Here is a 72,089-nt window from a genome sequence, read left to right on the forward strand (position 1 = left end):
TAATATACACTTTTTGTTTGCCTTCATTAGAGTGTCAATTCAAACAATTCATCTTACACCACCTTGATAACAAGCAGACATATCCACCTCTAATTCTCCACCACCTGAAAAACAAGTTTAAGAACAACAAGCACACATCCACCTCCAATCTTCTACACCCTGCGATAAGAAGTGCATTGTTGATGGTTGCTAATGATGCTTTGCATAGTACTCAAGATAGCGACATTTATGGACTGTCATTTGACTTTAGCATAAGTCCTCCAAGCACAGAAGCTACTATTATAGAACCCAGCCCATCACTGATTGAAGAGATGAAAATTTTGGTTGAAGTGATGGATGCTGGGTTTGAACTAGCATTGGAGTATGCTAAGAAGAATGATCTAGAACAAAATTTGAAGAATGTGCAGCCAACTCTGAGCTTTCTTGACAAATTCAATACTCTAGTGAAACAACACAAAATAACAAAGGAGCTCAAGGAGAAATTCTAACATTGGGAAATAAATAAAAAATAACAAAATAGGGAGAGAAATGAGTACAAAATCATATATGTGCTGAATCACAAATCTCAGTACGAGGGATCTAGATTCCACTCATGTCTCTAAAACCAACAAAATTTGTAGAAAATGTGGTATGTTCTTGTGCTATAACATTAATGGGTTTTGTTATGAGTTATTGTGCCATGCATTTAAAAATTGTGTCATTTTTTTTCATAGGAGATCTTTGCAATGTGTCAAATTCTAAATAGAGAGAAATCTAAAAGATTTCATGAGCTCATATATTGCGTCCCACCAGATCTGGTGGTAAGCTTTACTACCATTTCATAGGTGCTTTTTGGATATAATTTTTGTGCTATCTGGCACTGCTTTTGGTGATATTTATAATTTCAGAATATAATGTTGATGAAGCATGATTCTGAATACATTGATAAAAAAACAAAAAGGCCTTTAGCATCAATCAATTTCAGGAGTACCTACCTTTTCTGGATAAGAAAAAGCTAGCGTCCCATCTATTTGTAAGTTTTTTTTCTAAAAGTTCTAAAAGATTTCTGTGTCAAGTTGACTAAAATATTGTGCTATGTTCCCCAATTGCAGCTATTTGTTCCAGTTTGCCACGGAGGCCATTGGTGGCTGTGGATTGCGGATGTTTAAAAGAAAGGAAAAGTATATGGAACTAACTCCTAATCAGCTAAGAATGGAACAACTTAATTATAATTATATTAATTAGTTTTATTCATTTATAATTTAAAATATTTTTTATTAATTGTTGTTTAGGCCAAAATCAGGTTTCCGTGAGATACGGTGAGAACCTTGCGATGGGAATCACGGTGATTGACTCAATGCTTCCGAGTCTTCACCCTCTCCCCCTCTCCACGGCTGTCGTGCATCGATGCTCTTTTCCAAACAGCAAAGGTACCAACTTCCTCCATCCAAGGTATCCTCCCGGCGCTCCCTTCTCAGTAACCATTGGTCCGTGCTGCCATAACCGGTGCTGCGATTGATCGTGGTGCAACACGTTCCCGGTTGCGGTGCAACTACTCACTCTTCTGCTCATCAATTGCCCCCACCGTCTCCATTAAATCATTCAACCCGTGGCTCCCTCTTCGCTTCTCCCCGGTGCATGCCGCCGTTGGCCATGACGTTTGTTAGTGCGGGTCAAGTTGCGTTCCCGGTGCGTGCCGCCATTGCCATCTGCCGTCGCGGTGCAAAGCTTCCGGAAAAGAGTATTGTCAATGGAGTTTTCAACCCCGGAAGGCGGATCGAATAGCACATTGATCAATTCGAACGAAGGTAATGAAGAATTGAGTGTCACTGAAGTTGTTACTCAAGAGGGGTCTAAGGTATGTTGTATAGGCTAGTCTTCCAATGTATGAAATTTTATGAAAATGTGTTATGTGAATGTTTCTTATTCATGGTAATTAGATATTTTTAAGTTGATTTTTTTGGAAAAACATACAGTACAGTGATGTGGTTTACTCAAGAAGGGTCTAAGGTATGTTGTATAGGCTAGTCTTCTACTGTATGAAATTTTATGAAAATGTGTTATGTGAATGTTTCTTATTCATGGTAGTTAGATGTTTTTAAGTTAATTTTATTGGAAAAAATATGGTACAGTAATGTGGTTTACTCAAGAGGGGTCTAAAGTATGTTGCATAGGCTAGTCTTCCATTGTATGAAATTTTATGAAAATATGTTATGTGAATGTTTCTTATTCATGGTAATTAGATGTTTTGTAAGTTGATTTTTTTGGAAAAAATTATGGTACAGTGATGTGGTTAGTTGAGATATTAATATAGTATGCTTGACTCCCACATATGTTTGCACTATTTTTTTTATATGTTTTATTGGAGTGGTTCATTATATAGTGATGATCTTAAGTTGATTAAAATTTTTTTTCCGGTGTCTTTAATTGAAGGTCGACAAAATTACCGACGTCATGGTGACGAGAAAGAATGAGTTAGAATTGAGACACGAGGTTTGAATTATTCCTTATTGTTTGTTACCGCGTTATAGTTAGTGCATTAATGATAGTTTTAATTGTTATTTGGTTTTGTGAATTGACATTACAGTTGCCGGATCATAGTGGGATCAGTGAAGAGGAAATACCAGTCATAGGAATGTGTTTTGATTCGTTGCCTCTGGCACAGAAATTTTATGCAAATTATGCAAAGAAAGTTGGGTTGTAACTAAAGTTAGGAACACGAATTTCGACAAGACGTGGAAGGAATCAAAGATACCTATTAATCAATCTATTCACTGCACGCAAGAAGGTTATCGGGAGTCTCGAGTGAAAGCAACAACTCGGACAAACAGAATTACAGCCATGAGATGCAGAGCAAGGATGTATGTCATGCTGGATAGGGAGAAGAAAAGTTGGGTTGTGTCTAGATTAGAATTGAGGCATTCTCACCCCTGTTCGGCTAAGAAAGCGGTCCACTATCATGAGTACAGAGAGTTGACAATGCATGCTAAGTGCGTCATTACGGATAACAACGAGGCTGGCATAAGACCCAACAAGACGTATCTAGCATTGGCAAATGAGGTTGGTAGGTCTTCAAACCTGAATTTTTTAGAAAAGGATGTCAGAAATTACATCACAAGCAAACTCCGATGTGCTTATGACAATGTGGACTTTAAGGAGATGATGAATTTTTTTGTTCGAATGAAAGAGATCAATCCCAACTTCTTTTATGCATGCCAAGTTCAGGGGCGCACTCTGGGTAGATGCAAGGTTCAGGGTTTTGTATGAATATTATGAAGATGTGGTGTCGTATGACACCACTTACAGAAGAAACAGGTCTATTTTTACTTATGGGTCAATCGCAAAAGCAATTTTTTTTTAATTTGTTATTGGGTTTGTCCATGGTTGTCAAACTCGCGAGTTAACTCGTAAACTCGTACGAGTTTATGAGTTTAGGTAGTGGAATCGAGTTGACTCGAAAACAAACTCGTTTCTGGGTAGACTCGGGTTGACTCGGCTAGACTCGGATAAACTTGCTCAAACTCGCGAGTTTGCTAGCGCGTCAGCGAGTTTAAATTCGTTGCCTATTTTCGCCAAAACGGTGTCGTTTTGGCCCCAAAAAAAAACCTACAGCTAATCCAAACCCGGTAAGTGTAACCCTAATTCGAAACCCTCAGTCCCTCACACTCCAGTGACTCCACCAAGCCCTCACGGCCGGCCTCACTCCTCACTCTCTTCTTCTAATCGCCACCATCTACTGAACGCCAGACAGATCCCTCATCCCTCACCTTGTCGCTTCTCCTCGCCTCATCCCTCATCCCCCACCGCTCACCCCAGCAGAGTCGCAGAGCCCACTAGGTCACCACCACGCAGTGAAGGACCACCACGCAGAGTTGCACAGTGCCAGAGCCCACCACCACGCAGAGTCGCAGAGCGCTAGAGCCCACCACCACGCAGTGAAGGTTCACCGCCCCTGTTCTGCTCTCGTCGGCCGTCGCACTCCTCCGTGTTATGCTTCACTGCGTTTGCCTCCCCTCCCCTGTTCGTCGCCCTTGTTTAGTTGTTCTTCACTGCCGATCTGCTTCAATTCTGTCGATCTCCAAGGTAATTTTGTTAAACTAATTCAAATGCTAACAATTTTGGTATCAATTATTCAATTCTGCAATTTTATTAAGGCATTGATCTGCGTTTGATATGTTGAAAAAAAGAAATTAAACTGCTGTTGCGTCAATAAGTTAGTAAATTGATGCTGCTTGCCTGCTTCTGTGCTTCATGCTTCATGCTTCATGGTTAAAATGTGTGGATAGTGCTTATGATTAGATTTAGAAGAGAAAACATCATATATATTCAAATGCTATCATTATATATTTTTTCTTTTGTTTTCTGCTTCTGTTATGTACTTATGTAGTTATGTTTAGTTTACTGAAACTCTGAAGTCTGAATTGAAACTCTGAAGTCTGAATTAAAACTCTAAAATATCTGAATTGAAACTCTGAAGTCTGAATTGAAACTCAAAAATATCTGACTGAAACTCTGAAGTCTAAATTGTTAGTGTTACTGTGTTAGTTTAGTTAGTGTAATTCACATACCAACAATCTCAGAATTTGGCTAAGTTTTTAATTGTATTTCCTTTATTCATTGGACACTTCTGACATCTCAAAAACAACGGATAAAGTTGTCAAAATGCTAGAAGATGCCGTAGAATTTGTTGGTGAAGAGAATGTAGTCCAAATTGTTACAAATAATGCTGCTAATTATAAGGCGGCTGGAGAAAGAATGATGGAGACTAGAAAAAGTTTGTACTGGACACCATGTGCTGCACACTGCATAGATTTGATATTGGAGGATTTTGAAAAGAATCTAAAGGTGCATGAAACAACCATAAAAAAGGGAAGAAAAATCACCACTTTTATCTACTCCCGGAGTATGCTCATTAACATGTTGAGGAATTTTACAAAGGGAAAGGACTTGGTTCGGCCAGGTGCCACAAGACTTGCCACTGCCTATTTGACTCTCACTTGTCTTCATGATAATAAAGGACCGTTGATGACTATGTTTACTTCTACTAATTGGAAGACAACTAAGGTTGCATCAACGCCTGAAGGAATAAGAGTCCAAAACATGGCCTTAGATAGTAGGCTATGGAAGAATATTGTCATATGCCTCAAGGTTGCTGCTCCTCTCATTACAGTCCTTCGCTTGGTTGATTCAGATGAAAAACCAGCCATGGATTTCATCTTTGAAGGCATGAGAAACGCCAAAGAAACAATCAAGACTAACTTCGGTTGTGTTAAAAAGAGGTAATCTTGAGTCTTGACTAATTGAAAGCTTTAATATTTGATTATCAATGTATCATGTTACCATGTTTTCTTGTTATATTCAGTTATTTATTTAATTTTCTTATTTTTATTCATTTGCAATGTTATTTTTAGTTATGAACCTATATGGGAAATTATTGATGGAAGGTGAGAAAGTCAATTGCATAGACCATTGCATGCAGCTGCATATTATCTTAATCCTCATTATCACTATGAACCAAATTTCATGGTTGATGATGCTGACATTAAGATTGGTCTATATAATTGTTTGAAAAAATAGGTTCCTAACTAGGAAGAAAGGAAAAAGGTTGGTCTACAGCTTCCTGACTTTCATTATGCTAGAGGCCTCTTTGGTAATGAAACTGCAAAAAGTAGTAGGAAGACCATGCTACCTGTTGAGTGGTGGGACTTCTATGGAGATAGTTGTCCAGAACTAAAGAAGTTTGCTATCCAAGTTCTAAGCTTAACTTGTAGTTCATCTGGTTGTGAGCATAATTGGAGTGCATTTGAAATGGTGATTCCTTAATCCTTACTTCCTTAGAACTATTCATTATTTATTTTAATTTTAATTTTTGTATATTTATTAACTATTGGCACTATATGTTTGTAGGTTCATACAAAGAGAAGAAACCGGTTGCATCAAAAGAAAATGAATGATTTAGTGTATGTGATGTATAATTTGAAGTTAAAAGACAAGCAAATTAGAAAAACTCCAGAACTTGAATTTGATGCAGTGCATTCTGATGATGAGTGGATAACTGAGGATGTTAATGAAAATATTGCTGAAAGTGTTGAGCATTCTCACTTGCCAACGAATGACAATACTAATGATGATCCAAATAGTAATGAATTTGCTATTCCAGGTATGAATAGTAATGAATTCAACATGGGTGAGGGAGGTGAGAATGAGTTTATTGGGGATCCACAACAAAATTTAATAGAGGAAGAAGATGAACATGTGAATGATGATGATGATTTTGTTGGCCGTGTTGAACCTGAGCCTGAAAGAAATGATGTTTCTGATGAAGATGGTAAAGATGATGATGTTGATGCCATAGAAGATGAAGATATTGGAGGATTTGAGTTTTAGAGTTTACTAGAAATTTAATTGTTGCTTTGTTGTTTTCTTTTGTGTTTTGGTTGTATCTTATGAACCTTTGATTGTGTAATTATGTGTTTTATGTTGAACTAGATAGATACTTGTGAAGGATTTAAATGTGTGATCCAAAGTACTTGTTGTAACTTGTAATTGTAGTATTATGTTAATTTATTATGTGTTTTAATGTTGAAATTGTTAGGTTTGAATGTCTATATCTAAGAAAATATATATATTATACATGATATATATATTTTTTATAAAAAATGTATAATAGGTAAACTCGTATGAGTCTACGAGTCGAGTCTACGAGTCGAGTCTAGGTCAGCTCCACGAGTTTACCTAGACTCGCGATTTTGACAACCTTGGGTCTGTCATTTGTTGTTGGTGTTTTTGCAAGCATGGTCTACCGTTTGCATCATTTGTCGGTGTAAATCACCATGGGAAGTCTACTCTTCTTGGTTGTGCTTTACTTGGGAGCGAGGAGATCCCTAGTTTTAAGTGGATGTTCACGCAATGGGTGAGATGCGTAGGGACTACGCCAAAGGGGGATCATCACTGACCAGTGCAAGGCCATAACCGGTGCTATTAGGAAGGTCTTACCGAATACTGTCCACCGATAGTGCATCTGGCACATAATGAAGAACTCACAATTCAAGCTTGGAGGTTACATTAGGTATGGAGAATTGAATGCTAAGATGAATCACATTGTGTGCAATTCTCCTTCTGCTTACTCTTTTGAAGCTGATTGGGCTGAATTCATCAAAGAATTCGACCTAGGTCAGAACAGATGGTTAACAGGTCCGTTATCGTTAACTTAACTCCCGTATATTGGTTGCATATTGTATATTTATTCACTATTGGTAATTCTGCCGGTTTGAATTGGTTGTTGTGTTTTTTTAGGAGTGTAGTCGATGTTTCCTTTTTACATAGTCAGTGGATGTTCTTTTTAATACACAAACAGATGGTTTTTGTCTTAGGAAGCTGGATGTTTTCGTATTTGTTTTATCAGTTCTTTGGGAGCAGTCATCATGTTGTTTCTAAGCAACACTCTTATGCTCTATTTTTTTATGTAGACCTTTATGCAAATTGACGAAAATGGGTGCCAATATTCTTCAAGAGTAAATTTTGGGCCGGTATGAGGAGTACACAATGGAGTGAAAGTATGCACTCATTTTACGGGGGGTTTCTGCATTACAAGAGTGCTTTAGTCCAGTTCATCCATGAATACGATAATGTGCTTGGAAACAAGGAGCAGAAGGAGCTGGAAGATGATGCTGCAGACTCGAAAGGAGTCATCTCATGTATAGGAAGCACAGACATTGAGAGACAATTTCAGTGGGAATACACTAGTAATATGTTCAGGGATGTTCAGCTGGAGGTAAGAAAAAAAACCGATTGCATGGTTCGGTCAAGTGAACAACAGGGTGATTCAATTTTTGTTAAAGTGGACGAGCAGAAGATAGTTTGGGAGAAGACTGTTTACTGTACTTTCCCAGTAGATTTTGACCCATTGAGTTAAGAGGTTCGGTGCGAGTGCAACAAGTTTGAATCTACTGGTATATTGTATTGCCACACCCTTACTGTGTGGTCATACTACAGAGTTGACAGAGTACCGAGCTGCTATGTTCTTCCTCGATGGAGTAAGAACGTCATGTGCAAGCACACCTATATTAAGAGTAGCCATGATGTGGCTCGGACCGATGAAAGCCACAACTTGTTTAGGTGTTTGTGTTCAGAGTTCTATAACGTTTCTCAGGAGTTCATTAATTGTGATGAGGAAGCAGCCATCTTGTGATCTGCCCTTTGAGACGCAAAGTCCAAGCTGAATGATTACCATGCTAACATGCGTTCGACTACTATTGTTGCGACTTAGAATACCATGCCCACTCAGAGCACAGGCAGTGTTGTTGTACATGGCATATAGGGACCCTCAAGAGTTAAAACTAAAGGACGACCGAAGAGTAAGAGACTTAGAGCAGAGTTGGACAAGTCAATTAAGAAATTGATGCAAAAAAGGAAGAGAAAATCGCATTCGGTATGTGCTAGAAGTGAGGTCTATTTCAATTTTATTTTTTGGGATGGTGTTGTTGATTCATATAGGTTGTTTTTATTTTTGTGTTGTGCATTTTGTAGGATGTTGCTGACCTTCAGACAGATAATGACTATGATGGTTCTATAGAGAGAGGATTTAAGGCCTCTAATACTTGGAATGCATCGGAAGATGCCGGATTCATATCCCTATTGAACTTAAGCATAGATAGTTATCTATTCGTTTGGTTGTACATTTTTTTTCTGTGGGTGATTTCTCATACTTAGCTAGATTTTGTGGTTCTTTTGACACAAATTAATAACCTCTGACGATTTTTGCTTTGTCACTTGCATTGGTTCTGTTATGACACATTCAATAAAAGACATAAAAGGACAACTGTGGATATCTTTTATCTAATCATTAATTACTTTAGGTTGTGAGACTGTCATTGTTCTTTAGATCACGAAGGGCTACTCATTTGTTGTCAAAAACAAATGGATTACATCCGCCTTGAAACCTGCTGAAGAATATTTAAGAAAACAAAAGTCATTCACTTCTTAATGAAGTACACGCATTCACGAATGAGTAACATCATGAAACTCGGAAAACATATCCAGAACCATCCAATTTGCAATGAAAAGAAAGATCCAAATTCCAATCAAAAGCACCATCCACTTAAAAACTTGGATAAAGTCATCGGTGCCAACACAAAGGAACCTGCCGAGTATACTGATTCCGACAGAAGGCCATGCAATGCTTAAACTACCAGCAACTTCGCAATTACAGCAATAGAAAACAAGGATAAAAAAATAAACTTCCATTTAGTTAACATCATGCCGCTTAATGGAACGAAGTGCCACCTAAATGTAGTCATAAACAAGTGGGGTATATACACAAAGCAGAATAAACTGAATAGTAAAATAAGGCAATGCATTGCTTAATGAACTAGAGACATCCACAACGTGATAGGTAATTACTTGACTATCGCAAATTCTTAACACATGAAACCTGTTGAGGAATATCTTAAAAAATAAAAGCCATTCACTACTCAATGAAATACATGCATCTGCAAATGCATTGCACGTGACAACTCGAAAAACATATCCAGAACCATCCAATTCGCAATAAAAAGAAACATCGTATTACCTATCAGATGCACCATCCACTTAAAAGTTTGGATAAAGTCACTAGCAACTTCACAGTTTCAGCAATAGAAATCATATACCTGCAGTGAAACAGAATTTTTCAGGCTCACACGAAGCCACTACAAGGCAAAAAATACCATATAGACGTCCACAACTCTAACACAAGGAATCTATAGAAATAGTATGGCAACTGTACGTTTACATGATTTTTACCTAGGCATATGCCTTCTTCCGTTGTCTTCCCCCTTGCTTGGCTTTCTCATCGGTAATCCCGCACGCTGTAGCATGGTCTTCGTGCTCGGTACTATGAAGGGTGATCTCACCGACTTAGTCTTGTTTCTCGGTTGGTTGCGACGTATAGGATGGTCGTCCAATGCCTCTAGAGCCTCTCCAATGAGTGAATTATGAGGACCCATCACTATGTCTAGTATAATTTCCTTCCAAAACTCCTGCAGAACGTCCTGAATGGCATAACTGTGTGTGAGCGGCAGATTTGGAAGCAAGAAAGTAATTAATCGAAAAGAGGTGCAAGTTAAATGTAATAGGATTTTTAAAATCACCTTAGTCCAAAATTGCAAGGGTTTATCTAGACTCCAGTACTGCATGAACTTGATCACATATACACCACAATCACAGCTACATATATAGATAGAAATATTATTTTTAACCAGGAGACTAAGTATCTATATCAAGTGAACTGCTAGTAAGATTATTGATAGGTGGCATTTCAACTGACCGGTTAGGTTGTTTTGGGACGCTGGCATAGAAACGAGTCAGGCCTTTCTTTGCGGGCTCATATGCGGGCATCGACACTTTAGCTATGTCTTCAATAATTCTCCCCTGGAAAGAAACTACAGTTTAGCTATGTTACATGTTTAACGAGTGAGGATGTTATTGTAATAACTGGGTTATATATGCTTACCGCATAGCATCTATTTTCGACCGTTCATTATTATGCGCTCCAAAATGCATACTATCCAGTACCCACAACCTTTTTTGAGGAACCTCAAAGGCATACAGTCACCAATGATGATCAATACAGACGGGAAAAAACCATTGCATTGTAAACAAACGTATCAGAACAGTAACCTGCAAGCATTAGTTCGTTCAAAAGCATCAAACACCTAGAATACAAGGCAAGAACCATACAACTTTAGTATAATTAGGCAATGCATTACTTAATGAACCAGAGACATCCACAATTTCATCACTAAAAACAGATAGCAAAATTCTTAACACATGAAACCTGTTGAAGAATATCTAAGAGAACAAAAGACAATCATTTCTCAATTAAGTACACGCAATCGCAAATACTTAAGACATGAAAACTCAGAAATATATCTAGAACCATCCAATTCACAATGAAAAGAAACATCCAAATGCCTATTAGAAGCAACATCCACGTAAAAACCACTGGGTTGTAACAAACGTATCAAAACAGTAACATGCAAGCATTAGTTCGTTCAATGGCATTAAGCACCTAGAATAAGGAGGCCAGGACCATACAATTTTTAGTATAATAAGGCAATGCAATGCTTACTAAATTAGAGACATCTACAATTTCATCACTAAAAACATACAGTCACAAAAATCTTAACACATGAAACCTGTTGAGGAATATCTAAGGAAACAAAAGCCAATCAGTGCTCAATTAAGTACACGCAGCCGCAAATGCGTAAGACAGGAAAACTCAGAAACAAATCTAGAACCATCTAATTCGCAATGAAAAAAACATGCTAATGCCTATCAGAAGCAACATCCACGTAAAAACCACTGGGTTGTAAACAAACGTATCAAAACAGTAACATGCAAGCATTAGTTCGTTCAATGTAACCAAATGCCCTATAATAAGACGCAAGTACCATACAGTTTTTATTCATCTCGCGCATTGACTTACCTATTTTCTCCTGGAAGCTGCTACCTTGTCAAAATATCTGGAATCGGCACTGAAGTGAGGACCAAGTCCCACATAACTCAAGGTCGGGACATCCCTGAAAGAATCCAGCTTCCTCTTTTGCAACACCGTTTCTTGTTAAAACAACCCTATTTAGTTTCAGTACACAAATCTTAAACACTGAAAATCCATAAAATCATTCATACCAAAATTCCTGGAGGAATATTGTAAAAGTCATCCTTAAACCGTGATGATTTCGAGTCATTAAAAGTGAAACACATCCACTGAATGATTTGCACGGTCAATTTTAATTGGTTAGGGTCATATTTATGAGAGATTCTATTTATTAAGAACTCAATTCATTATAGCAAAGTGTTAGTATGTTCTACTTACGTTGCTGTTGACCTAGCGACGGGGTTGCAGTGTGCACAGGTCCTCTCGGAGCAGTACTAGATGTAGCCTTCCTTCATACGATGCCATGGCCTGCTGTTTCCCTGATAAACCCATATTTTATGATATATTTTGTGCCTAATTTAAGTGATTTATTCAATCCTTCACTCACTTATTCATGTTAATTGCATGGTTTTACTTTCCCTTCCTTATTATGTGGGATATGTGAAAAACATGTTTCCTATGCTTTAAGAATAATTATTTTAATTACCCTTTATTACCCTTCGATGCCGTGATTTGTGTGTTGAGTAGTTTTAGATCTTCTAAGGCAGGAATGACTTAAAGGATGGAAAGGAAACATACAAAAATAGAAGGAAAGCACAAAAGGGAGTTTTTGAAGAAACTGGCAGCGACGCGAACGCGTGGGTGACGCGGCCGCATGCCTGGCGCGAAAAGACAGCAATGCGAACGCGTGACTGACGCAATTGCGCACCACGAGCAAAACGCAGATGACATGGACGCATGACCGAAGCGAACGTGTGATAAGGAAAACTCCATATGACGCGACCGCGTGACCCACGCGGACGCGTGACAGAGGCCACACACCAGAAATTACAGAAAATGCTCCCAGCGATTTCTGAAGCCCTTTTTGGCCCAGATCCAAGTACAGAAAGCACAGATTAGAGGTTATAAAATGGGGGAATGCATTCAGTCAAAGGAGAGTCTCCAATTATTTACTTTTGATGATTTAGATGTAGTTTTTAAAGAGAGGTTCTCTCCTCTCTCTCTTAGGATTAGGATTTAGGATTTTTTCTCGCTTTTATGATTGCCCCTTTTTATCAGGTTCAACTTTTCTTTTTATTATCTTCTCAATTTAATTTATGAACTTTTCTATGTTACAGATAATTCTCTTAATTAATGTTATTTGAGGTATTTCAGTTTATGATTGCTCTTTTTTGTTTATGTTACTGTTACTTCCAACCTGAAGATATTTTTATTCGAGTAGATTTACTTTTCCCCTTTTGGTCTTGGTTAAGAAATCAGTAACTCAGGAGTTATCAAACTCAACGTGATCGATAATTGTTATCTTTGCTAATTGAATTGAACTTCAATAATTTCAGTCCTTTCTTAGGAATTGACTAGAACCTGAAGATCAGACTAATTAATCCATTTGATCTTCCTTTGCTTTAGTAAAGGCTAACTAAGTGGGATTAAGATTCAATTCTCGTCTCCATTGATAAGGATAACTAGGATAGGACTTCCAATTTCTCATACCTTACCAAAAGTTTATTTTAGAGTCATTTACTTATTTTAATTGCAATTTAAATTACTTGCTCCATACTTTCAAAACCCCAATTTACAATCTTCATAACCAATAATAAGGACATACTTCCCTGCAGTTCCTTGAGAAGACGACGCGAGGTTTAAATACTTCAGTTATCAATTTATTTAGGGGTTTGTTACCTGTGACAACCAAAATGTTTGTACGAAGGGATTTCTGTCGGTTTAGAAACTATATCTACAACGCGACTATATTTATAAAATTCTTTACCAGCAAAAATCCTAACGTCAAAATGGCGCCGTTGCCGGGGAACTGCAAACGTGTGCCTTATTATTGGTTATTGTAAATATTTTATTTTGGCTGTTTATTTATTTTATTTTTGCTTTTTAATTTTTATTAACTACTATGAATTCTCACCCCTCTCGCTTTGAGTTTGGTTCTAATTTTTATTGTTGAAAGGAGTGAAAGCTATAACAGGAATATGCATCAAGGTTAGAGAAATTAAAGATGGATGGAGCCAAGAGGATTTGATCAACCCTTTAGGCAACAACACCCTCCAAGATATCATGGACAAAGACCATTCCACAATGCATACCAAGCTGATAGATATAGTGGACAATCTTATAACTACCAACAAGCCCCACTCTGTGCCTATAGACCACCCTCTCAACGTAGCTTTGAACCACCACACTCACAAGTTCCTTTTCACCATTCACCACCATATGATCCTTATTTACCCCAATCCCAATCCGATTACTCCCAAACATCACCACTTCCCTACGTACCATGTCCAAATCCATCACCTCCAGAATCACAGGCTCGCCTCAAGGAAATAGTAGATCAACTTCAAACAACCCTTCATCAACTGGAGCAAGCAATAAGTCAATTATCTTCTAGATGTTCGGGCATTCAAGGACTTCCCACAACCCCATGTGGACACTCTAATGAAGAGCGTAGCATGAAGGAGATACTAGAAACTCCAGTGGACAGAACAGAGCATGACGTCGTACTGGAACAAGTAGAGGAAGCTGTCATTATAGAAGAAGAAGAAGAGTTGGTTGAAGACTTAGGAGACGCTAAACTTCCATGGGAATCCAGAGTTGTGGAAAATTCTATCAAAGACGTTACAATTGATGCTAAGGAGGATAGTACACAACCCCCAAGGCAAGTCTTTTCTGAAGAACTAGACGGAATAATCCAAGAAGCAAATCTCCTTGATGATGATAGTCACAAGTCAAGTTCTCCTAGTAATGAATTTGCATCCGCAAGTGAATTCTCTGAGATTGAAGAACCTTATCCAAGTGAATACGAAGAAGATGCGGAGGTAGATTTCTCTCAACCTCCAGCTTACGACTTGAGTGATAAGGAAGACATAGAAGACTTTGATCAGGACGATGTTGCATTTGAAGAATTCTGCAAGGAAGTGGAGAAATTCACAGAAGAGCACAAGGGAGTAGAACTTACAGAACCACTGGAAACACCTACCCCAAGACCATTACCACCTAATACAAGCTTCAAGTGGGTACAATCCTTAACTTTTATCTTTACTTTTCCACTTGAATATGGTTTGCTTGAAACAGATGGCCAGCTTAGAGCTCTCTGCAGCTTTAAGAGTAAGAGGGAAATGGCTCGCACTCAGAGCTGGTGCACAAGGTTCAATAAGGTTCCACGCTTCAACTCGAAGTGCACGGATTGGCATCGTGTTCAATCAAATGGATCTCGGAAAACGTTTGGTTATCTTGGTGAGAATCTAATTTCTAAACTGCCCGGATGGAAAAATATAGATCAAGACGAAGGCGGATATAAAAGCAAAGTTTGGGATCCTTGAATCTATTCTAACATTCGTCACCCCGGGAGCCTGAGAATCTGTTTGAAGCTGCTCAGAAGCTTTACATGCCTAGTTTGGGACCCCGGAGGCTGTTGGCATTCCAAATATTGGTGGAGATTTCTGGATGAGTTTAAGCATAAGCCACCATAACAAGAAGCTCATCCAATGTCCAACTTAAGGACTTTAACTAAAAGTGCTAGGTGGGAGACAACCCACCATGGTATGGTCGTTTCTTTTTCAGTTTTATTTCGTGTTATTTATTCTTTTTCAATTGAACCTGAATATTATTCATTAGCATTGCATACTGCATAATTGCATAATTGCATATAAAAAAAAAGAGGGCGTGCGACGCGACCGCATTGCTCATGCGATCGCGTCAGTTGCGAAAACCACCTCCCACGCGTCTGCGTCATTCACGCGGCCGCGTGATCTGGAAATCAGCGTAAAGATCCAACGCCCAGAAAGTTGGGCTAGAATCATGCAGCGGTTGTGCGTTTCGCACAAAACGACCCACGCGGTCGCGTCCCTGACGCGATCGCGTCACTTGCACAACACCCATCCCACGCGATAGCGTGAGCGATGCGTTCGCGTCGCGCGGATATCATGGCACCCCAGTGGAGACAGAGAGTCGCACCGAAACGATGCTGGAATTGTGCGTTTAGCACAATTTCCAGCGACGCGATCGCGTGCCTCACGCGATCGCGTCATTCATCCTTTTACCATTCCATGCGATCGCGCCACCCACGCGATCGCGTCAATCCCCATTCCACCCCAGCCACACGACCGCGTGCTCCACGCGATCGCGTGGATTCAAATTCATTAACCCCCCCCCCCCCCCCCAGCCATCTCTCAGTCCCTTAGCTTAGTTCATACGCCTACCAGGTTCTGCCAAACGCCACTCTTTCAATTTGTAGTTAATTGCATATTTTTCCGTTTATGTTCAGAATTAGGCTAGTTAGATATGCATGTTGTAGTGGATTCTAGGTGGTTAGGTAGCCTAGGATGTGGTTAGTGGATTTAGGCCTGTTTAATTGCGCTGTTCTTGCTACTTGTTTTATAATTTTTGCAATTCTGCTGTTGCTGTGATCTAAGTATTGTTCATATGATATTCTTACTGTTCATGCTGCTATTGCGACTGCTCTTTCATGTTCATATTATTTATATCTATTTGCAGTTTATTTTAATCTATATGAACTATTCTGCTTGCTGTTTATTTTCCGGGAACATCCAATTTTAGCCAGAATACTGCCCAATTTTCTGTAAATCGTTTTGATTCTCATTCATGTCTTGGTTTTGGCATTTTCAATTTTGCTTTCTTTAGCTTTCACCAAACCAATTCATGAATGCACGGGCCACCATTCTTATTCCTTTTGTTTCCCCGGTTTATAAATCACATTATTGATGATTTGAATTCAAATTTTCGTTATTGGTATATCCATATGAATCATCAACACCTTGATTTCCTTGCTTAAATATGAGTTGTCTGTTGCTTCAAATTGTGAAATTCTTGTTACTTAGAAACCAATCATCATACCGCTTACCTTAACTTTCTTTTTACTAACTCACTGATTTTTTATTTCTAACCTTGTTTTCAATTTAAAACCACTTTTAACTTTCTAACACCCCCTCTGCTTTTTGACTCACTCTTCACTTTTACTTTTTAACTCAAGGCATGTTTATGGTTTTTCCTAATTAACATAAATTCTATTACTTTTTGGATTGAAATTTCTCATCTCAGCTTTTTAATTCCGAACCAATCCAAAATACATAATTATTCAACTCATTTCATTATTCTACTGCTCCTTTGCCACTACGTGCTTATTTTGTTATTTGCCTACTTGTTTTCTTGTTTTTATTATATCCTAGATTTCTGTTTTTCAGGAAGTCTGACACCCAAAGAAAAGGAAAAGGAAAGGCAACAACTGGCAAACGGAAAAGAGGAGAATCCTCTATGTCTATCCTGGACATCATGCATGATGACTCCTGGCGGGAGAAACACTTTACCCCGCAGGAGAAGGCTGACCAGCTACTCCCTGCCACTAATCCCACTAAGTTTGCAAACAGACACTGCGAGCTGAAGTATCCGGTGTTTGCAACCTCCAGGAATCTGTACCTGGAGCGGACTCTGAAAATTCCGGAAGAACTCCAGCAATACACCTCCGATCAAATCAAACAAAGAGGCTGGTTCTTCCTGGAAAGAAACCTGACAGAGGTCAATGCTTCTTGGGTAAGAAAGTTTTACTGCAATTACTTCAAAACCTCCCTAGATGCAGTGAACCTAAGAGGGAAGCAAATACTGGTCACTGAAGAGGCCATTGAGGATATTCTGCAGTTTCAGCCTAAATCCGATCAGCTTGATGGTTACCAAAAGGCTGAGGAAGACATGCGCTTCATGAAGTTTGACTGGGATGCGGTCAAGGCAAGGATAGCCCTTGACCCGACTGTCCCATGGGTCATGGGTCAGAACACCACCATGCCTAAGGGAATCAAGCGAATATACTTAAATGATGAGGCTTGGCTCTGGCACCAGATCCTGAGCAGGCAGGCCCGGAGCAGGCTGTGCCACAGCAGGAGGCCCCACATCAGATTCAGGCTGCAGACCCAGAGGTTCCTATTCAGTCAGCACCTCCTCTGCAGCAGGTAGACCTTCAGACCACCACCACAGAGACTCCAACCACACATCATTCCAGTGATGACACTCCTTCACACCCTGCTTGAGTGAGCATCGAGGACGATGCTTTGTATTAAGTGTGGGGAGGTCGCCATCTCTGGCGTATTTTTTCTTGGTGAACCACTACAGACTCTTTTTATTTTATCTTATTAATTTTTTGTATTTTGATTCTTATTTTTATTCCTCAGTACTCATACATTGCTCTTTTCATGTATTTTTACTCTATTTTCTGCATTTTGCACTTTAGTTCATATTTTAGCCAGTTAGTTTAGTTGCAATTCTAACTTATTAGCTATAGAATATGTGGATTAATTAGTATAGTTTACCCTTTTAGCATATGATAAGTTTGGTTTAAATTGAAAATAAAAAGGAAGTAAACTAGAGACTTTAACATAATAAAAACAATCCACACCTTGTATATATAGCATTACATGTTAGTTAGTTAACAACATTTCATCAAAAAGAAACACTAAAACTTTAAAGCCACCCTAAGGTTTACATTGAGAATAATGGGAACTCTTAATTTTTCACTTGCATGACATATATAACTGAGATATGATTTTTGAGCTAGAGAACACACAGCCTGTGAGTTTTGAGCTTAATTGTATGGTTACATTCAAACCATAATATTTTATTCCTGTGTGTTTTGCCCTTCTTTTTTATTCTGATGTTCTTTACTTTGTTTTAATCTATATGTCCAATTATAGAATATAGATACATACCAAGAAAGTGATTGAGGCCATTGTTTGATTTTAGCTCACTTATCCCAAAATTAGCCAACCTTTTACATCACCCTTGTTAGCCCCTTGAGCTTTTAATCCCCTCTTGTTCTATAAACCACAATACTAGCCTTAAGCAGAAAAACAAAAATTTCAAGTTGAATCCTTGAATAGCTTAAGATAGAAATTGTGTATTGTTTAAGTGTGGAGAACCTTATGGGAACATGGATTATAGAAACAAAGGTAGAAAGTTAAAAAGAATAAAGACATTTCAAAATAAAAGTTTTGGGAAGCATGCTCATGTGAAATCAAAACAATTAAATTACCATGTGCAGTTTTAAAAAAAAAAATTAAATAAGAGGGATACAAAAATTCCCCAATTGCAAAATAAAAGGAATCAATGCACATGGGAAAAAGTTAAATTTAATATATGAGCTTGCAATACAAAGTGAGAAATTTTGGGTAAATAGGTAAAGAAACCTTTGAATTACAAAATATGTATGTTAGGTAAGATCTTAGACTAATCAAGGATTCACTTATTAGCTCACTTAGCCTTATACATATACCCTTACCTTTACCTTGGCCCCATTATAACCTTAAACAAAGACCTCATGATTTTTATATGTCTGTATTCTGTAATTGTTGATTGGTTAGATGAAGAACAAAGTTATAGAAAGTAAGGATAAAAAGAAGAATAGAGTGAGTAACCCAATAAACACTGAATGACTAGAGAGTAAACACAAAATCCAGTGAGGGTTCAATAGCTCATCAACATATATCTCTGCTTAAATTGTTAATTGTCTTGCAAGTTTGTACAATATTTTTCTTTCCCATCTCAATTGTAAAAGTGCTTTAACATTATCTAAGGTTTGGCTATGCATATATGATTCCTTGAGAATGTGAATTAATTCAACTACATGTAAGTTTTATATACAAGTGAATGACAATTAGAATTGCATGATTCATTTAGGTAGTTGCATTTAGAGTAGATTGCATTGCATGAGATTCTACCACTTTAACTTTAACCTTACTCTTTATCTTGGATTTAGCATGAGTACATGCTATTGTTTAAGTGTGGGGAGGTTTATAAACCCATATTTTATGATATATTTTGTGCCTAATTTAAGTGATTTATTCAATCCTTCACTCACTTATTCATGTTAATTGCATGGTTTTACTTTCCTTTCCTTATTATGTGGGATATGTGAAAAACATGTTTCCTATGCTTTAAGAATAATTATTTTAATTACCCTTTATTACCCTTCGATGCCGTGATTTGTGTGTTGAGTAGTTTCAGATCTTCTAAGGCAGGAATGACTTAAAAGATGGAAAGGAAACATACAAAAATGGAAGGAAAGCACAAAATGGAGTTTTTGAAGAAACTGGCAGCGACGCAAACGCGTGGGCGACGCGGCCGCATGCCTGGCGCGAAAAAACAGCGACGCGAACGCGTGACTGACGCGATCGCGCGCCACGAGAAAAACGCAAATGACGCGGACGCATGACCGAAGCGAACGCGTGATAAGGAAAACTCCATATGACGCGACCGCGTGACCCACGCGGACACGTGACAGAGGCCACGCACCAGAAATTATAGAAAACACTCCCAGCGATTTCTGAAGCCCTTTTTGGCCCAGATCCAAGTACAGAAAGCACAGATTAGAGGTTATAAAATGGGAGAATGCATCCAGTCAAAAGAGAGTCTCCAATTATTTACTTTTGATGATTTAGATGTAGTTTTTAGAGAGAGGTTCTCTCCGTCTTCTCAAGGAACTGCAGGAAAGTATGTTCTTATTATTGGTTATGAAGATTGTAAATTGAGGTTTTGAAAGTAAGGAGCAAGTAATTTAAATTGCAATTAAAATAAGTAAATGATTGTAAAATAAACTTTTGGTAAGGTATGAGAAATTGGAAGTCCTATCCTAGTTATCCTTATCAATGGAGACGAGAATTGAATCTTAATCCCACTTAGTTAGCCTTTACTAAAGCAAGGGAAGATCAAGTGGATTAATTTGTCTGATCTTCAAGTTCTAGTCAATTCCTAAGAAAGGACTGGAATTATTGAAGTTCAATTCAATTAGCAAAGATAACAATTATCGATCACGTTGAGTTTGATAACTCCTGAGTTACTGATTTCTTAACCAAGACCAAAAGGGGAAAAGTAAATCTACTCGAATAAAAATATCTTCAGGTTGGAAGTAACAGTAACATAAACAAAAGAGAGCAATCATAAACTGAAATACCTCAAATAACATTAATTAAGAGAATTATCTGTAACATAGAAAAGTTCATAAATTAAATTGAGAAGATAATAAAAAGGAAAGTTGAACCTGATAAAAAGGGGCAATCATGAAAGCGAGAAAAAATCCTAAATCCTAATCCTAAGAGAGAGAGAGGAGAGAACCTCTCTCTAAAAACTACATCTAAATCATCAAAAGTAAATAATTGGAGACTCTCCTTTGACTGGATGCATTCCCCCATTTTATAACCTATAATCTGTGCTTTTTGTACTTGGATCTGGGCCAAAAAGGGCTTCAAAAATCGCTGGGAGCGTTTTCTGTAATTTCTGGTGCGTGGCCTCTGTCACGCGTCCGCGTGGGTCACGCGGTCGCGTGGAGTTTTCCTTATCACGCGTTCGCTTCGGTCATGCGTCCGCGTCATCTGCGTTTTGCTCGTGGCGCGCGATCGCGTCAGTCACGCGTTCGCATCGCTGTCTTTTCGCGCCAGGCATGCGGCCGCGTCGCCCACGCATTCGCGTCGCTGCCAGTTTCTTCAAAAACTCCATTTTGTGCTTTCCTTCCATTTTTGTATGTTTCCTTTCCATCCTTTAAGTCATTCCTGCCTTAGAAGATCTGAAACTACTCAACACACAAATCACGGCATCGAAGGGTAATAAAGGGTAATTAAAATAATTATTCTTAAAGCATAGGAAACATGTTTTTCACATATCCCACATAATAAGGAAGGAAAGTAAAACCATGCAATTAACATGAATAAGTGAGTGAAGGATTGAATAAATCACTTAAATTAGGCACAAAATATATCATAAAATATGAGTTTATCAACCTCCCCACACTTAAACAATAGCATGTCCTCATGCTAAATCCAAGATAAAGGGTAAGGTTAAAGTTAAAGTGGTGGAATCTCATGCAATGCAATCTACTCTAAATTCAACTACCTAAATGAATCATGCAATTCTAATTGTCATTCACTTGTATATAAAACTTGCATGTAGTTGAATTAATTCACATTCTCAAGGAATCATATATGCATAGCCAAACCTTAGATAATGTTAAAGCACTTTTACAATTGAGATGGGAAAGAAAAATATTGTACAAACTTGCAAGACAATTAACAATTTAAGCAGAGATATATGTTGATGAGCTATTGAATCCTCACTGGATTTTGTGTTTACTCTCTAGTCACTCAGTGTTTATTGGGTTAATCACTCTATTCGTCTTTTTATCCTTACTTTCTATAACTTTGTTCTTCATCTAACCAATCAACAATTATAGAATACAGACATACAAATATCATGAGGTCTTTATTTAAGGTTGTAATGGGGCCAAGGTAAAGGTAAGGGTATATGTATAAGGCTAAGTGAGCTAATAAGTGAATCCTTGATTAGTCTAAGATCTTACCTAACATACATATTTTGTAATTCAAAGGTTTCTTTACCTATTTACCCAAATTTTCTCACTTTGTATTGCAAGCTCATATATTAAATTTAACTTTTGTCCCATGTACATTGATTCCTTTTATTTTGCAATTGGGGAATTTTTGTATCCCCTTATTTAAAAAATTATTTTTTTTAAATTGCACATGGTAATTTAATTTTTTTGATTTCACATGAGCATGCTTCCCAAAACTTTTATTTTGAAATGTCTTTATTCTTTTTAACTTTTTACCTTTGTTTCTATAATCCATGTTCCCATAAGGTCCAACGACGCATTGACAGCCCATCGTCGCACTCGATCCTCATCATCCTCATCGAGCTTTCGCCCCTTTAGCGACGGATGCACCTTTATAAGAGTACACTGGGTAGGGTTCTTCTTCATCCGAGTCATTCTGAGTGAAGTCTGGTGGCTCGGTGAACTAGGTCTCTTGCAAGACGGCGTGGTTGGCATCACCGGTCTGCAGGGGCTTTGTGTACTGTAGTTGCTCAAGGTATTCCCATATTCTTTTGCTCTCCGGGTCTCGCATCGACAAGAAATCAGGGTTACTTCGTCAAAATCAACCAATGTCAGAGAAAAGTAACTTTTGTATGCATACATTTCCTAATTCCCTAACGAGCAAAGTAGACCCAAAAAAATATTTTTTGTATAGGAAACTTGTCCGTCGAATTTCCATTCTTGATGTTGCACTAGTGCTACGGAGAGTGTGCCTGCATCGGGAACTCTGAAGTCAGGTTTCTCATGGGGTGTGTTTTCTTGATTGAGGTTGTCGTTGGGGGTCTCCGAACTTGTTTTCTGTTGGTCAACTCCCTGGTGAAACAACCGGCCCCTCCTCTAAGCAAGAGGCTCATTGTCCTCATCATCATCTGGGCTCATTAGGAGATCTTTTTCTTCAAATGATTTTGGGTTGGACCTACGTGGTCGGTCCTTTTTAACCCCTCCCCCCCTTGTTTTTCTTGGTAGTTGACCTGCTTATCTATTTTATGCACATCGAATGTGTTACATAAAGAAACATTCAATTACGTTCAAATCAACCTTTTGAAAATACTTAAGCTAGTCCAGAATTTAATCCATACACAACCATAAACGTATTCTCACTTTTGGGCTAGTTTTTTATCTCTCCGCGCGCCGTGAGCGTTTTCTAATTGGAGGTGGATCTGTTGTACTTCCAGTTGGTCGTCTTTCCATTGCTTCCTGCTCGCTCTCTCCACCGATGGAGCTCCCTCTTTGTAGAAATAGCGTGAATCAAATAAACAATACTAAAGTCAATTTATTAATACGCTAAGTCGTAAATACGTGCTTACCCTTGGTGCAACCGAAGCTTTTCGTCCACGCTTTTGTTGTGTTTTTTTTTTGTGCTGCTTTTCTCCTTTCAACTTGAGGTGATCGGCCTTCTACGTCTTTATTTTTTTCCTTTCTATTCAAAAGGCCCCCCTGATTTAAGAAATGAAAAGAATCATGGATCAAAATCAAATGCCCAAGTATCACTAACACAAAAACCATAAACACAAAAAAAACCATGGACATCTTAAGAAAACGGAGTCCTCCCACCTAACACATCTGAAATTGGAAAACATATGTAGAAACAACCATTTAGCAAAGAAAAGAAACATCATGCTGCCTCTCAGAAGGAGCATCCACTAACATACTGGCATAAACTAACTGTTTTCTAGAAAGAAATGGGTACCTCAGAAATAATATATTGAGCCTTCTTTTCTAGACTTTCTGAGGTCCACGCAGCGAGCCTCAGAAATCGAAATTCAGTTGTTGTCCGTCTATGGAACCTCTTTTTGATGGCCATGTGGGATGGATTTTCGTCATCCAGGATTGGGAATGGATCGCCTACAACATTTCGATTCGTGAGTGCAAGGTAAAACATATATACCCAATGCTATTTGCATGAATATGCCTATGGTATACTAAGTAATTCGGAGAGCGGAACTTACCACTAGATGGAATGCCGAAAATGCATCCGATTAACTCGGCATTGAGGTGGATGTTCCCAACGTCGAGTATAAAAGTTCTTGTCTTAACCTCATACGACTCGGCCAAGTGAACCATGATTGCCTGCTTCACCGACCAATTCGGAACAAGCCTCAAGAATCCGAATCTGATTTCATCAATCTCCACAAGCTTCTCAATTTCGTTGTTTCTAGTTAGCTTGCTCATCATGTCATGAATGTACCTGGGCGAGCATCACGACTCTAATAATTTCTGTCAATGGCAACAGTAGCTGTAAGTCACAAATAGGATCATGTGGAACGACACGTCAATAACGGTAAATATCATTTTACCTTTTTCCCATCTTGATTGGCTTTTCGGCAACACAACCCTGGTGCTTGTTCACAAAAAACAGTTACATAACACCATGTCCAAATCCTTTAATAAAACCTGCAGATGAAATCAGAAGCACATCCAACAAGTCCTTAATTATACACTGTTGTTGCTGCTATCTAAAACCCCAATAAAGTAATAGCATATAAAACCCAAATCAAAAGCATCATCCAACAATTCCTTAATTATACCCAAATCAGATGCAACATCAAACAAGTCTACTCTAGGGTACTCAAACTCTACATCAATCAACACCAATTATTCAACACTAACCAAGTATCATCCATTATTGTCTATTAACCCATCAAAAACAAAAAGAAGAAAAATAAAAGATAACGGTCTAATGGATTATTTTTATTATCCGTGACTTAAATGTATTTTATTTAATATTTATTAATTTTAGTAATAATTAATAAATATTAAATAAAATAAATTTAAGTTATTTTTTATTTTTTTTAATTATATATTTTTTATAACTTAATTACCTTGTTACAATTTACAAATGCTGATTATTGTCTCTTACATCTGAAACAACCACTCTCTAGTCAAGTTAATATAATGAATAATTTACCTCCACTAACAACTCCTTAATTAGTAATTATTCTGCAATATAGTCTATGTAATTTTCATTTCTGAATGAGACAAGATGACAGTTTTTAATTAAGTATCTATTCATAGTTAAAATGATCCAATTCATATGAAAAGTGATAAATATTAAATACCCAATCAAAAAGGCTTCAAACATTCAATGAACTAAAGACAATTGCTTAAGTTGAATGTTTAAAAGAATATACCAGTTGTGGTAACTTACTAACTTATTCTAATAATTAGAACAAAAAAACAAAAGCATCATAATGTCTTATCGTGGTAGATCATATGAACACCAAAATCACATGCCATAATAATATGAAAATTTTTGTCAGCAGCCCCTAGGAAACTTAAGGAATCTTTCGCCCACCGTAAATCAATATGAAAAAGAGAAGTCCAACCCAACCAAGAGAATCAATATTATTTTTTACTACACTCAAGTTGACTCCTTTATTTTTTCAAACACAAAAGAAAAAATCACAAGCTGAATGCAAGCACAAATTAGAACATACCCAAAGTAGATCCAATGCACCAATTATACAATCATATGCCTAAAGCTCAAAGGTTTGTCCACGAACAAACTAAAAAACTATTCTCATTTTGATGACCCATACAAATGACACAATACACAAAACAGAGTGAAATTTAGAATAAAACTAGCAAACTAGGATAGTTAATTGGACATAATTAGCAAGTAGTGTCAAAGAGAAGGGAAAAAAATAAGAATAAAATTAGCAAACTAGGATCAACCAATGGCCAAAGGTACATAAACATCTCAAGTTCATATTGCTATTCATAACCAACAGGGGGCTGAGTTTAGTAGTACCCAAACATACCTCAAGTTCATGTTTTGGAATATGAAATACCATAATTTGAATCATATTCAAAAGCCATGATCACACGTATAATCTAACAACCCCTCAAGTTTAAGTGTAAAGTTGTTTTGAAGATGCATTCACATATGATAACATAACAAGTTGGAATGCATGTGAAGTATGAAAGGAAATCTATGTTTATGTATGATGCTAAGCTGCAGCAACAAATCAGGGGCATCCTGCTATAAAAATCAACTTTAGGCCTAGAAAAAAATCAATTAATGTATACATTCAATAGTTCCCACCTAAAGAATGAAAATATAATAGAAAAGATCATCTAGCGAAATCAAACACCATAACCAAATCTTTTAACAAAACCTTAAGGTGAAATCAAAAGCAACATCTAACAAATCCTTAATTATACCCAAATCAAAGGCAACATCCAACAAGCATCATCCATGGTACTCAAACCCTACATCAATCAACACAAATTATTAAACACTAACCAATTATTTTTGTCAAGCGATGCTTCGAGGCTGGGGCAGGGGACGTCCTACTGCATTCGTCGGAGCAGAGCAACGTGGCTTCAATAAAGCTGCCAACAGCGACATGCAGCAGCAGCGGCTCAGTCTTGGTAAGGGGAAAACCCATTTGTTCCTCGCACCTGGGTGGCACGACGTCGCTGCGGCAGAGATGGGCGAGACTTTGATTAACACGCTAGTGACCACGTTGACGAGATGGAAGCATTGCGGCATTCTGGAGCGAGCTTTGGAGGCCGGCCATTGCCCACAGGTTGTGGACTGAAGCGTTGCGTCCGTTGACGGTGGAGGAGAACGTGACGCGATGGACCTGGAAATGTGGCGCCGCCGTGGATGGTTTTGGAGTTCTGCTACGGTGAAACGGTGAAAAGAGAGGAGGGAGTTTAATTAGGTTAATTTTGTTTACTTGGGTGAATTTTGGATGTTACTGAGGTGAAGTGGGCTTAGTGGTCCCAGTTCAACAAGAGTTGGCAGGTTTTTGGCTGGACCCTCTCTTGGTTCCCTAGCATTATTGTAAAAGAAAATATTTCATGTGCTTGATCTAATTCATAAATCATGTCCCTCTGAAGACAAATTAAAGCTTAATAAATTTGTTATAATTTTTTACTTTATCAATTCTCTAGTAAAGTCTCTAGTCTTAGACTTTCTTATATTTTGCTTTCTGTGCTTTTCAGAGCTTGATTATAACACAAATGAGGGTGTATGCTAGAACATCACCTTTGGTAGACAATGAAGAGGGCATCAAAGCACCATATATCTCAATCACTGGTCAAGCAAACAAAGTATGCATTTTTAATATCTAAATCGTATTGTTTAATATATTTTGCTATGTTTATCTCTTACGGTGTTATTCAACATATTGTATTGAGTTATTTAATCTTTGCTTATTAGCTACGACTGCGGATTATATGTCATAAAATGGTTGGAGGTCATTGATCCAGAAAAAATCAAAAAAGAAAAATACACATGAAAAAATTGGAAAAAAGTATGTATATTTAAACATAGTTGATTTTCTAATTCTAAATTAAAACAGATTAATAATTTTCTTTCAATTTTAGGATAAATTTAAAGTTAATCATTTTAAATAGGAATATGCTTCATGGGTTCTTTTTGACGAAACAAATTAATTGAAATATAAAGCCATTGAAGAATCTGAAGTCATAAGACTCTCCAAGCTATCTGCTACAATTACAAGCCTTTTTCATAAAGGGATATAGAAAGTAAATAGGTTAAATATTGTACTTATCTTTTTGAATTTTATGGATAGTGTTTCTTTGTAAATATGTTGAAAAATAACAGTTCCATGGATATTAGGTCTATTTGTAAATTATTTAATATGGTGTAATACCAAAATTAATTAATATTAACACATAAAACTCTTTATTATAACACCATTGCAGAAAGTAAAGCTGTATGCCATTACATTAATAGAATAACACCGAAATTCTACAACTACAACGCCAATTTTAATTCTAGTGAACACTAAAAAATGCTGATATTAAAACCCAAATAAAAAATAAAATTCATTATTCAACAAACACAATAACACTGAATGTCATTCAAATTAAAACCGAAAGTTCTATCTTATTGCATTAAATCTCTAAATTGATAATTCATAATTTGTCCGTGATAAAGGATTGAATTTGGCTACGTCATTGATCCATCATCTAAAAGGTTCAACTGCAAAAGTTAAAGCATATATTAGCACAAGTATTTACATGCAAAACCTCAATTTTACATAATCAAACACATCAATTTTACCTCCTTAACAGCTTTCTTTTTCTTTTCTTTTTTTTTGATGCATTTACAATTTGTTTTTCAGTATGTGATCTCAATCTATTTTTGGGACGTCCTTTTGTTCACACGTGGTAGGCTTTGAAGGTTGTTAATTTCATCCAAAGAAGCATCTTCATATGATAACAAGCATTTTCCTTTACTTTTGGCTTTATGTTCTTGCATCTCAACCATCACATTATCATAAGTGTGCATCATGGTTACTCTTGATATGTGTATGCATCCTCTTTACATTCTTACTCTAACGTTCCAATATATATATATATATATATATATATATATATATATATATATATATCTCGGTGCCACTTTATCTAGTCGCTCAAAACTTAATGCACTCAAACAATGACGGCACAAAATGCCTCTTGACTTGAATAATAAGCATTGGCATTTTACTTCATACGTCGTGAAACCTAGAGCGGATTCTGTCGATCTTATAATACAATTTACCTTTCCTTTAAATTGTGCTTGAATTTTCCTGAACTTCGCATGAGTATACACGTGCTGAAATTGAGCTTCTATTGATGACTTTGTTGCATAAGGTATGATAGTATGAAAATTTTCAGCATCAGATTATCTCTTTTTGCTCTTTGCTTCCTATGCAATTATCATATTATTTCACAAATTGAATCAATGAGATATTTCATGTAATAAACTTGTTAAAAAAAAAATATGCATGCTCTCACTCCATTGTGTGCTTCGCATCCCAGCCCAAAAGTAATGATCTAGATATGTTGGTATCCATAAATGTTGATCTTCAAAAAGCTCTAAAAAATATCAAAACAGTAAGTCAGACAGCACAACACCCAAAATGTATATAATTTCGCACTGCTATTATAATGCAACAACACCAAAATATCTAATAAAGCCACTATTATTTGACAGCCACTTATTGTTTACAACACCATACTTCGTAACAAATCATTCCAATTTCAAATGCATCTTTTGTAACAAAGTTCCAAACAACATTACTCGTCTCTTGTTGAATTTCTTCATTTCTCTTGTAGCTATTTAATTTCTGTAGAATCTTCATAATATGCCAAATACACCACTTGTGAATTGTAGTTGCCATGCAAGCCTTTTGCATTGACGCACATTGATCGGTATTCGGTAAGAATATCTTGTGAAGCCTTTTTTCCTATGCAATAAAGTCAACATTCAAATAACCATTTAAATAATTGAATATTCTCATTTTTCATCAAAGCACATCCAAAAAGTATAGAATGACCATGGTGATTCGCACCAACAATAGAACCAAAAACAAATTATACCTGAACTCAACAACACAACAATGAAAATCAGATATGCACCTCTGAAACACAACAACTATTTATAATTGACACCGAAAATGTTTCAGACCAACACAGCAAAGTCTCTGTTTGCATTATAAGTGGTATCAAACGAAATAACATCACCAAAATACTCAAAAGCAGCCCAGCTTCGTGCATCAGCCCAAAAAGCATTTTTAATTAATTCACCAACCTCAAGTTCAAGCTCATAAAAGAAGTTTTTATTATTTTATTTCATTCTGAATAAGTATGTCCCAAATTCTTTGGCATCATCTTGTTCAGAAACATTACGAACTTCTCTTGTAATGTAATTTCTAACATCTTTTTCAATAAACTTTAGTTCACGATAACCTCTTGCTACTGTAACAAAGGATTGATATGTCTTACTTGGCCTAATATCAGCTTCATCATTATTCTCAATTTTGTGACGGTCAAACATGCTTAGCTGCCTATGTTGTTTAAGCATCTCTGTTTGATTTGGACAACATGCATGTAAATGATCGAAAACAACTTTGGAAATAACCCAAACACCAATCTCCTTTAATATATGTATATAAATTATTGTACGACAATTTAATCCTATTGATGGGTTTATCTTCTTAGTAGGAGATATGTTGGATTTCTATTTCCCTTCTCTATTGCATGTAATTGGTTGATTTTTTATTTCATTTTCCTTCCTATTTGTATTTCTTATTTTGGTAGTAAAACCTGTAACTTTAGTATAATCTTTATAAAATTTTTCAACTGCTTCAAGTGTGTTAAAAGTCATCCCAACTTTTGGCATAAACTACTTATTAACATCAAACAAAAACTTCAATAACACAGAAAACTGGTCAATACAATACCATTATTATCTCAAAACAATAGCGAGATCATTCATATTTGACATCAAAGAATTTCATCAACTAATACTTAAATAGAAATCACATAAAACTAAACACACAACTACTAATTCCATTTAGCACCGAAATTTAATGAACAAAACACCAAATCATTAACACTGATCTTTACAAACCAATTCATAAAAAAAACGAACTTATCAGTACAATGTCATTCTTTACTCTGGAAAATTCCGAAACTCATTAAACGTAACATAAACATATTTTCACAATCAAATTCAAAACAATTCAAAATTCATAGATCAATCAAACTCAAATCCTTAATCATCAACATTGATTTTCACAAAGATAAATGTAACAAAAACTAACTATATTTATTCTCTCAATCAAACCTCGTCGACTACATTCGATTGAAAAAAATCATCCAACTCACCCTGGTTCAACGTAATCAAACTTGCATAATCCAACTCGCCTTAGTTCAACGCACTCGAACTTGCATCATACCAGGGGCAGAGCTTTAGTTTGACAATGAGGGTCATGGCCTCTCAAAATTTTTATAAAAAAAATAGTAGTATTTCTCTAAAAAAAATATAGTTTAGTTGGCTTAGCTTAACTCCTTCACTTTGACATGAGGTATTCGAGTTCAATCTTCATCTTTTGCATTTATTGAATAATTTTGAGTTTTATTTTTTTAGTTTCCTACGGTATCTCTCATCCCGATAAGTCAAGAACTAATCCATCGCGGTACATAAGTAACTTCATCTTTGGATTTGGGCCAAAGTGGGTTTTGATATGTTAAAAAATTTTGTTGGCTTTTTCAGAAAACACATCAAAATCTTTTATTTTATTTAAAAAAATCAAATCTAGAAATATCATATAACAAAAAAAAAAGATAAAAATCATAGTTAAATCCTTGCCAAAAAAAAATTCATTGCCTTTGTTCGTAAAGAAAAAACACCCAAAACAAGTTTTTAATGGTGTCAGTTATAAAAAAAATTAAGTATTTTTTATTTATTTAATTTGATGTTATTTTATATTTTATTGTTTATTTAATTTAATTTTTATATTATGTAAAAATATTAGAATATTCAATAAGTATTAATATTATTGTATTTTCATACATTGATAGAAGAATTTACAAGTTATAACTCAAGAAGTTTTAATCTTTTAAGCAAAGTTTTGAGTTTAAGCAATTATATTTTTCGCATCATCTTTATAAAATTAAATAACTTTTTATTTATTTAATTTAATATTATTTTATATATTTATTGATTCCTTAATTGAATGTCTTTTGGCTAGAAAAAATATTCAATAAATATTATAAATTTTAGTAGTTATCTTTTTAACTTTTTTTTATATATATTTCACAAGATATATATTCAAATTTTTCTCATAATTATGAAAAATCAAAGAATTAATGCATTTTTCAAGAGAAAGATTAATGTTCAAAGAAAGAGAAAATCATTTTGTGAGTAACATGATATTCTAATTTCTAATTTAACTACTTTTTATGTAACAAAGTAAGGATGCTCGCGTTACCAAAAAGATCATATTACAATTGAGCATTATTTTAGAGTGGAGATATTTTTAGTCATAATTGATAAGCAACTACAAGAGTTGAATAGCAAATTTAATGATCAAGCATTGGATCTACTAAGTCTGAGTTATACTCTCATGTCTAAGGATATTTACAAAAATTTTGACATTGCTAAAATTTCTACTCTTATTAACAGTTACTATCTCGAAGACTTTACTGAATAAGAAAAGATTAATTTACCTTTTTAACTTCAACATTTTATTCTTGATGCTCATCTACATCCAAAAATAAAGAATCTATCAACTATTCATAAATTATATAAATGTTTAGCAGAAATAAAAAAAATAAATAATGTATTACTTAATTGATAGATTGATTCGTCTGATATTAATTTTTTCAGTTTTTACAATTATTATAAAAAGATCATTTTCAGTAATAAAAATAATGAGGATAAGGTTTAAAAATAAGATGGAAGATAATTTTCTTGTAGATAATTTAGTTATTTACATTAAGAAAAAAATTGCTAAAAAATTTAATTCTGATTCAATTATTAAAGATTTTAAATTATTCAATACTCGAACAGTATTATTATAAACTATTTTATATTTTTTATCTGTAAAATTATTTATTTATTATATTATTAGTAACATACTTAAGGAATAATTATATTTATAAATTTTATTTTAATATAAATATTATTACGTCATTTTTATGTTAAATTTTTTATTTCTCAATTTTTTTTTTCAAGTTCTCCATTATATCATACATTATTTGTTCTTAATTTTTTATTTCAGATCGAAAACGAAAACAAAAATAAAAAATAAAAAATGCAGAAAATGCAGAAACAAATAACAAAACATTCAAGAATGCAGAAAAAAAAAACAAAAAATCTGTAATAAAATTTTTTTTTAAAAGAAAGAGCTCAACACATATGTGGAGCATGACAGACAAACAAATATAACAGTCGTACAACTCCTATGTCATCTCCGGCATTGCCATCAATAACATGAGTTATTTACAACACCATTCTGTGGCATATGAAAAGGATTGCTTCACGCATTCTCTAATCCCTGTTGTCTTGTTGTGAAAAATGACATCATTTCTGCGTAACCATATAGTCCATATCACTGAGAAAAAACCAACTAGCTAGTATTTGCGCACCTCTTTCCTCATTGTCACGGATCTCCAACTCTCAAATTGCTCTTTCACATTACCGGGGGTAATCCACTCTTGGCCAAACGCCAGGACCCAAGCACACCACACCTGCCAAGAGTACTCATAGGTAATAAACAGGTGTTGTATATTTTCTGCATCTTTCTTACATAACACGCACATAGTATCATTCTGTTGTAGGATTTCCAGTCTATTCAGCCGATCCTTAGTATTGACTCTTCCTACCAAGACGAACCAGGAGAACAGTTCCACTCGTGGCGGAACTAGGCCTTTCCAAATTTCTTTTGTGAACCTATAGCTCAGTAGCTCCTCATCCAAGGTCTGTTCCTGCAAAACCTGAACAAATGAATTAGTTGAATAAACGCTCTCCTTATTAAATTTCCACACCACTCTATCTTGCATATCTGCTATCAATCTAACTGATTGCAGGACATGCAGCAACTGGTTCAGTACATCTGTCTCCCATTGTCGTAGTTCCCTTCTCCATTGGAAATGCCACACCCACTCTATCCCATCCCAGAACCCACAGTCCCCAATAACTGATCCTTGTTGGTTTGAAATCAAGAAGAGTCTCGGAAAGCTGTCTTTCATCTTCCCCACTTGGAGCCATGTATCCTCCCAGAATCTGGTCGATCTACCATCTCCTACTTCCATAGCCAGCCCATCAATCATCTTCTGCCTAACATGTTGTTCCTTTATTTGCACTTAACAGATGTCCCTCCATGGTCCTCCCCTCTTTGGTAATATCTGGGTTGAGAGTAAGTGACTTGGGTTCAAGCTATTGCAAGAACATACAATTCTCTTCCATAGGGGACAATCCTCCTTGGAGAACCGCCACCACCATTTAAACAATAATGCCGTATTTCGGACCACCGCATCACCCACCCCAATCCTCCTAGCTTCTTAGGTGCCTGGACCATCTCCCATCTCACTAGTGCCATACCCGCTCTTCCATCATCCTTTCCCCAAAAAAATTTTCTCTGCATAGAGATAATTCTCTGTGCAACCGCGTTTGGCATCTTGTACAAACTCAGGTAGTAAATGGGCAGGCTGTTGATAACTGACTTGATAAGTACCAGCTTTCCAGCCTTGCTAAGAACCTTTGCTTTCCACAAGCTGAGTTTCTCTTCCACCTTATCAATCACCGGTTTCCAAGTTTTTACCAACCGCGAATTCGCTCCTAGGTTAATGCCAAGGTACCGCACCGGCAGAGCTGCCTCCTGACAGCCTAATAGCTGACACATCCGGTTGATCCACTCCTGGCTGCAGTTCACTGGTATCAAGTTAGACTTCTCGAAGTTGATGCTCAACCCAGACATCATTTCAAAACACCTCAGAAGCCTCTTATAGTTCTTGACAGTCTCCTCCTCCGGTGGACAGAATAAAATAGTGTTATCAGCAAATTGTAAGTGTGATAGCTCTATTTTATCCCTACCGACTAACAGAGGAGATATCCGCCGATTCCTAACCGCCTCTCCGATCATCCTGTTCAACACATCCACCACTAGTACAAACAAGAAAGGCGATAAAGGGTCTCATTGACGTAGCCCCCTCTCCATTTTGTATGGTTTTGACGGAGAACCATTAATTAGGATAGATATAGATGCCGATGTAACACACTCCCTCACCCACGCCCTCCATGTCCTTCTGAACCCCATCTTCTCTAGTACAGTATCAACAAAGCACCATTTAACTCTATGATAGGCTTTCTGGAAGTCCAGTTTAATAATCGCTGAAGCCTTCTTCTTCATTTTTAACCATTGCACAGTTTCACATGCTATTAAAGCTCCATCATGTATCTTTCTCCCCTTCACAAAAGCACTCTGTGTTTCCCTACTAAGCCTGGCATAACACCCCTCATTCTTCGTGTTAATATTTTTGAAATAACTTTATAGACACATCCAACCATGCTGATAGGTCTAAGGTCTTTTATTTCCTTAGCCCCAACGAATTTCGGAGCCAACGCTACCCAAGTGACATTAGCGTCCGCTGGCAATCTTGCAGTCTCAAAAAACTTCATCACAGCTGAAGTGAACTCCGTGCCAATCTCAACCCAACACTTTTTTATGAAGTTCATGTTGTACCCATCGCTCCCCGTAGCCTTAGAAGATTCACAGTCCCATACTGCCTCTTTCACTTCCTCTACTGATGGTAGCACCTCTAAGGCTTCCGCTTCCTCCCTCTCTAGCCGGTTAACCAAACCATCCCTAAAAGTCACCCTTGGGGACGCTTCCTGGTAGTACAGACGTTTATAAAAGTCCCGGATCGCGATCTTTATTCTTGCTTGATTCCTCACCAGCCTCCCATTAATCACCAAACCCTCAATTCGGTTATTCCTTCTCCTCGCCAAAGCAATATTATGGAAGTACCTTGTGTTTCTATCCATTTCAGTGGCATATTTGGACCTTGACATTTGCTTCCAGTGCATATCCTGTCTTAGATACCACTTCTCACAACACTTCACTAAAGCCTTTCTCCTTGCCTCTATTGTACCATCATACCGGCCACTACTAACCATATCATCCACCTTACGTATTTCTTCCTCAAACCTCTTTATCTGCTCAGTCATATCCCCAAAGTGCTGCTTATGCCATAAACGTAAAGGTTCAGATAGTGCTTTCATCTTCTCTAGGAATTGTCCATCTCCTATTTCCCTTCATTCTTCCTTCACCATCCTCAAGAATCCTTCATGCGTGAACCACGAGTCCAGGCTACGGAACGGTCTTGGACCATCGAATCTTCTGAAATCTTCCATGATCAAAGGGCAGTGATCAGATAAACCTCGAGGCCCACTTCTTAGCCTCGTCTTCGGGTACATATCAAGCCACTCTGAAGAAACCAAGCTCCTATCAATACGACTGCACGACTGTCCCCTGAACCATGTATACTTACAATCATTAAGTTCCAAATCAATCAACTCTATATCATTTATCCATGTTCTAAACTCTGCCGCAGACGCTGGTAATGTGGTTGCTCCTTTCCTTTCCTCCAAAAGCATAATTTCATTAAAGTCCCCCAAAAAACAGACCGGCACCTGACACAATCCTGCAATATAACTCAGCTTCTCCCACATGGAGATCTTCTCAGCTCTCTCATGCGGTCCATACACCAAACAAATAGCACAATGAAAGTTATCTTTGACCACTACCCCCTCTAAACACAACCATCTATCCCCTTTGTAGCAATTATACATTTTAAAAGCCGACTCATTCCATATGAACAATAGTCCTCCAGAAGATCCAATCGAACCTACAAACTTCCAACACGCTCTGTCACTTCCCCATATACGAACAACATCAAATTTAGTCATGACCTCCTTCTTTGTTTCTATCAGACCCAACATTTCCAACTTAAATTTATTTTTAAAATTCTTTAGCATACTAACTTTTGCAGCACCCCAACCCCCTTATATTCCAGGAACTAAAAATCATTTAACCAAATTATTACACACATGTTTACGATTTTTTGGCTGGCTCCTTCTAACTTTTTCTTTTTGCTTCGCCTGTCGTCGTTTCATCGCAATTACTTCGTTCTGCTCCTGCAAGATTGCCATAATATCTTCCTCATCACTGCACTGAGCACCTGATTCTACAGCTAATTTCCAAGCCTCTTTATTCTCTGCCATCTCTTCTTCCCAAGTCAGTCTCTGTTCTTCGCTGTCCATTTTCCTACCACGCTCTGAGTCATCCCCCATCTCTGGATCTGATTCTGTGTCATTCTCATATTTTCCCTCACTTCCTTTAACCTTACTCTGAGCATCTACATCCAGCAAGACATCTCCTTCTTCCTCGCCCATTCCTGACTCCCTTCTTGAAAACCTTTTGGCCTCTGAATCATTGCAGCTCCTGGGTACTCCCACAGCGTTTCCTTGGCCCCCATTTCCTGCAGTTCGGGTCCTTAAAGCTTCATAAGGTTCTTGATTCAAGGCCGCCTCCTTCCTCTTCTGGCGTCGATCGATCCTCTCTTGGCCGGCCTCCTCGATAGTGCGTTGACAAACCCCAATTTAACGGTTTGTTTTGCATTGAATTTAGAGTATTTTGATAACCTTTTGTCACATTTAACCTAGGAATTAGCATGATTTTGTTATCTCTCCCATATTTGTGCTTAAGTGTAAAAACATGCTTTTTAAGCCCTATTTTGATGAATTCTAGTTCTTCTTTGATTCCATAAGATGCCTTGATGTGTTTACTAGTAATTCCAGGATTGAAATAGGCTAGGCATGGATCAAAGGAAGCAAGGAAGGAAGCATACAAATGGAGAGAAGCATAAAAAGGCAAAGAAGCAAAGTCAGCCATGCACGCGCACGCGCACAAGGCGCTCGCGCGCACATCGCAGAATTAGCCAGGGACGCGCACGCGTACCGTGCGCGCACGCGTCGATGAGGGCACATGACCTCACTAATGCAACACGTGCCTGGCGATTTGAGAGGGTTTCTGAACCCATTTTTGGCGCCAAATTGCTAAGGGAAAGGAATAAAAGGATGAAGGATTAAGGGAAATGCATCATTATCATCACCTTTGGACCAATAATCATTTTTTAGTCATTAGTTTTAGTGAGAGGATTAGTTTTAGAGTTTTAGAGAGAGAAGCTCTCACTTCTCTCTAGAATTAGAATTAGGATTAGGTTTAGTTCTTAGACCTAGATTTAGATTCATGTTCTTCTACTTCTACATCTCAATTCCTTGTTGTTACATTCATTCTTCTTCCATTCTTTAGTTGTAATTTCCTTTATGTTGTTCTTATATTTTGTTGTAGATCTACTATTGTTCCTTCTATTTTCTTTCAATTCAATAAGAGGTAATTCATAACAATTGTTCTTCTTTGCTTTTCTATTGTTGATCTCTTGTTTTTGTAGTTGTAGATTCCTTTAATTCTTGCATTTAATAATGTTTACTTCTCTTGCACTTCATGTGTTTGTTGAAATGTCTCTTTTAGTTTTAGTGTAGATTTTGTTCCTCTTGGCCTAGGTAGAGTAATTGGTGACACTTGAGTTATCTAATTCCTTTGTTGATTGATAATTGGAGAGATTGCTAATTGGTTTGGAGTGCACTAAAGCTAGTCTTCCCTTAGGAGTTGATTAGGACTTGAGGCTCAAGTCAATTCATCCACTTGACTTTCCTTTAATTAGTAAGGGTTAACTAAGTGGTAGCAATGAACAATTCTCATCACAATTGAGAAGGATAACTAGGATAGGACTTCTAGTTCTCACACCTTACCAAGAGCCTTTTTATAGTTGTTAGTTTATTTTCATTGCCATTTACTTTTCATGCTTCTTATCCAAAACCCCAAAATAACTCATAACCAATAACAAGACACTTTGTTGTAATTCCTAGGGAGAACGACCCGAGGTCCAATACTTCGGTTTATAAATTTTAGGGGTTTGTACTAGTCACAAACAACTTTTTGTATGAAAGGATTATTGCTTGGTTTAGAAACTATACTTTACAACGAGAATTCATTTGTGAAATTCTATACCATCAAAAATCCAATTGTCATGCGTCTTCCTCCATGAGGCCGCTCACATGCCGCCTCCCGTACCCCATCCGCCTGGTCGCAACGCAACCCACAACCCCCGTCGACATCGATACCCAACTCTCCCTCTGCATCAACCATTCGGCCAGGATCTATGCTCGCTTCTCCCTGATGCTCCTCCCGCCCTGTTGTCCTTGCGAGCGGCTTCCTCACCTCCGAAGCGTGTTGATGGCGGACCTTGTCGCTCCCGTTCCGCGTCCCAGCGTCGCCATTATCAGAGGCTGGAGGCGCGACGCTTATCCTTGGGCGGTTCTGCGTTCCATTTGCTTGCCGGGTTAGGTTTCTGCCTGGGTCATACCTGACCCGGCTAGGTTGCCCCGCTGGACAGGACCCTGTGTCCATCTCCATCAGCCCATCAGCTTGTCTCAACAAATACTTATTGGGCTTATTTACTTCCAGCCCACTTTCCTTCCTTGTATGATCATACACATAGCCTTCGTAATTAGTGAAAATCGTGTCTTCCGAATCAATCTCGTTTATGCCATTCAATCCCTGTGAATCCGCCAATCTTGTTAATGCAGCATAATTACCGTTTTCGTGTGAAGGATTTAAATTTGAATTTTTGTGATGCCACTCATTTAAAACGAGGCATGAATTTACTACTCTGTCCCTCTGCCGATCGTCGTTCCTATGGTCAACCTTCATCTGCACTATCGCCGGATCCCAGCCAACCACCACCGATTCCCGCTGCATCTCTTCTCCGTTTAAAATATGATTGATTCCTGCCTCTGCATTCTTTTTTCGAAAGCACTCCTCCCGATACACCTCTCCTCCCACTTCTCTTACAAGGACGCCAAAGTCACTTGTGCCTATAGTAACGTGGATCCATTCGTTAATCATATCAAAAGTACATGTATCGATGAGGACTCTACCCACACTGAACGAATTACACGACTCCGTGAGTTTATCACATTCCACCACTTCGCCCCATTGCTCTCCTATTCTGTGAAAAGTGTTCTTTGACTATGCCGGGACTCCATAACATTCCAGCCAAACCCTTCTAGACTCGCTTTTTTCGGTCTCATTCCATCTCCAAACCTCATAAAACAATTTTAATAAATCGTTCATTCTAAATGTGTAAGCTTCTTCAGCACTAAGCACCGTATCAAACGTTATCATTGCTTTATATGTCCCCAACTCCCTTACCTGTGTCACACTTGGCCAGTCCCTATGGATCCTTAACTGTAATGAGTTAAAATCAATCGCCTTCTTCGTGCTACCGACAATACTTCTCTGTAGCCACACGACATTCTCACTAGCTATCGGAACTTCTAATTTCTTTGTCCAGCCATTACTACTTGGATCTTTGATGTGTGTATACCGCTTCCTCTTCAGCCGCTCCGACCCTCTGCGCCAGTACATCGCGACCTTCAGTATTGTCTCTGGTGATCACTTGTATTCATTTGTCCGTCATATTTCGCACCACCGCTCCCCTTCTATACTTCGCTTCTCCTACAAAAAGTATTAAAAATTAGTTAGTTAAAATTTTGGTATAGCACATAAATGAAAAATAAATTGAAATAATTTAATTGAACTTAATTACTTAAAATACTTCATCGCAGAGTTTTTGAAATAAAAAATCTGATTATGATGATAATGAATTGAATGATAATTGGCATCGCACATTCCCCATTAAGTTATTTGTTCGCGGTTCTTCACGTCTCATTCCCATCCTACACCCTGGCAAGTGTGGCAACATTGTACACCATTAAATTTACGAAACGTGTAAATGTTTTTTTTTTCTTTAATTAATTTCATACACCATAAAATCAACAAAAAAAAAAAGGAGAAGTACATTTCACTCATTCATTTGTAGAATAAATGATTGTATGGGCATAACTTTAATAGTCTATTTAAAAATTTTCAACCGTATTGAATTGAATTTTAATATTTAAAATAAATTAATAAAATTATAAAATTAAATTAAATTTTAGTGTTTAAAATATTTATTAATTAATTAAAATTTTATAATAAATAATTTTATTTTTTATTAATATAATATTATATTTAAATAATAAATATATCTATATATTAAATTATATAAAATAATTACAAATTTATATTTTTTAACTAGTTTTTTTAATTAAAATTTATTCATATCTTTTAATAAAATAAAAATTAGATTAATCTAAAAATATTAAATTTAAAAAATATTATTATTAATTAAAAAATTAAATAATTCTTTATAGTTGATTCTCACAACAAATTAATAACAGAAAATAAACATGAACTATCAAAAATTAATTTGTTAAGTGGTCTAATGACTTAGCAAATAAGAAAAACTAGTTATTAACGATAAATTATAACAACTAATTTATATTAAAATAGAATAAAATTATGCCACTTTTTGTTAGTGTCATAATTGACACAACTTCACTTAAAATGTTTTGACGTATTGATAATTTTTTTAAATCTATATAGTAGATTTTTAAAAAAAAATAAATATATATTATATTAAGTGATTTATAGAAAAAAGAAAAAAAAGAAAGAAAATAAAAATGATGAGAGAAGAGAGAGTATGTTTTGCAAAGTAAAAAATATTAAAAGATATGAATAAAAAAATTTAAAAAAATAATTAAATTATAAAAATATTTTAAATATTTTAAATTTTAAATTAAATACTATTAAAATAAAATTTTAAATTAAATCTATTTAGGTCAAATTAATTTTAAGAAAATAAATTTAAATTAAATTCTATCTAAACTAATTTAATTATTTTTATTTCAAAAACAGTGAAATTAAATTCAATTCCTATAAAAATTAAATTTAAGGAATTTTCAAACATCCTGAACAAAATTTAGTCTAATCACACTGACAAAAAGATCGGGTGAAGCTTATAAAGAAGTGAATTTTTGTTGGTTGTAATTGGTAAAGTTTATTTGTATCATAAATGTAATGTGTTAAAATTATATCTATATTATAAATATAAAAACTGTAGTAAAAAAATATTAATTTTTAAAAGTAAAATAAATTATTATTTTTATTCATGAAATATTAAAATATTAAAAATTTATCTATAAATAAACAAAAATAACTTTATATTTATAAAAAAACAAAAAATTATCATATTTATAAAAATAAAAAATATTAACACATTTATACATAAATAAAATTAATATCTTTTATAGGTATAAAACTAATTTCGTTCAGGCTAACAAATTATAATTCCAATGACATAATCTCTTAATATTTATCTAAGAGATTGCGAATTTGGAATCGGGAGGCATATCATCGTTTGGAAAATGATTCATTCTCGGTGTTTGTGGATAATCTACCGGCTGATATCTCAAGGAGGGAGCTGTATCACTTATTTTGTTGGACGGGAAGAATTAACGACATATATCTTGGCCGGAAACGAAAGAGTGGTGTGATCTATTTATTTGCCTTTGTTCGGTACACGACAAAAGGGGCGCTCTCAAGGCGATTGCAGAAATGAACCAGTGGAGATTACGGGGGAAGGTAATTACCGTCGGGGAAGCTAAGTATCGAAGACAGTTTCAGATGGGTGGCACAGTGCGGAAGGAAATAACAAGTCCCAATGGCGGTGAAGCAGTGGATTCTTATCAGGGGAATGGGGTGGCTGCGGCCAAAGCTATGAAGGAACAGCCAGTGCGAGACCATAAGAATGCCACAGAGGGGAATGGACCTGTGAAAAGAATTGATGTGCCGGTAGTCGAAGCAAATATGGAATGGTTGGCGAGGAGTTTAGTGGGGCACACGTTACACCCAGTGGACCTCAGATCAGTGAAGACGGTGGTGTCTAAAAATCTGCCCAACATTGTGGATGTTAGGGAGATCGGGCCGTGCAAAGTGCTGGTAATATTTGATACTGTGCAGCATGCGGAGGGAGTGTTTACATTCAAGATGGATAATTTGTTGCAAGTATTCCATAGGATCTCGCGTTGGGAGGAATCGGAACGGTGTATTACTCGACGAGCGTGGCTGGAGTGCTACGGAATTCCTTTACATGCATGGGCGCCGGAAACGTTTAAGAGAATAGGAGGGCAGTGGGGCAACGTGGTCCAGTGTGATGTAATGACGGGGGAAGGAGCATCGTTTGAAGCAGGGAGGATTCAAGTTGAGACGGGGGTATTCGATGTAATCCGAGAATGGATGCAAATTGTTGTTGGGAAGACGGTGTTTGAGATCTTTGTGAAGGAGGTAGAACCACAGGAGGGCGGTGCGGTCAGCATAGGGAGAAGCAGAAGTGTCTATGCGAAGAATGAAGTTTCTGGCACCGCTGGCACGGCCATGAAGAAGGGGGAGGGTAGTTGGGACCCGGCGGCGGAACTGGTTACTGGTAGGCCTACGGAGGCTGAGCACGGTGAGGACAGAATAGTAATCTCTGATGTGTTATTGAATGATGTGGACGTTGCCTTTTTGAAATTCAAAAAGGATACGGTTGTACCGGATTCAGCTAGTACCAAGGACGGTGAAGTAGCGGGTTTGAAGGGATGTGAGATAGTTCATGAGGGGGAGTCGGAGAATACAGTCACGCAAGTATGGGGAGGGGAAGCTGGGACACGGTTGAAGTATTGTAACAGTATGGGCTCGCATTCAATTGGCCCAACACCAACTAAGAACGGAGGGGGGAGGCTGACCGTAAGGGACATGAGTATTGAGAAGGAGCCTGTTGTTGGGCTGGGCCAGGATGGCCTCCTAACTGAAACGGCGTATGGTTTTCTTTCCATTGGAGGCCACGACGGGTCGGGCGGCCTGAGGATCCGGAGGGATCCACGGGAGTTGTTTGAAGCGGCGCCGATGGAAGGTTTGCGAGGGCTGGGGTGCTCACCAGCGGAGAAGGATCCTGAGGCGAGAGGGTTGCCGCTTAAACTCGGGGATCCGTCGGTGGATAAGAACCCGGAACTAGAGGAGATGGTGGAGGGCGGAGGACCGATCGATGGGGTGGGAGTTGAGCTTGATGGGGGAAGGGTTGCGCAGGAGGGGACGGGAATCAGGGCGGCAGTCCACCGGCAGGAGCAAGGGGCGCAGGATGGGATAAGTGAGGCCGGCTTGCACGATGAGGGATCCCAAGCGGGATTGAGCTGCCTAATGGGGAAGGATGGTACCTCGGGAGCACAGGGAAACGCAGTGAGGGACGTCCCGGAGGTGGCTGCCTGTGGCAATGCCCGGGGGGCAGGAGCAGGGGCTAGGCTGGGCACAGTTAGCCATTTAGAAGGCGAGGGGACACAGGAAGAGCAGCGCCAGGAGAATCAAGCAACCTGGGCATTGGCTGTGGAATCAGGAGCGGTTTTATGCGATGAGGAAGAAGATATTATGGCGATTTTGCAAGCACAAAATGAAGAAATAGCAGCTAAGAGAAAACTGGCGAAGCAAAAGGAAAAGGCGAGAAGGAGTCGACCAAAAAATAAAAATAAGGTGAGCAAATCTTTATTTAAATGATTGTGAGCTGTTGGAATATTAGGGGGTGGAGGGGGGACGGTAAATTAAGCATGCTGAAATCTTTGAAAAATAAATATAATTTGAACATGTTGGGATTGCTTGAAACAAAAAAAGAAGTGATTACTAAATATGAGGTCGCAAGGCTTTGGGGATCTAGTACTGCTGGTTGGGAGTTTGTGGAATCTGCTGGAATGGCGGGGGGTCTGCTATTAATTTGGGATGAAGGAGTGTTTCAAGTAGATCAAAGGTATAAAGGTGAGAGGTGGCTGTGTGTTGAAGGCGTTTTAACAAAGACCAACTTCCGATGTGCTTTCTGTTTGGTGTACGGGGCGCATGGGAGGGAGGCAAAGAGGGGGGTGTGGGAGGAACTGAGCTATGTGGCGGGGTTGTGTCAGATTCCTTTCTATTTTCTCGGAGACTTTAATGAAATTTTACAAGTAGAGGATCGTAAAGGAGCTACTAGCTTGATGGCGTCATCGGAGGAATTTAAGGAATGGGTGCGAGACATGCAGTTGATAGATTTGCCTCTTACTGATAGGAAGTATACATGGTTTAGGGGGCGTTCCTGTAGTCGGATTGATAGGGTGATGGTTAATGTTGAATGGACTGAGGTGTTTCCGGATATTAGGATTAAGGGTGGCCCAAGGGGATTGTCTGATCACTGCCCAGTGATCATGGAACTAACAAGAGTAACGGGGCCCCCTAGACCATTCAGAAGTTTAGACGCCTGGTTTACGCATGAGGGATTTCTGAGAATGGTGAAGGATGAGTGGCGAAGCCTCGGAGAAACGCAGTTTCCGTGCAAGCTGAGGGCTCTAGCAATACAACTGCGGCAATGGCACAAGGATAACTTCCGGGACATGGATAAGAGACTCATGAGGTTTGAGGAGGAGCTCACCAAGCTGGACAATTCAATCAGTGATGGAGTTTATGATGGTACAACGGAGGCTAGAAGGAAGGTGCTTGTGAGCTTTTGTTCAAAATGGTATATTAGAAAGGAAATGCACTGGAAACAGATGTCTCGGTCTAAGCATGCTGCAAACATGGATAGGAATACCAGATACTTTCATAACATTGCTTCGGCCAGAAGACGGAATAACAGGATTGATGCTCTGATGTTACATGGAAGACTTGTGCGGAATCAGGCGAGAATAAAAGGTGCGATTAGAGGGTTCTACAAGGATTTATATCGACAGGAATATGTTCCGAGGATTGGAATCAGAGATGGGTTAGTAAAGTGTATCCATAGGGATGAGGCTGAAGCTTTAGAAGTGATGCCGACGGATGAGGAAATTAAGGAGGCTGTGTGGGACTGCGAATCTTCCAAGGCCCCAGGGAGTGATGGGTTTAACATGAACTTCATAAAGAAATGCTGGGATGACATTGGGCCGGAATTCACTGCTGCGGTAATGGGGTTCTTTCAAAGTGCGAAATTGCCAAAGGATGTCAATGTAACGTGGGTGACACTAGCTCCAAAGTTTGAAGGTGCAAAGGAGGTGAAGGATTTTAGGCCGATTAGTATGGTGGGGTGTGTGTACAAAGTGATTTCGAAAGTGTTGGTGCACAGGATGCGATCTGTGATGTCGGGACTGGTTGGAGAGACTCAGACTGCATTTGTAAAGGGAAGAAAAATTCATGATGGTGCACTCATAGCCTGCGAGACGGTTCATTGGCTGAAGACTCGGAAAAAGTCAGCAGTCATTATCAAACTGGATTTTCAGAAGGCCTATGACAGAGTGAGATGGGATTTTGTTGACATTGTGCTACAGAAAATGGGCTTCGGCCAAAAATGGAGGAGCTGGGTGAAGGAGTGTGTTACTACGGCCACCATGGCAGTCTTGGTAAACGGGGCACCTTCCAAGCCATTCAAGATGGAGAGGGGACTAAGACAAGGGGACCCACTTTCTCCATTGCTATTCGTATTAGTTGTAGATGTGTTGCATAGGATGTTGGGGGAGGCTGTGAGGAATGGCCGCATTGCTCCACTGCTGGTAGGGGGAGATCTTATTGAACTGTCACACCTACAATTTGCAGATGACACTATTTTATTCTGCCCGCCGGAGACTGAAACAATTGTAAACTATAAGAGACTGTTACGGTGCTTTGAGTTGATGTCTGGGCTGAGCATTAACTTTGATAAATCGAATCTGATATCGGTGAACTGTAAGCAAGGATGGATTGATCAGGCATGTGGACTGCTGGGATGCCAACAAGCTTCTCTACCGGTTAGATACTTGGGAGTTTCTCTAGGTGCGAATCCGCGCTTGGTGAAGACTTGGAAACCAATCATTGATAAGGTGGAACAGAAGCTGAGTTTGTGGAAAGCCAAGGTTTTGAATAAATCAGGTAAGCTGGTCCTTATCAAATCGGTGCTGAATAGTCTCCCCATCTACTACCTTAGTCTATACAAGATGCCGAAGGCGGTAGCGGACAAGCTGATTGCTTTACAACGGAACTTTATGTGGTGCAGGGAGAACGGGAACTATGGTATACCTATGGTAAAGTGGGAGATAGTTCAGGCTCCAAAAAAGGTTGGGGGATTGGGGGTTGGTGATGCAGTGCTGAGAAACACAGCGCTTCTGTTTAAGTGGTGGTGGAGGTTTTCAAAGGAGGATTGCCCGCTGTGGAAGAAGATTGTGTGTTCGTGTAATAAGTTGAACCCGGATGTCATGTTAGCAACTCAGCCTTTACCAGTAAAGGGTGGCCCTTGGAAGGACATATGTCAGCTGAATATAAAAGAACCGCGGATTCGTGATAAAGTGGTAAGTGGACTGGCAATGGAAGTAGGCAATGGTATGCAGACTCGATTTTGGGAAGATAACTGGGTTCAAGGTGGTACTCTGAAAGGAAGTCATCCGAGACTCTACTCTATTTCCAGTCAGCAAGGACTTGTCATCGGGGAGTGTGGTTTTTGGGATGGGCTTGATTGGATTTGGAATTTTCAATGGAGGAGGGCACTGTTCCAATGGGAGCTAGAGCTTGTCAATCAACTGCATGAGAGGTTAAGGCCAGTGAGGTTGTCATCAGGTAGGGAGGACAATGTGGTGTGGAAGTTTGAAAATAAAGGTATTTTCTCTACTAGTTCTGTGATCTAGGCTATACAAGCGGAGACATTATCAGCTGAGATAACGAGTTATAGCTTCACGAGTTCCATTTGGAAAGGTTTCGTTCCTCCGAGAATTGAGCTCTTTGGGTGGTTTGTGCTAGTGGGTAGAGTTAACACCAAGGAGCGGCTGACTAAACTAGGAGTCAACATTCTGGGGGATAGTATGTGTGTACTGTGTACCAAGGAATTAGAATCTGTTGAGCATTTATTCCTTAGGTGTGAGGTAACATGGCAGGTGTGGTGCAAGTGGCTGAGGTTACTAGGAAGGGAGTGGGTGATTTCCGGAACTGTTAAAGAAATGTTTGAGAGTTGGCATGGAATGCATAATAGACAACAGGGGAAGAAGATGTGGATGTCAGTGTTCTTTGCAGTGATTTGGAACATCTGGTTGGAACGGAATGCACGAATCTTCAAGAATGCAAGAGCAAGCCTGGAGGTCATACACACAAGGACGTTGATGAGCTACACGGAATGGAGTGGTGGTGATCCTAGGGGAGGATGAGAGTACTGGGGATAGTAGGGGTTGGTTTATTTGTTGGTAGCTAGTTATGTGTCTTCTTTTTTCTTTTATTTGCTCCACTTTAATGTGTTGAGCTTCCTTTGTTTCAAAAAAAAAAGAGATTGCGAATTCGAGTCTACTTATCTTCGGTTAAAAAAAACCTAATTTCGTTCGATCATGGTTCAATTTATCAGAGCTTTTAAGTTTCATTTTAGAAATAATAATTTAACTCTTAAAATATTAGTGTAAAAATATTTTTTTTACTCTTTATAATATTTCCTATCATCATCACAACAATATCATAATGTCCATTTGGAATTTTCCATGAAAGATGATGATGGCTCATGTGAAGTAAACAGAAGACTCACTCTCTCAACTCTCACTTCAACTTTCTTCCTTCACCAGGTAAAAGGCAACCTCACACAGTCACAAACCCACGCAAAAATAAAAAATAAAAAAGTGAAAAAAAAAATAGTTTCATTTTTCTTTTTTCTTAGTTCACATTCCTTCAATCAATGTAGAGAGCGACATCTACAACAAAACCCAGTTAATTTTCCTTCTCTCTCTTTTCCCCCATCTTCTTTGTCGACCTCCGTTGTTTCTGAGGTCGGTTTGCAACTTTTATATCCTCTGTTCCGTTTTCAATTTTTTTTTTTTGTGGCTTTTGGGGGTTGTTTTCCCTTTTGAAAATTTTTCGATCTTTAGTAGCATTGATAGTGAAAGAAGTTTGCTTTTTTGTCTGCTTCTTCTCTCTAAGCTGTTTTTCACTCCCTACATTCTCCAAAATTGTTTGATTCTCCCTTAATTTCGATTCATGGGTTCTTAACTCTAACATGGCAACGCCCCAATCTAAATTTCAAATCAAAGCCCCAGGAGCATTTTTGCCAACGATTTCTGAGATGGATTTTGCTGGTTTTGCTGTCTCTGACCAAGTTCAGGTAAGGTTCAATCTCAAGTTCGTTTTGTGTTAATTACTCTTACGCCGGAAAACTGGGCACCATCTGTTTGGTGAAAAGCCTAAAAGAAAAAAAAAGAAAAAAAAAAAAGGAGTCTTGGTAGTTGGATTGAATTGGGGTTCACTTTTGCAAGAACAAAATGAAGGATTTCCCTTCTTGTTTTGGTGAAAATGGAGTTCAAGTTGCAGATTCTTCATCTTCAAGCTCCAGTAAGAACGCTCAGAATCTTGTTTCCAGTTCTTATCAATGCCAGATTCGAAGCCAGTCCTGTGTGGTTACCGTCACATGGAGTAAGAATTTGATGGGGCATTGCCTCAGTGTCGGGATCGATGACTCTACAAATCAGTGTCTTTGTAAGGTGGACATCAAACCGTGGGTGTTCTCCAAGAGAAAAGGTTGCAAGAGCCTCGAGGCTTATTCGTGTAAAATTGATGTATATTGGGACCTCTCTTCGGCGAAATTTGGCTCCGGGCCTGAGCCATTGGAGGGATTTTATGTAGGAGTTGTTGCAGATCGGCAAATGGTTCTCCTTCTGGGGGATTTGAGGAAAGAAGCTTTTAAGAAGACGAATGTTGGTCCATTGTACTACAATGCAGTTTTGGTTGCCAAGAAAGAACATGTTTTTGGTAAGAAGTTGTATGGTACCAAGGCCGTGTTTTGCAATAATGGTCAAGTTCATGACCTTGTGATTGAATGTGACACAAGTATTAGTGAACCGTCACTTATGATTCGCATCGACAGCAAAACAGTGATGCAAGTGAAGCATCTGAGATGGAAGTTCCGGGGAAATCATACTATCCTGGTAGATGGCCTTGCAGTGGAAGTTCTCTGGGATGTGTATAATTGGCTCTTCAATCCATATCTGGGAGATGCTGTCTTTATGTTCAGAACATGCCTATCTACTGATAAGATGTGGCCTGCTCAGCCTCTTTCTGAAGCAAATCTGTTGCACTTGTCTTTCTCTCAGAGGTTTTCTGATACCAAATCGCAAGGTGTTGGCTTCTCGCTTATTTTACATGCTTGGAAGAATGTGTAGAGAGATGCAGGAATCCGTCATTGATACTAACAGAGACCTTTTTAGTGAGTTTTGATTTATCAAACATGTGATTGAAATATAGTTGGCTATAAATGAGTCCTCTTGCTTGTCTCATTTCCCTTGTCAAACTCATACCCTCAAGTTAGCTGAGCTATTTGAACTGATCGGAAGCCATTTTTTATTCCAATTGGCTGTATATTCGTCTTCAAAGTGTTGATTTTATGATCTATTTTGCTGAAACTAAAATGTTGTGGTTCTTTTTCTTGTGCTATTCAAGTGCATTCCTATTCTCTTTTACTTTAGTGTATACCTATTATATCTTGTTGAGTTTGCCAAATATTTTAACTGTTAGCGTTGCCAATTCATTTGATCATGTAAAAGTGGCACTGCAAGCTGGTGCTTTTGGAAGAAACCTTATTAGCCATAAGTGTAATAAGTGTAGGGGAGCCAAGGTCGGAGAGTAAGATTGAGAAAGATTAGTGAAATGGAATAAATTCTCTATAATCTCTCTCTTTTTCATGCTGATCTAATAACCAATGCACTGGAATTGGATATCAATATCCCTTGCCTTGATAGAATTGCTTGCTTTGATGCTTGATAATAGTTAACAAATTGTGTATGAGATACTGTCCAATTATATTTGTATGCTGAGTTGATGTATATTTAGATCTGTATGAACTATGAACCCTATTATAGCTCACACAACATATATCAGAACTTTTCAAGTATGTCACTAGACCACTCTGATGATATTTCTCTCTTTTTAGTACCATTAGCTTCTCTGTGTATGATTCACTTAATGCAAATTATGCACCAGGAAGAAACTTACTACTTAGTAATGTGATTATTTTCTTTGAAGAACATCAACCTTGACATAGCATCTGTGTGGGTAAAAAATTATACCACTATGATAGCCATTCCTTCGAAGGAGAGCCTTCGAGCAACGGTAGAGTTGTCTTCGTGTGACCTTAAGGTCACGGGTTCAAGGCGTGGTAACTGCCACTGATTTAGTTATCAGGTTAGACTATTCACATTACACCGTTTGGGTGCGTCCTTTTCCTAGACCCTGCTTTAACGCGGGATGCTTGTGCACCGAACTGTCCTATGATAGCCATTCTTTCTCAGTGTTTCTTTCTCTTATTGGGTACTGCATTTTGATCTTAGTCTTTTTAGCATAAATATATTTTGTTTTGTCTAGCTTATCTCTTAAATCATGGACGAAAGCTTCTGTGTTCTAACACAAGTATGTGAACATGCGCATGTACACTCTTGCTCCTGAGTAGTAGTGCTATGAATAGATAGGCCATAACAGTACATAGTTATATCCAGATCAACTTGGAATATATTGTTGTGATTACTATTTTTTTTCCAGTCCTTCATAATTCATATAGCCTGAGAAATGAGATGATTACAAAACTCAGATGTATATGATTTAAGAAAGCATCATCCACTTGCACTTTTGAGGAGTCCAGCTCCCAATTGTCAAGTTCATGAAGAGCTTATCTTTGCTGCGGATCAGTCAATAACGATGGCTGCAAGTTAATACTTTGGGCCATTATTGTCAAATTGCTACATCATAGCACCCCAAACAAGAATTCAAAGATTACCTTAGAAGTTTGTTGCGGATGTAAGTTTGATAAATAGATAAACATGGAGAGATTGTTTTAGTAACATAGTAGAAGGAATAAGATCAGAAACTTACATTTATACATGGTGTTGGTGTTGAGTTCTTTTGCAAATTATTATATTAAAAAAGGAAAAAGGAAAAAGAAAAAGATACAAGCTTCCTCGTTGGGCAAGCCACGTGTATTCGGACATGTCAAATGTTTTTTCTTGGATCAAGCATTACTGCATTGTTTCTTGTTTCCTTTATCCTTTTCTTTCTTCAAAAATTGTAACATTCACATTACTTTACGTTACCATCGTCCAACATTTTGATTATGTAGAAAAGTGGTAAAAGATTATTATAAATAAATTATTATTGTAGAATGAGGAATTGCAATGAAATCAGGGAATCTGTAAATTGACATGACATCTAATAATAAAGTCATATTTCTGTTTATGTTGTTTGTCTTATAGGTTGTGCACGATTGCACTTTCCCGCCTTCGGCTAACATAGGATGCCAAAAATTTAATTTAGTTTTCATGTATTGACAGAGTATAAAATTAATGTGTTTAGATGAAACTGATTTAATTCTTAACGTTTGGGTTAGTTCTAATTTTGTTTATATCGTTTGAAACATCCTATTTTATCTCAAATATTTTATTTTGTCCTTTTTTTTTTTGTCAAAATTAAAAAATTTTCTTTTAGAAATTAAAAAAATGTTCAAAAGTTCAAATACATTCATTCATCATTGTATGGAAAAAAGTCAAAAGAATAATTAATTTAGAAGGGATGATGAAAGGCATGAGTCTTTTAAGTATTGACATAATGAAAGGCACAGTTGTATAGAGGTGAAGAATAATTGCAGGTCCTTGAAGAGGAAGTGACAAGATCACAAGAGTAGAGGTTAACCCCGAAAAAGCTAAATGACATTTTCCGCAGTTACAAAAAGAATGGATCCGCACCAAACATAGCAGCGTCCGGTATGGCCGCTTGCGCAAACGGATTGGGGAGACAATTTCATAAATATGTTATAAAGGCTGCAAAATTGTACGTTAATACTTAACATCACCATAACACTGGTCCCTACTACTTAGCGGGCTTCACCATCTTCAACCATAATGATGCTTTGCATTGCATGCAATCGATTCCAACATAAACACGTGAGACATAATGTCCAGTGGCCAATGCTATCTCGGTTACTAATTTAATGAAAATCTTACTTTTCTCATTGTTGGAATATGAATTGATATGTTATCCCTCATTATACCGGTGGAGACTCAGATGCAGTTATTTTTGTGTAAAATTGTTAAATAATTTAATATATTTAAATAAATTATTATCTAATAATTTTTAATTTTTAAATTCATATAAACACAACTACTTATGAATTTTTACCACATATGCCACAAGCCCACAACATTGCATATTATCTTTGTGACTTGTGTAATTCATTTTGTCTTTTAATTATGTAGTTGATCAACTATGCTGCATGCAAATAAAAAAAAAGGTGATTAATCATATAGCTGAAAATTTTAAATATATATTCCGATTTTTAAAATTAAAAAAATAGATAGATATAGCACAACTCATTGCAACTTGAAAACTTATGCGCCATCTGCATCACTGCATGAATTAACGACCTTGTGTTCTGCGTTGCGGACAAAAGTAGAATGTCTCGTATCAGTGTCGTGTAGTAGTTTCTGATGCGTATGTATATGGTTTTCCGTTTTTGAGTTGATTTGAATTCGTGGCATTGCTTCACTCGACCATTTTCCGCTAAGGATTTGCGTCCACCCGTTTCAACTTTGATGATTGCAGAAAATTATGGGTCAATAAAACAAACTCGTGTCCATGAATGAATGAAAGAGTTCCATGAGAATAAATAATAGCTATCAAATTCCATGTTGGTTACAGGTACAGCTGTGTCGTTTGAAACCCGGATGTGGCGTATGTGTGAAAGCTCGCTGGTTCGTTGTGTTCTTGAACAAATAATGTGATATTTGACGAACAAAGATGACAAAAAAAGAGAGGCAAACAAGTTTCCAATTTAAATTGTATAGCCATGAGCCATCTAAAGTACTAGGTTGTCGAAAACAAAAGGTAAGCCAACCTTATGCCCGAGTGAAGTCCTATGAAATGGTAATTTTAGATCCACAGGACCTGCTGAAACTTTACACGTCTTAAATAATAATTAAGTTAAAACGCATAACTACATGAATTTTCAATTAAAAGTAGAGAAGAAAAAGACGGGGGAATTCTAACGATGTTGATTCAAACCGGCAACAATCTAAGGCAATGTCAAAAACTCGGCTAAATAAATAACAAGAATCTTCAAGAAATGCTGCATCATGATGACAGTGTTAAGCTCTTCAAGGCAGTTGTAAGTTGAGGAAGCTTGTCGGGAGCTCTCTGCTTGTAATCTTTCTCCAACACTTTGGCTGCTAGAGATTGTACCTGTGATCCTTCTTTCTCTTCCTTGCTCTTCCCTTTTGTAACCTGTGTGATGGCCGACGTGCACTGGAGAACAGGAGCACAGCTCAATTTTCAGGCATATAAATTACTAGTTGTGTAAAGAACTCATTAATCCCAAGCTTCAGAAGAAAATCAACAATCTATGGAGAAAAATCTTAAATTCATCAAAGCATAACTAAATGATTGCTTTCACTATAACCAATAAAACCTTTTTGTTCATCCCTCCACCAAATAACGCCATGTTAAGTTCTACAGACATGAAGTTGCACCGAACCACACGACAAAACACTCACAAGGGAGGAAGGGAGAAAGAACTCACCAAGCATACACCAAAAAGTGCTCTTGTATTCTTGCCTCCAGTCAGGTCAATAGTGGATGTATAGTATTTCTTGGCAGTTTGGAGATTCTCTAATCCACCAAGTGTATAAAGCACCTGAGAGTATCATAATTTAAGATGATGCTGATGAAAGCTCGTAGAGCAACTATTGCGCTGCCATTCACATAATCCATGGCATGCAATGTTCTGTGCCCTGCTATTAACATAGCAAAGAAATGGGGAAAAAATCACAGTTACTAGAGACATAACTTACATCGGCATAGGCTAAGTGGTAGAGTGGCACAGTAGGTTGCGATAATATTAACTCCTCGTAGCAAAATGCTGCTTGTTTATACCTGATAGAAAGATAGAAATATTAGTTAAATAATAATATAATAATATAATGCAGTCAACTAAATAATCGATAACATAATAAAATCCTAATAATAACTTTTTTCGGATGGAAAGAGAAAAACAGCAGAATAAAAAATCTTACATTTGCAAGGAGACATATATTTCGGCCAGTTCTCTCCATGCATCATGATCTGCCATGAATCTGTTAAAATAAGAAAAAATAATTCAAACACTTGATTTAGTTTTTTAAGGTACAGGAAAAAATTTCCTTTTTATCATCAATGAAGGGATGGTATAAATAATTACAAAAGGGGTCCCTCACATTTCTAGATATTTATTAAGCCATTCAATAGCTCCTGGAATGTTGCCTTGTGCCTTTGCCATAGCCACTCTCCTCTTATGGATGGTCTGTAAAGTAGAAAAAACAACCAAGGGGAGACAAACTTAAGCTTTTGGCTTTCTTTGATTATGCAACCCAGCTTAAATTGGGTGATAAAGATTATGCATCAATCATATGATAAAACATAACAAAAAAGGAAATCATTGTTTGATCACATAAAGTAAGAGAGCAACTAGTATGCTAGTTCCTTTAGGTTTCCCATAAGGATAAGTGGCCTTACTTGATCAAGAGGATTATCCTCCAGTAGGCTTGAGTATGCCTTGTCTGCTAATTCCCAGGACCCTTTAGCTTCAAGCAACAATGCCTCCAACCTGCCTGTAATTTTTCCACGAGTAAGGCACCAGTAATCAATTTTTCCAGGGAAAAAATATGCAGAAATGCATATGCACAGTGAAAGCTATTTGGATAATTGAGTAATAAATAAGATCATAGGAAGCACAAACACATTTAGCCAAAGTAACACTACCTACATACATAACTCACAAAACTGCACATGCAGTCCCACTTAAATTTGTTTTCCCTTTTAGGCTTCCATGGTGGATAAATGTAGTGCGAGATAAATCATAAGAGTTGCGTACTTTAGATTGTGCTATATACTTGACAAATTAAAGTTACCATATCCATAACATAAAAAAAGTGCAAATTAGAAGGTAACTTACCAACTCGTTTACTGTCTGGGAATTTCTTCCGGAGAACCTTTATACAGTCCTGATAAATAAGTAAATTATTGTCAACTTCAAGAGGATAAAACCTCAAGCCATTAGGTTTCTCATCACATATGAAAGGAAAAAATGCAGCAAACACTCGATTTTGGCAACATAAATAACATGATTGGCAGCATACACACTGGTTTTCAAAAATCTAAAATGCTAACAAGATCAAAACATCTTGCCCAAAAGTTTTAATTAGAATGATACAACCTGTTGTGAAAGAATCATGATTCATGCTACAGCCAGATATTGTAAAACCATTATTTTCTCCATCCACGACCACCACAAGAGAAAAGGGGAGTAGGGGACTCAGACTTATAAAAGCAATTGGCCAGAAGATGAAAAGCAGCCAAAGACACCGCATATCTCATCACTCATAAGTGACGTAATGTTGTACAACCACCATGCTCCATGAAAACAAAGGTATCAAATAATCATATAATGCATTGAAGAACACATAAGCAACATTATAACACGCATGCCACCTCCATAACATAAGTAAGAATTAGAAAAGGAAAAATATATACATTAGTAAAAAGACAATGCATTCACAACATTGTTGAATGATCATAGAACTAAACTGAACTGCAAGCCAACAAAGATACCTCAATAAGTGGAAGCAAAGATTTCATAATTCAACGTGCAAAGCATTGTATTATATGAAAGAGACTAAGGGAGAGGAAAGAGATCAACACCTTAGCAACATCAAGACTTTGGCAATCCATAGCCGCAACAGCAACCTGTTCATACAAAGTCCACTCTGCATCAAGAAATAAACAATCAATAGTCATTCAGAAAAAGTAGACTTGCAACTGAACTGAATTTTAGTGAAAAAGCATTCCATCACTGCAACTAACAGAAACCTAATATATAAAGGAAATCGGTACATAACATAATGAAATAACCAGAGAACTAAAAGCATAAGAATGAAATTAGGTCAAAAAGTAAGGGTATGATGGTGACCTTCAGGGCCAAGAGCGGATCGCTTGGAAGGATTGTTCAGGATGGAGAGGCCATGCTTGAGGACTTTGTCTGAGCGGCGAAGCTTGAGCTTCCTTACGAGACAGAGGTACTCCCATGCTCCACCTCCGGCGTTGTCCACCTGGCTCTCGAGGCGGTTCAGTTGGTTCTCCTCCGTTTTCGTAACCATCTTGTGCCCCAATTCACACGCAGATCGAACAACTGATCGATTTTATTCGCAATCAGAATAAGAAAAGAAAGAGTAGTGTCTGCTCTCGGCGGCTTGGGAGGGGTTTGAGGTTTGGATCTGATGCAGTGATGGTGTTGGAGTGAAGTGTGCGCCACAGAGAGACGCTATCTAAGGTCCAAATTGACTTTGGATGGATCGCACTTCCCACTTTCACTTCCACTGCGCCACCCTCCTTGCCAACTAAACTCGATTAAGGGGAAAAAAAAATATCTCCAATATCGAAATCTATGATATAATATAATCCATATTTATATTTCTATACTCTCTATAATAATAATGAGAATATAAACAAAAGTTTGTGTACACATTTTTCTTTTTAAAATATTTTTATTAAGAGTAATACTACATGTACACTAAAGTCAGTCACCAAAGTCAACCAACAATATAAAATACATATTAGAATTAGAATACAAATACACATTAAAAATAAATTAAACTAGACATATATTTATACACAAATATATTAGTGGCTTATTTTAGTGGCTGATTTTAGTATACAAATAGTATTTTTATTTTTATTTTTTTTATACTTGTATTTTTGTTTTATTAAATACTTTAAAATGTTACTAAATCTAAAAAGTGAATTTATAATCATTAGTTTAATGTAATATACACATTATCTTAATTAATTTTAAATTTATTATTATTCATATTTAATCAATAAAAAGTAGATTAATAAACACACTAATATCTATTAATATATTAATTTAAGGACCAAAATTGTACTTAATGCTTAATTTAAATTATAAAGGATGAGTAATTATAAAACAGATAATGATACCGAATATAAAAGACATGAAAAAAATTACGAGTCAATTGCTATATTGATTATTTGTGGAGTTACCAATTGCTACTTGCAATATGTTCTCAAATAAGAGAAAAGGACTTCAAAATTACCAGGATATCAATGGCTATTAGAATTAAAAGAAAGAAATGAAATGCGATTTTTTGAACAATTTAGAATGAAAAAATGAGTGTCTAATCGTTTATGCAATAACTTGGTTTTTAATTATGGTTTGAAACCCATAAAAGGTGTTAGTGAAAAAGAGATGGTAGCAACATTCTTATACAAGCTTGGATAATGAGCTTCTTATAAAATGTTGGAAGAACGATTTCAACATTCAGGTCAAATCATATTTTGTCAATTTCATCATGTCCTATTAAAAGTTTGATAATAGCCTAGAGAATAATAGTTAAATTTATAGCCTCCTTTTTAACTCTGGTTCACTTAGCTTGAAACTGGATTTCAAACTTATTTGTTGTTGAGTTTGTCAAGTTGATATTTCAGACAATTTTATTTTGTCTCTTTACAATAGGTCAGGAACAAAGCAACTCTTTACTTTTGGATTGCTGTGACTTCTGAAGAATGGACAATTCATGACACTTTTGTTTTGTCTCATATCGAAGGAAAACAAAAAAAAAGTAGAGAATAGATAATCACACAACCATATATCCTGGTTCAACCACCATGTGTAATTTAACCTACATTCAATCTCCACCACAACTGTGATAGAATTTTCACTATCTTTCACAAAGATTACATTCACTAATTTTTCTAAGATCTAACATAAACCTATCTAGGACAAACCTAACTTCTACCCAAGTTAGATTTGGCTAGATTCACTCCTAGACTTTCAACCATTAAGTACTCACCCAATTTAGTAATGGAATTTTTCAGGATCATGTGTACAAAATAGAAATACAAACAAAAGAGTTTGACATAATTTTTTGGCTTTTTCTATATAACTCTTTTTGTCTTTTCTCTCAATGGATTTTACTGATACCTCACTTAATGTCTTTTTTCATTAAAAAGAAATAAAGAAAGATGAACACTTAAGAACAAAAAATTTAATGTAAAATCATAAAGGAGAAGAAGGGATAACTTGAAAGCTATGAAGACCCAAATTAAATTTGTGGCTCACTCCTTACTTCAATTTCTCGCCGTTTATCCCTTTAATAGAGGAGTAAAACTTCCAAAACTTGAACTTATGTTGAACAATTTTGACTTCTTCTTCCCCAAATAACACAACAACAGCGCAAAGAAGAGATAGGACAGTAGCAGTGATTAAAGTTAACATGAATTCTTACCTAACTACTTTTCTTTCTTCCTTTCTCAATTTTCTTCAAAGATGTGAGCCATTCATCAATACTTTGGCTCCAAATTTTGTTCTTGACCTTTAGTTTGTAGCAGAGCTTCATAACCTCCATTTTCTTCAAGTTTCTCATTCGGTGCATGTAGGAGGAAAGCATCTTTAACAAGCTACAATGAAGCACAAAGATAAAGATGATTTTCTGATTTACCTTTGATTTGATCTTTGCTTTTGTTCCTAACCTCTGACTTTTTTTCTTCTTTCCTTTTTGTTTAATGATTTGGCAATCACCTTTTTCTTCTTGATTTGAATGCTAATCAGAGCTTCCTTTTCTTGTTTTCTCTTGGAGCTAATTCACGTGGGTTGGAGAAGAGATAAGAGAGAGAATGAGTTACTTCTTTTCATCTTGGATAGTGATTTATAACTATTCATTGGGCCATCAATGAATGGAATGAGTTGAATGCTTTTGGTCATAAGCTCGATCCATCATTAGGCTTTACTTGTTACTCTTTTATTTGAATTTGGCCTGCACACTAGCCAAACAAGTTATTCACACAATTTTGGACTTTTGACCCAATGTTATAATGTTTGATCATCGTCAAATTATTGTCTGTTTGATTGAAATAATGTCTAATTTTGTTAAAATTGAGATTTCTGATTGGTTTGATTTGAAATGATCTTTATATTTAAAAGTCTGGAATTGATTTTATTGGAAACTGATTTGGTCTTGAACCTCTTGAAAAGAGTTGAGGATTGGTTTGGTTGGGACCTGAAAAGGGTAGTAAAGTCCAAGTTTTAGGGGAGATGCTGCCAAAATTTTTATAAAATCTAAGACTTTATTTGAAATATTATTTTTAAAAATAATGAATTATGCTTTAAATTGAATTATTGATAAATGATTTATGTTTGAACTTATTTTAATACCAAAATTATTATCTTTTGAATGTGATTTATTTAAGAAAAGAATTATGTTTTAAAGTCAATTTAAAGATGAAAATTCTTATGTTTTGGAAATTGATTTAAGTAAACAGATTTGGAGGAGTTTTAGTGGATTTAAAAGAAACTTGAATTTAGAGTAACTAATTTCACTTGATGATGTTTTAGGAAAAGTTTGAAATATTCTCTAAAACTTTGATTTAGTAAAACTGAAATAATTTTCGAGCCTTTGAAAATAGGTTTAAGAATGATATTGAAAATTAGTTTTCGGTTTAAAAGGATTTGGTTTTGGTTTAAGAAGTTTTGAAATCGGTTTAGAATGTTTGGATATATGATTTGGTTTTATTTTAAATTCTATCTTATTTATTTAATTAAAAAAGCTAAGGTTTTAGAGGTTTTTAATAAATTTAAGAAAATGAGTTAGGTTATTCACCCCTAAAGTCTTAAGACTCTGCTGAGGAATTTTATGGCTAAATCCAGATTTAGAAATGAATGATTTTGAGTCTTTCAAAAGAGATTTTGAATTTGGCATGGTTTTGAAATTGTTTGGAAGTTTTGGAAAGATGTGGAAAGTGGTTCCATTTTGAAAAGTAATTCTTGGCAAGGTGTGAATTGAATACGTTTGTTATTTAAAAGTAAATGGGTCAAGAATGATTTTGAAATAAGATATTGAGCCTGATTGATTGTGGATATCATCAAGATTGATGAGTTATTGTTTGGTAGGCGTAAGAGTCGGGTTCGTCCCGCTTGCGCTGAGTTGTAGGCATAAGGGCCGGGTTCGTCCCGCTTATGCTGAGAGATTTGATATTGATGAGATTGTTGATAAGTCGCTTGCGCTTGGAAAGGACAGTGGTTAATCCCACTTGTCGAGGTTACAGCGCCCGTGTAAGGACGGTGGTTAATCCCGCTTACGTGTAGATGTGAGGTCGGAGGCAGAGTATCCCGCTCACATCCTTTCGGATCACAGGAGTGTGCACGCACTGACATCCTGGATTGTGTGTCGGGCACGTTATCCCAGGGAGTTTCCATTTATTCGTGACCAAAAGGCAACATTCCTATGGGAATGTGTCGGGTTAGCAATTGAACCGACAATGTAATATCACATCCAGTAGGACAGACATTCATCATTTGCATCTATGTGACATTGTTTGGGTGTGCATATTGTAATTGGTTTGCCTATGTGAATACTTATGTTAACTGCTAACTGTTATACTTGTTGTAATTGCTTTTGATTGTGTTTGAACCATATTAATTTTGATTGTGTTTGAATTGGTCGGGTTGTGATGAATTGGTTGATGATTGAGTTATTTGGGTCAGGGGCCGTGTTGGTTTTAGATGGGCCTGAGGCCATGATTGGTATGTTTGAGGTCTTAGTAAAGTATGAAAAATCAAACTAGTTCAGCATAGACTTAATGAACCTATACTTGGGACAGGTTGGTCATTCATACTATTAGGAAAGATTGTAAGATTTTTATAACAGGGGAAAAAGTTTTCCAAGCTTTGGATAATTAGCTAATTTTCTCTTTTGAAACGGATTTTTGGATGTTAACTCTTTGGCTTTCAAAAAGGCACGTAAGATGAGCAATGATCACTGTACACTTAAAAATAGTTTTATTTTTACGTATCTTATTATAGCAATTCTGACATTCTGTAACCCTATAAGGAGAACCCTTTCAAGGACGATGTTCTCACTCCCCTACAGGTTTTTCCTTTTCAGGATATGGGCGACGAAGCTTCAGAAGAGTTATATTCATTTTCTGTTTATTCGGTATTTTTGTATTATCTTAGTTATTATTTTTTCCTTGCCTTTATCTTTATTAATTTTGTAAGAGGAATAGGAATTTATGATATGTATATTTGTAAGTTAGTGTGATATATATATATATTAAGGTATTGTATCTGGTTTGTATGTTCATATATGTTTATGTTTTCAACGAAAAAGTGTTTTAGAAAGGTTATGCGGTTTTAAGTTTAAACAAGCTCCTATTTTAGTATTAAATATGTTTAGAGTTGTCGTAATATCCAAGCTATCAGAGTGGCGCAGCCGGAAGCGTGACATTCTGATAGTGAGGGTGTTACACAAATCATATAGTTGACTAATGCTTAGAAGATTGTGTTTTAATCCATCAACTAATAATACATTGTCTATAACAGGTAGAGAAATTCTTACCCACTTTATCTACGGCTTGATTTTTTCTTTTCCATCATCACTGAAAGTTACGAATCCTCCTTCGTACTTGTTGAGTTTGATGAAGAATGTAGTCTTTCCAATCATGTGCCTTGAGCATTCACTATCCAAGTACCACATGTCCTTCTTTTTCTTGGATGCAAGGTAAATCTGCACAACATTAGGTGATCTTAGGTATCTGAATCATTTTGGATCCTTTGATGTTAAACCATCTTGGTTACCCAAGAGTATTGAAATTTCTAATCATCTTGTAACTTTATTTTCAATTTTTCTTTCAAAAACAAAACATTGATGAGATGAATGTCCATGTTTTTTGTAAGTTTGACAATAATTCTTCTTAGCTGAATTTTTCAAGTGATTAGAGATTTGAAATCGTTTATTTTTGGAAGTTGAAACTTCATTTTCAACAAGAGGTTTTTCAAAAACAGTTTCATTCTTGTCAAAATAACTCAACCCAAATTTTTCAAAATAAAGGTCTTTGAGTAGCTAGTAATTTGTCTAAGTTACCAGAACTTTGAGCAAATTTAGCTATGTCTTGATTTAAACCTTTAATCACTTTATGAAACCTTTCATTTTTATCAATTCGGTCTATTAAATTAATAACTGAATACTTTCCTACAAGTTTTTCATTTTCAGATTTGAGCTGCTTATTTTCTTCAAGTAAGTCAATAGCATTTTTAGCTTCATTCAATTTTTCTTTAAGGTGTGCATTTTTGGCTTTTCAAGAATCATTTTTAGCCTCACATGTATAGCATCTATCCAAAACTTTTCTAACATGTCCAGTTAAATCATCAATTATTTGATAGAGTTCTTCATTAGTTAGAAAAAAAATAATTATTTACCTTTTCTGCTTTATTATCATCAACCATAAGACAAACATGATCTTCATGCTCAGATTCTTTTTCTTCTGAATTATTTTCCAAGTCCTCACATGAAGCTGTCAAAACCTTTTTCTTGTCCTTCCTTATCTTGTCTTCCTTCTTGAACTTGGGACAGTCATACTTGAAGTGATCGGCCTTCTTGCAGTGATGATAAATGATCTTGCTAAGGTATCTCTTGTGTTCCTTTGAGCTTGAACATTTGCTCTTTCCTTTGTTCCTCATGAGCCTCTTTAGTCTCATAGCAAAAAATATAATTTTGTCATCTGATAAACTATAATTGGAATCATCTTCCAATGACTCAATAGTAGATTTCAAGGCCACTTCTTTCTTTTGTGTCATAGTTAATGTGAGTGATTTCATAGGCAAGTAGTTTAATTTTTCTCTCAACTTATCATATGACATTTGGTTCAGATTACCACTCTCAGAAATGACAGTTGTTTTTGTTTCCCACTCTTTGGAAGGCTTCTCAGTATTTTTTCACTAGCACTTGTTCGGTGTGAGTAATCTCCATAGCATCCAAGATATTGACAATGACCGAGAATCTCTCGAACATTTCATCGATGGTTTCTCCTTCCTTCATTGTGAACATCTAATATTTTTTCTTAGCATATCGATCCTTGTTTTCTTCACTTTTTCAGTGCCTTCATGAATGACTTGGAGCTTATCGCAAATCTCTTTTGCTGTTTTGTACCTTGATACATTCTGGTACTCCTCAAAACTAATTGAGCAATGTATCATGTTGATTGCCTTTACATTCAATTCCACCTTTTTCTTGTCTTCATCATTCTATTAAACTTCTTCTTTGGGAGTCATAACTCCTTCTGCACTTGTTTTGGTTGGAACTTGTAGACCGTTTATGATGATCTTCCAGATATTATAGTCAACAGATTGAATAAATATATGCATTCTTTCCTTTCAATAATTGTAGTTCTTGACGTTGAAAAAAGAAAGTCTGTTGTTGGATTGACCCTCACTGAGTGTATAAGTCACGACATTCGAATTCATGTTGTTGGCCATTTGGATCTTTGCTCCAAATGTAAAGCTTGATTTCTTGAGAACAAGTTCTGATGCCAATTGAAGGTTTGCTAATGGTCTAGATAAGGGGGTTGAATCTATAGCCTCTTTTTTAACTCGTGTTCACTTAGCTTCAAACTGGATTTGGAACTTATTTGCTGTTGAGTATGTCAAGTTGATATTTCAGGAGATAATTTTATTTTGTCTCTTCTCAATAGGATCAAGAACAAAGAAACTCTATACTTTTGGATTGTTGTGACTTCTAAATAATAGACAATTGAGGAGACACTTTTATTTTGTCTAATATCGAAAGAAAACAAAAGAAAAGTAGAAAAGAGAGAAGTAAACAGTTATGTATCCTGGTTTAGCCACCATGTGTAATATAACCTACATCCAGTCTTCACCATAACAGTGATAGAATTTTCACAATCTTTCACAAAGATTACATTCACCAATTTCTCTAAGATTCAACCTAATTTTATTTGGGACAAACTCAGCTTCTGCCCAAGCTAAATTTGGTTAGATTCACTTTCTAAGTTTTCAACCACTAAGTGCTCACCCAATTTAGCAAGAAAATTCCCTCATGATCATGTGTACAAAAGAGAAATATAAACAAAAGAGTTTGACATAATTTTCTGGCTTTTTCTAGATAACTCTCTTTGTCTTTTCTCTCAATGACTTCTATTGATACCTCACTTAATGCCTTTTTTCATTGAAAAGAAATAAAGAAAGATGAACATTAAAGAAATAAAAAATTTAATGTAAACTCATGAAGGAGAAGGGATAACTTGAAAGTTATGAAAATTCAAACTTGTGTGTTCACTTCTTACTTCAATTTCTGGCCATTTATCCCTTTAACAGAGGAGTAAATTTTTCAAATCTTGAACTTGACTTGAACAACTTTGACTTTTTCTTCTCCAAATAACACAACAGCAACGCAAATAAGAGATGAGACAGCAGCAGTGATTAAAATTAACATGCATTATTACCTATCTTCTTCTCTTTCTTCTTTTTTTAATTTTCTTCAAGGTTCTGAGCCATTCATTAATACTTTGGCTCCAAGTTTTGTTCTTGACCCTTCGTTTCTAGCAGAGTTTCATAACCTCCATTTTCTTCAAGTTTCTTGTTTGGTGCATGTAAGAGAAAAACATCTTCAACAAGCTTCAATGAAGCACAAAGATGGAAATGATTCTCTGATTCACCTTTGATTTATCTTTACTTTTGTGCCCTAACCTTTGACTTTTCTTCTTCTTTCTCTTTTGTTTTTTGATTTCGGCAATCACTTTTTTCTTTTTGATTTGAGCTCTAATCAGAGATTCCTTTTCTTGCTTTCTTTTGGAGCTACGTGGGTTAGAGAAGAGATAAGAGAGAGAATGAGTTCGGTCACTTTACTTTGGTTCAGAAGAGAGTGAGTTGTTTCTTTTCATTTAGGATAGTGATTTGCAACTATTCCTTGGGCCATCAATGAACGGAATGAGCTGAATGCTTTTGGTCATGGGCCTGATCCATCTTTGGACCTTGCTTGTTGCTCTTTTATTTGAATTTAGCCTGCACACTAGCCAAACAAGTTATTCATACAATTTTGGACTTTTAGTCCAATATTATAATATTATTGTTATAGTTTCTTCAAATTCAACACCTATCATATATAAAGAAATTATAAAAAAAAAACATAATTAAACCTATTCAATAGCGGAGCTTGAAATTTTTTTTTGAAAAAGTCACAAATTTAGCACAAAATATTTAATGATAAAAAATTTATTTTTTATTTTCTTTAATAAAAATTATTTATTATCTAAATTTTTTTATAAATATGATATTTATTAGCCAATTTTTTTAAGTTACCCATATATCATAAGATTAAATTAGATAAAATAATATTAATGTGATAAATTAATTTTAAAAATAGAAATGTATGACATATGTTAATACTACATTAATAAATCGATGAAACAAGTATTTTAAAAAAATAAATTTTTAGTTTTTTTTTTTTTAAATATTGTAAAAGCTAAGAAAAGAGAAGGAGAATATAAAATTGTATAATTTAAAAATTGTTGGAAATAAAATTTGAATTCACAAATTTATAAGAAAAAAAAATCTAACTTTAGTAAATGAGCTAAATCAACTACAAATACACTTATATTATTATATAATATCTAATCATTTTTAAAAATTTTGGAGGCTATGGCTTTCTATTATTCTGTTAAACTCCGCCTCTAAATTTATTGACCTTAATTTTAGAGATATACCTAAATATATTATAGATAATGATAAGTATTGGTCGTATTTCAAAGATTGTATTAAGGCTATAGATGACACGCATATAACAATTTATGTTCATTAAGATGAGCAAGTGTGATTTATTGGTAGAAAAGAAAATACTACAACAAATGTAATGACCGTGTAATTTTAATATATGTTTTATATTTATATGGATTGGTTGAGAAGGCTCTACACATAATGTAAAATCCGGTCAAATCGTAATTAATTAAATAATAAATTAAATAGGAATGAATATTGTTAGAAAATCTAGCAATCGAAATTTGATAATTTAAATATGATATTTGGACTCAGTGGATTTTTCTGAGTCGGAAAACATAGTTTTCTGAGTAAGAACGCGCACTGAAATTTTGACCGGCAGTACCGACTGAGATCTGTCTGGAACTGCAGACGAAAAAATTAATTATAAGTAAATAAGGTTAAGAAATTAGGATTTATAATTAGGAAAGGTAAAAATATTTAAAATGCGATTTAAAACCCTAATGTTAAAGGTTTTGGCCCAAAATTGGGCCAACGACAAAAATAAGTGAACCGGGCCCAAGTAGGCCCAAGACCCAACATATATAAACAATAGTTATGAGCATTTCAGCTCATTTACCCTAAAGAAAGGAGCTTGGGGCGCTGAAATGGGAGAGAGGTGAGAGGTGAGGGTTCCAACTTCAATTTCAATATTCAAATCACCATAACTTTTTCTCCAGAACTCTGATTGACGAGCCGTTTGCGGCCATGCGTCGCACTTCTCATCTTCTACAATTCTATCTAAGTTTTATGATGAGTAATCTATTGTCCTCTACCCAGTTTTTATTTTTCTTTTTAAATTCAAATTTGGTTTGGGTTTTGAGGAAATCTTATGATTTTGGTTGTTTAGGAGTGCTCTAGTATAAGCCATTGGTGAGTTCCATCAACCAATTTTGTGAGTTAAGGTTAGGAACCCTCTAAACCTTGTGATTTATCATTTTAATGAACCCTAGGTTAATGTATATATGTAAAATTAGTTATGTTGGTGTATTTGGTGATTTTGGTGCACAATTGAGAGGTTGGTGTTGCTTGAGGAGCTTTGGTGAGGCTTGGAGTTAAGGGTTGGTGGAGACTTCCAAGAAGAAACTCAATTATTTTTGTCACAAGAGGTACGATTTAAGTTTCATTTAAGTACCGTATGGTGTGATGAGAATTCCTAGGCTAGATTCCCCTAGGATTAAGTTTGGATTGTGCAAATGGTTGGTACTAATATGTATAGTTGTTATATAATGAGAATTGATGATTGAGTTGAGAATTGTGTGAATTTGTATATTTGGTGTGTTGAGAATTTGATGAATTGAATAATGAATATTGGTTTGTGGAATATGCGGAGGCCGAAAAGAGGTAAGGAAGGTAAGTTGATATGTGTGTTGTGTGATGATATAAGAGATTGGATGGATTTTAGTTATTGAATGTGTGAATAATTGGTTTGGTTATTGAATAACAAGGTTTGAGGAATTGAGGTGTGGAATTTGATAGTTTTGGATGAAATTATGTAGAGGAGGTAGGTTTAGTTTAGTTGAGTATAATTATGTGAATGTGGTTGGGTTGTGGTCATTTGGATGAGTGGAAATGAATTTAGCTTGTGGGAATGAATTTGGCTTGTGAACATTAGAAAAAATTGGTGATTTCTAGTTTTGGAGTAAAAACTGATTTTTAACCAACTTTGGCGGTTCGTAACTCAGTCCACAGAGTTCAGAATTCTTCAAAAAAATGATTATTTTTTAAAAGTTTATTCAAAGATTTTTCCAACGGTTCAGAAATGGTTGAAAAAGGAATTTTGTAGAAGAAGTTATGTGTGGTGGAATTTGAGGCTTAAAAGTGAAATTCTGCAGCTTTTTAACTTAGTAAAATTATTGGCAGATTGTACTCCCACGGGTATGCGTGGCCGACGCGCACGCGTCACTTTCAAATTTTCACTCCCCCACGCATGCGCCTGGCCGACGCATATGCGTTGATGTACTGATTCAAGTGCCCAGCCAAAGTTCCCGAGAGTTATGCGGGTATTGTGCTGGTTTTGTGCGTGGGGCACAAACCGCACCCACGCGTACGTGTGGCTGACGCGTAGGCGTCCCTTTACTTTTCTCCCATCCATGCGTGCGCGTGGGTGACGCGTACGCGTCACTGTAACTTTTCTGCTTTTCACGCGTGCGCGTGGACAACGCGCACGCGTGACCCTGTTTTCACCCCAAAGCTGATTTTGAGTTTTCAAGCCACATTTCAGACTTTCAAGTCTCCTTTCTCACCCTTTATGTCCTAAATACTTATAGTATGCCTAGCGATGGGAAGAGACTAGGAGATGTGGTAACTTGTGGACGAAGTAAGGGGAGAATTAATGATGAGTCATGATTAATGATGACTGTATGAGTTGCTGAGGGGGATGATGGAAGTGCGGTGTATGCCGTGAGCCAAAGGCTGTATTTGATAATGATTATTGGCTGGTTATGGGTTATGCCATGAGCCGGATGGCCATGATAAATATTGATTTATGGCTGAAAATGAAAATATGGCTTTGAATGATTGTTTTATCTTAAGCTCTCTTTCTCGGAAGTGCGACCAGTGGCGGAGCCACATTATAGAGAAGGGGGGTAATGCCCCCCTCCCCCCCCCCCCCAAAATAAATAATATGTATGTATAAGTTTCAATTTTTTAATTTAGTTTTTTTTTTAATTTTTAATTTTCCTTTCTTCTTAACTTATATTTTTCATGTTGGTCCCTCCCAAAAAAATTTCTAGCTCCGCCCCTGAGTGCGACCCCAGAGAGATGAAGGAAGGTGAGGATCCCCTTCCTTGTTCCTCCTAGTATTGTAAAATTGCCCCCAGCGAGATGGTGAGAGGTTAGGATCCCCTCCTTGGTTCCTCCTGGGCATATGAGAACGTACCTCTTGGGTAGATGTAAGGGTTGTAGTTGCGCGCCACTTGCTCTAGGTTGGTTAGTATAGAGGCTCCTCGGGTGGACGCAAGGGTTGTGGTTTTGCCCCACTTGCCCCGGGTTATGATGAGTGATGTATAAAATGTGCAATCATATGATGTATAAATGACGATATGGTCATGATGAATGATTACAGAATGTTATGAATGAATGTGGAATGATTATCTGAGATACGAGTTTCCCTGGATGAAAGCAGTGACTAGCCACCATGTGCTCCAAGTTGAGACTCGATACTCTACTAACCCTATGTCGTAAGTGTGGCCGGACACTGTGAAAGTTCCGGATGAGCTCGCCCCCGTGGATAAACACCAATGTGGGTGTTGTATGATTATGATTATGATAATGATTATGATTGAGAATAACTCGAGTTAGAGATGCACGACAGAGGGACAGTCCAATTGTTAGCTACCAGGACTTGTCGGGTTGGCTATATAACCGACAGATGATATCATCAGCCATAGGGCATGCATTCATCATTTGCATATGTTTAAATTGTTTGGGTTTGCCTATTTGTTTTGGATTGCTATATCATATATGCTATGTTACCTGATTATATGCTACTTGTTCTACTTGTACTTTAATTCTGTATTACTTGCCTGTATTGCTTGTGTTTGTACAACTGAGAGGTCTCTCATGCTGGTGTTGGTGGACGCTGAGGGCTGTTCTTGATGAGATGAATTGATGATGTGATTGAATAATGATGACGATTATTGAATGAGATAATTTGAGCTCCCTAGGTAGACGCAGTGAAGTGAATTCACTTGCTCTAGGTGAGGATATGATGTATTGATATAGAATTACTGAGATAGAATAACTGGTGATGGTTTTGTTTATGACTCTGATTCTGATTCGTTGGAGAGTTAGAGAGAGTTGAGAAGCATAAAAGATATATTTTAGATTTAGCATTCCCTTATGACAGTTGCCTGTTTATGGATTAGCGAGAACATAGGGTGAATATAGGTGAAATGAAGTTAGGATGCTTAGTGAGTTTTTATTACAATGCATTATATTTATTTGGCACTTTTACCGTACTGGAAACCCATGGATCGGGGGTTCTCATTCCGTATATATCTATTGTTTTTCAGCTATAGGTCCAGGTGCTCATAAGTGAGTTGTGGTTCATCTGAGAGATAGAGAAAATCTTTATGTTCTCTACGTTATATTTTGCTTAGAATCTCTCCACCTTTACCTTGAAAAGCTTACATGATGTATTGAACTCTTTTGAACTTACCTATAGATGCTCTTATGTTTCTTTTGGGAGAGAATATGAGATTCTGTTGTCAACTACTGTTATATTGTACCCTAGCCGACCTAAACTTCGCGGGTCACGACTAGTGCTATTTACTTATGTTATATACCTATATACTGTCCTTCTCTTATTCTCCTTTATGTCTTCAACCGTATATCGCTTTCGAGTTCACGCTTTAGCTTTTAGTTATCGATACGTGAGTGATATGACTTCGCGATTTTATTGTTACTCTTTTCAGGCTTCTCGATTAATACTACTTTCAAGTATACTTATAATTATATATTAAAAATCCACCTGAGAATCATACCACCCTAATATCATTGACTTATGACTCGAGCATAAGGATTTGAATATCAGGGTGTTACACATAATACAAGAATTTTTATGGAGACTCTTCGAATAAGAAAGTTAAAATTTTCACATCCACCAGAAAGTTAGTTGTATCATTTAATTTTTTTGAGGTTATATTAATTTTTATTGACTTTATTTTTGTATATTTTTAATGTATTTCAGGTAAATATTACTTAATTGATGTTGGTTATCCAATTTTTAAGGAATTCTTAGGATCCTATCGTCATACAAAGTATCATATTTCACAATTTAGACTAGCACCAAACTTTAGATCGGACAATGCAAAGTTCAACATTGTCATTAAAGTTTAATAACAGGAATTGAAATGACTTTTGGAATATGCAAAACAAGATAAAAGATATTACAAAATATGTCATTAAGAGTCAAATTTAAAATTCAGCATGATATCATTATTGTATATTTCACTCTTCATAATTTGATAAGAATGATGAATTTGGATAACATAAGCATTTTACAAAAGTTTGAAGATATTATTTCTTTGCAAGCCAATGAAGATAATGGTACCACTACAAGTAATGGATTTACAAATTTTGAAATTAATGAATGGGAGGAACCAACACAAAAAGATATTCGGACACTAGAAGAAATAGGAGACAACATAAAAGATCAATTATCAAGTCAAATGAATTAGTATAGTTAATTTTTTTTCTTTTATTATTATTATTAATAAACTCTTTTATGATTGAATGTCCTTTTAATTAATTTTATTATTGTAAAAATACTTTTATATTTGTTTATCCAAGCAATAACATCTATTAAATAAGTAATTTAAATAAAATATTCAAACATAAAATTATTTTTATTTTTATAAAAGATCTTTTAAAAAAAGATCATTAAAAATATATAATTTGAGAAGCTCACCCAAACAAGTTTTAAGTTGATAGAAAAAAATATCTTCTTTCAATGAAAAAAGATTTTTTTTTTAATTTTTTAGTATGTTTGGTAAATTTCTAGTAATAAAAATAAAAGAACTAGAAAAAAAAAAAATCTCTTTTGAGAAGTTATAATTTATTTTTTTAAGTATTTTTTCTTAAAAAAATATTTTTTATATAATAAATAAACAAAAATATACTTTTATATTATTATACTTAAACATAATTGATAAATAAAAAATTTTTTTTTATGAGATATCCAAATATAAAATTACTTTTACTTTTCTATAAAATTTTTTAAAAAGAATAATTCAAAAAAATATTTTTTTTAGAAGCTTACTCCAACAAGCTCTAAGTCTAATTAAGTTGGTGCAAGTACAGTAAAAAAAAACGCGGGCATACATTGCACCATTCCAAAAAAAATTTATTTTCACAGTTGAGATATAGTAATAGATTAAATTGATTATGTGCTCCAAAACACCGATGTGTTCTAGGGTATCTTTGATAAAGAACCACTTCAGTTTATCATAAGCTTTTTCATACAGATTGTCCTTGTCTTACTTCCATATGCACCATCTTAGAACTGTAAGGGATAATATCCACAAGCTAACAATCATTACTCCACAAGCACCAAATACCATCGAAAAATCCTCTAGCATCCTCATTGAAAAAGTTGTCAAACCTCAATCTCTCACAAATAGATCTTCCAGGATCATCACTAATGTGAGTTTTCAACAAGATGCA

The 72,089-nt window shown here is 36.5% G+C and overlaps 4 protein-coding genes and 1 pseudogene across 4 annotated transcripts; 2 read left to right on the forward strand and 3 right to left on the reverse strand.

The window, feature by feature from the left end:
* Positions 1-4,641: 4,641 nt before the first annotated feature.
* Positions 4,642-6,366, forward strand: LOC148554714 (uncharacterized; annotated as a pseudogene).
* A 16,735-nt stretch (positions 6,367-23,101) lies between these two features.
* On the reverse strand, positions 23,102-24,179 carry LOC110263183 (uncharacterized). The gene is made up of 4 exons (XM_088489705.1): positions 23,954-24,179; positions 23,695-23,849; positions 23,312-23,441; positions 23,102-23,232 (listed from the first exon to the last, which is right to left on the reverse strand). The coding sequence occupies exons 1-4, from the start codon at positions 24,177-24,179 to the stop codon at positions 23,102-23,104; spliced, it is 642 nt and encodes a 213-aa protein (XP_088345831.1).
* An 11,392-nt stretch (positions 24,180-35,571) lies between these two features.
* On the reverse strand, positions 35,572-36,258 carry LOC107646467 (uncharacterized). Its single transcript, XM_016350650.1, has one exon. It carries the CDS (start codon positions 36,256-36,258, stop codon positions 35,572-35,574), a length of 687 nt encoding a protein of 228 aa, XP_016206136.1.
* Positions 36,259-47,974: 11,716 nt separating this feature from the next.
* On the forward strand, positions 47,975-49,743 carry LOC107645835 (uncharacterized). The gene is made up of 2 exons (XM_021104088.2): positions 47,975-48,392; positions 48,544-49,743. The coding sequence occupies exons 1-2, from the start codon at positions 48,288-48,290 to the stop codon at positions 49,444-49,446; spliced, it is 1,008 nt and encodes a 335-aa protein (XP_020959747.1). The 5' UTR covers positions 47,975-48,287; the 3' UTR covers positions 49,447-49,743.
* A 3,338-nt stretch (positions 49,744-53,081) lies between these two features.
* Positions 53,082-56,791, reverse strand: LOC107645834 (Protein prenylyltransferase superfamily protein). Its single transcript, XM_016349960.3, has 9 exons — positions 56,268-56,791; positions 56,000-56,064; positions 55,254-55,302; positions 54,815-54,909; positions 54,517-54,602; positions 54,337-54,396; positions 54,115-54,196; positions 53,844-53,957; positions 53,082-53,569 (listed from the first exon to the last, which is right to left on the reverse strand). Exons 1-9 carry the CDS (start codon positions 56,452-56,454, stop codon positions 53,399-53,401), a joined length of 909 nt encoding a protein of 302 aa, XP_016205446.1. The 5' UTR covers positions 56,455-56,791; the 3' UTR covers positions 53,082-53,398.
* Positions 56,792-72,089: the final 15,298 nt, after the last annotated feature.

The sequence above is a fragment of the Arachis ipaensis genome, chromosome B6 (assembly GCF_059453495.1).
Source record: "Arachis ipaensis isolate K30076 ecotype BB chromosome B6, ASM5945349v1, whole genome shotgun sequence".
NCBI classification, from domain to species: domain Eukaryota; kingdom Viridiplantae; phylum Streptophyta; class Magnoliopsida; order Fabales; family Fabaceae; genus Arachis; species Arachis ipaensis.

Excerpts from the sequence above, each read along its gene's own strand:
- LOC110263183 (XM_088489705.1), bottom strand. The coding sequence starts at position 24,179 with ATGATGAGCAAGCTAACTAGAAACAACGAAATTGAGAAGCTTGTGGAG. Across the intron at positions 23,850-23,953 it reads TTTCGGCATTCCATCTAGTG|GCGATCCATTCCCAATCCTG; the intron begins GTAAGTTCCGCT and ends GAAATGTTGTAG. Across the intron at positions 23,233-23,311 it reads AAGCTTCGGTTGCACCAAGG|AGGGAGCTCCATCGGTGGAG; the intron begins GTAAGCACGTAT and ends ATTTCTACAAAG.
- LOC107645835 (XM_021104088.2), top strand. The coding sequence starts at position 48,288 with ATGGCAACGCCCCAATCTAAATTTCAAATCAAAGCCCCAGGAGCATTT. Across the intron at positions 48,393-48,543 it reads CTGTCTCTGACCAAGTTCAG|AACAAAATGAAGGATTTCCC; the intron begins GTAAGGTTCAAT and ends CACTTTTGCAAG.
- LOC107646467 (XM_016350650.1), bottom strand. The coding sequence starts at position 36,258 with ATGTTGGGTCTGATAGAAACAAAGAAGGAGGTCATGACTAAATTTGAT.
- LOC107645834 (XM_016349960.3), bottom strand. The coding sequence starts at position 56,454 with ATGGTTACGAAAACGGAGGAGAACCAACTGAACCGCCTCGAGAGCCAG. Across the intron at positions 54,910-55,253 it reads CCCAGACAGTAAACGAGTTG|GCAGGTTGGAGGCATTGTTG; the intron begins GTAAGTTACCTT and ends GAAAAATTACAG. Across the intron at positions 54,397-54,516 it reads CTTAATAAATATCTAGAAAT|ATTCATGGCAGATCATGATG; the intron begins GTGAGGGACCCC and ends TTATTTTAACAG.